Source organism: Monodelphis domestica, chromosome 3, assembly GCF_027887165.1.
Source record: "Monodelphis domestica isolate mMonDom1 chromosome 3, mMonDom1.pri, whole genome shotgun sequence".
Lineage (NCBI taxonomy): Eukaryota > Metazoa > Chordata > Mammalia > Didelphimorphia > Didelphidae > Monodelphis > Monodelphis domestica.
Window position 1 is genome coordinate 473,347,323 of NC_077229.1, and position 72,089 is coordinate 473,419,411.

At 34.7% G+C, this 72,089-nt stretch overlaps 1 long non-coding RNA gene and 1 other non-coding gene across 2 annotated transcripts; one reads left to right on the top strand and one right to left on the bottom strand.

Moving 5' to 3' along the window:
• Positions 1 to 6,078: 6,078 nt before the first annotated feature.
• On the top strand, positions 6,079 to 10,948 carry LOC103096110 (uncharacterized). The gene is made up of 3 exons (XR_008917888.1): positions 6,079 to 6,896; positions 10,242 to 10,291; positions 10,454 to 10,948. It is a non-coding gene; the product is annotated as an uncharacterized LOC103096110 (long non-coding RNA).
• A 30,648-nt stretch (positions 10,949 to 41,596) lies between these two features.
• LOC130458607 (U6 spliceosomal RNA) lies at positions 41,597 to 41,704 on the bottom strand. Its single transcript, XR_008918021.1, has one exon. It is a non-coding gene; the product is annotated as a U6 spliceosomal RNA (small nuclear RNA).
• Positions 41,705 to 72,089: the final 30,385 nt, after the last annotated feature.

Here is a 72,089-nt window from a genome sequence, read left to right on the forward strand (position 1 = left end):
GCCTAGAAAAGAAAAGATTGATGGTGTGAAGGAAGGTGCTATAATTTTTCTTCAAGGTTTGTGAGGGACTCTCAGGTGGAAAAGGGACTATTGGCCCAGAATCCACTTCATGTTTGTCAACCATGTAAGCTTTGACCTGTTTGGTCTGATTCATCCCTCTTTAGTTAGTCTGTTTTCCTCTATCCTCAGAGATCATTATAGTGGCGCCAGACAGTACAGACACCAGTTAGGTTTTGGCCCTACTGCAGTTCAGAGTTCTTAAGAGAGCCATCAGCATTGACCTCTCCTCAAATAGAGTTTCTAATAATGAATTTTAAAATATCTTATAATAAGGCATCATAGCATAGTAGACAGATAGTTCTCAGTGGCTACTTGACACATACTTTGTTTTAATAACAACCTCTCTGGGTCCCTGGGCTATTCTCTAAATCTATAAATTGTAGAATAGCTGTCAATCTGAATTTGTAGAGGAAACTTCATCAACATTTCCCTAAACTGATTAAATCATACTTATAAACTTTTAAAAAATTCACCATCAAAAATCTGATTCCAACATCCTTTTACAGACTTATTTTCACATTACTCACCTTTATACATTTTATATTTCAGCCAATCCTGACCAGTTGACATTCCTTACACTCAATATTCCATTCCCTGATTCCATATATTTTCACACACTCTCTACCATACAGAGACTATATCTTCACACCTTCAATGTATGCCTGTTGGAATCTTTACTTTCTTTTCAGCTTCACTTCAAGTGTTATCTTCTTTATAAATCCTTCTGGGCAATCTCTCTCTCTCTCTCTCTCTCTCTCTCTCTCTCTCTCTCTCTCTCTCTCTCTCTCTCTTTCTCCTGAAATGACTTTGAAATTACTTATGCAATACCTTGCACATAGTAAACACTTAATATGTGTTAATTTATTAAAAATTAAGTTAAATTTCTCTTCATTCCATGAAATAAAACAACTATTGAATCACAAAAGCAAATAGTCTTAAATTCTGTCAGTCTAGATCTCATATTCTTTTGCACAGCTTGGTCAACTACCATCTTAATTAAGATATGGCACATATCCTTAGGGCATCTGTTTTTTTCTTGTGATTGTAATAAAATTGTGACCTATCTGACCATGTATCATAATAATCATACTTATACATGGTTGACATTATATACTAGATGCCTCGCCATCTCTAAAATTTACTTTTCTGTTTGACCACTTTCTAAATTTTTAATATCATAAGCTATCCAAATCCAAATCCAAAGAAAATATGATCTTTAGACTAATTTGAACAAGATCCTACCTAAACATGTCATAGAATCAAAAAAATCAGCCAATTTATTGTTATTATTTCCAGTATGAACACTGACATCTTGTAAATCTGCAAAAAAAAATTACAATACAGGGCTTCATTTATGGGTTTATTGATTGTCTTTATGTAAGAAAGTATGAGAAAACGTTAATAATGCTGATTAAATTTAAAGATATTTTGTGCTTATCTTTTTTTTCAAGGAGCCAGTTAAACATATCCAAGCATATCCCTGAGTAGAATAACAATTACAAGGAGACAGTGATCAAATTGTAGGAGGTTACCCTAAAAAACCTTAGAGATCATCTAGTCTAACTCCTTTTTTACAAATGAGGAAACTAACATTTAATCTAGTTAAGTGACTTGGTCAAAGCTGAAAATAGAATTTAAGTTTCTTGACTCTCAAACTAGTGTTTTTTCAGTGATTACTGAACACAACACTAGAATGTCAACTACCGAATATGAAATAGCTCCACAAACCTTTCCTGCTTCAAATTCCTCTTTGCTCTAATCCACTCCCCCCTCTCAGCTGCCAGTGATTTTTCTATAGCATATGTCTGACCATGTCACTCCACACTCAATAATCTGCAGTACCTCTTCATAATATCTAGATAAAATATAAAAGCAATGGGAAGAAGGGAGAGAATATAAACTGTAAAATATCAGAAAATGATTATTAAGAATGTATTGAAATGTGATCTGAAAAAGAACTAAAAATAAAAGAAATGGCAAAAAAAGATAAAATGTAAAATCCTCCTTTAACCATTTAAAGCCCTTCACAACCTGGCTCCTTCCTACCTTTCCAGTTGGTTTTTAAGCCTGATTATTCTCTATATACTCTACCATTTAATAAGATTAGGCTTATTGCTCTTCCTCACACACAACATTCCCTATAGGGACTCTCCACGATTTCATGAATGCTTTTCCTTTTTCACATGTATTTCCTATTTGGTTACCTTCAAGACTCAGCTTAAATCCTCCTTTCTCCAGCCCATCTTCCACCCCATACCATGTGCACTGCTAGCGTCATCCCTCTGAAGTGACTTCCAGATATGCAACTAATATGTATATGGTTATTTTCATACTGTCTCCACTGTTAGAATAGGAGTTCCTTGAGGGAAGGGATCATGGTTTTGCCTTTATTTTACTTTTACACTTAACACAGTTTCTAGAATATAATAAAGACCAATTAAAGGGTCAATTTAAGAGGTGGATAATTCTCTTTGTAGCTGATTCTAAAGGAAGATACAAAGATTACATGCAATTGCCTATTTAGTGGAGTAGTCTATATTTATTATTCTTAATTCAATAAACACAACTGAGCATGAATAATTAAGAATGATTTTTGTCTATGCTTCAATCAAATGGAAAGAAAGGCTAGCAAAACTCTTCTTTCCTATCTTTAAAGGAATTTGTTTAGTGTTAAACAACCAAGACATGATTATTCTGAGGATCTTTTCCCCAGATTCTTGCCTAAACTGATATAAATTTTATAGATGTTGAGGAAATTCAAAGTTAAGTGGGCATCATTTGAAAAAATGGTCCAGATAAGGGAAGGGAAAAAAAAGAAATGGAAAAGCATTTTATGACAGTGGGAATGAGTGCATCACTAAGGGTGAGTGCAAATGATAATATACTCAAACTCTATTTATTACTAACTAGTTTTCAATATTAATTTGTGTTTTTAATGAGTACATGCAAGGATCTATAAGTACTTGTGACAAGAATAGGAATCAATCCTGGCTTGTTCCCTCTAATATTGACTGATGTGAGACCTCTGAAAAATATCAATTGATCAAAAGTTATCATCAGCACAATAAACTTCCCTTCCATCAGGACCTCACTTAACAAGAGACTTTATGAAGAACTAGTCTTAGAATGCAGCATCTCTTTAGATCTTCAGTAACCTCATTAATGGCTGCCCTGTGCTCCCTGTCTACTTTTAATTTCTTCTAGTAATAGAAAATACTTCATAATGGAAGATTTAATTAACTGAGTTTCTGAGTTTCCAGAAAGCTATTTACAGTGAACTGGGAACATTAGCTTTAATTTTTATTGTTCAAGACTGAAGATACCCTTTTACAACAGATTAAATGCAGCAGGAAAATAGCATTTTAACCACTCAAGTTTGGGAACCACTGACGAAAGACAATTGTATTGCTATAAAAATAAAGATTATGACCATCTGATTCAGGGAGAATGTCCACTGTAGAATTCTTGTTTTTTTCTTGGTTTTTAACCCTCCTTGGATTGCCTACAGTGATCTGAATGGGCATCATTTACATTCATGAGGGTTCTTTACCAAAATAAAGATGGATTATTCTGTCTTTGTTGAGGGACAATCATAAAAGGATAGCCATTAAGGTTCATTTTCATTTTTCTGGTGATGATGATGATGATGATGATGGTGATGACATAGAGCTACAGCATGAACAAATCAAGTGTGTGAGGAGATAAGATATTCAACAGAATACTGGCCATGGATGATGGAGTCAGAGTTTAAATCTGGACACTGATCTCTGTAACCTTGAGAGGGTCATTTAATCTATCTAGGTCTCAGAGGGGCTTTGCCTCCAGTATTCCTTCAAGCTCTAGATCTTGTGTCTAAATACTTTCATTAATAAAAGAATTTTTGAGCTATGATATTTTGTCAAGTAAATATACCTGAGCATTGTTAAAGGAGGATAAAACTTAGAGTGGGAAATGGTGCCTTATTGGACCAGAATCGCCTTAGGATCAATCAGCTAAACAATATTTATGTGGGACTTTTTGTTTGTTTTTGTCCCCAAAGTGTATACTGTTTTATAATGTTTTAGTTCTTCCTGTCATAAACTGATTATAAAAAATAATTCTGATTAGTGCATTATTTATCTTACAAATTGAAACGGTTAGGAGTGTGCTACCTTCTTCTCTTACACAAATATCTATTTAGAGCATTATTAACCTCGCTTAGAGTGTGTCCTTAAAACCTTTATGGAAATTAGTGGCTGAATATTGCCAGGTAGTCATTTTTCAATGTGAATATCTTTCACCATTTTAGCTTTTTTTCTCATTATGCCAAATGCAATTAGGCCACATTATAGACTAATACCTTGTTAAGTTGCATTTATTAGATCAAAGCCAATTTGAGTTATGGGAACACATGCACCGAGAAGCAGTAAATTCCCTGTAAGCAGGCAACATGGTAGTTCAAAGGTTTATAGCCTTTTCATCCTTGAAAAACTAGGGTTCAGTTCCTGGTTTATAGCCCCCATGCAAACCATGGTTAGTAAATACAAAGACCAGGTTTCATTTTTAAGCCTGTTTCTGAGGAGATTAATTTAAACCAATAGCTCCATATTGCAGATTGGGAGGAAGGAAGGCAAAGTGGAAACAAAGTGTTTGCTTTCTTGGTTTGACTTTAACACAACCTGAATCCAAAAGTCAGTTTGATTTTTAGGAAAACCAAGTTACTTTTTTTAAATTTGAATTAATTTATTTAGTCAATTTAGAACATTATTCCTTGGTTACAATAATCACATTATTTCCCTCCCTCCCTTCCCCTTACCCTTCCCTCAGCCAATGCGCAATTTCATTGGGTATTACATGTGTCCTTCATCAGAACCTATTTCCATGTTGTTGGTGTTTGCCCAAGTTACTTCTCAAATGAAAAGAGAGCAGGAAAAAAATCAGTTCATTGGTTGCCCCTCCTGCCCACCCCTGCATTATTCCCTACAAATAAACTATCAGCTCTTCTTATAATTTGTTCTCAATCACAAAAGTCCACTAAGACACAAGCACCAATTCCAGTAGAACTTCCAAAGATCTCCTATTTGGAATTGTGTAAAAATAGCCACTTTCATTGTGTTTTGAGCCCCTCTGTGACTGATTTAAGAGTTTTAACTGTGCTAGGAGTTAGCTACCTGCCCCCCACCCCCAAATAATTCATTACTGATGGTTATTCTGCCTTTGCAATTAATCAGGTTTAGAAAGGGCTTCATTTGGTGCATTTGTATTGTTTAAATAAATCTGGAAACACTAACCTTGTCACGTTCAGGGGTCGAGTGTGGGAATGAATCTTTAGACACAGAGGGTAAAATACTTCAAGGCGGAGCCCCAAGAGATTTCAGCCGGACAATCAGAATTTATTTTCCAAGCGGATAGTGTACCCAGTGTAAGTGAGCACTGTGGCATGTTTTAAGGCCTCCTTAACCTGTCTCTGCAAATTGCATAAATCACAGCTATAAAGTCTTCCTATTCAACATGCTGGGGCTGAGGAGCACTGACCAGCTTTTGACCTCTTATTCTGGGCCCCCACTGACCCTAACTTAGAAGTTCAAGCGGTCAATAGCAGGTCACTGGGGGCAGTTTCAGAGTCTTTTTAATTCCAATTTGGCTGCAAGGTTAAATTTATGCAACACAGGTAATTTTCCTGTTTTCTTTAAGTCTTCTCAGTTGCCAGAGAAAATGTGTGTCTCTTGAAGATAACAAAAAGATACCAAAAAAAAAAAATCAAATAAAAAAATCAAACCAAATTTTAAAAAGGAAGAAAGAAAGAATCAAACTTTAAGTTGGTTTTCTGCTAGGCAACTCTACCTCAGTGTATACCAAGATGGTCGTTTATCAGTATAATGGATCTACAGACAGCCTTAAACAATTGTCAAACATTCTTTTAAAAGCCATTAGTTTTTCAGCTAATATATATCTGTTTTGTGCATTTGTTGAACCCTTCACTTGTCACCGAAAAAGGCCTGTTAAACTAAGCAGGGCCCTGATCAGTTTTCAGTGAGCTCTGAGCCTCAGGGTTCACCTGGGTCACCCACAAGATTTATGAGGCCCAGCAGTTGCATCTGATTGGGACTGTTAGTCCTGGAGAAAACTGACACTCCCTCCTTCTCCCTCCTCCCCCAGCCCAGCACACAAAGTCCAGTAACTTTCCTGGTCCGTTCCCAGTGGCTGCCAAAGAGGCAGCAAAATGGATGACCTGTGCAGATACCAAAGTGGACATCAATAAAAAGAGATGGATGTGGACTGGTGTGGAGTGACGTGTCTCACTGCTGGGGTGACTGGGGAAGGGGGAACAGGTTAAAAAAACACAGGAAAGTTATTTATATAAGCTTCAAGGACAAGGAGTTTGTCACTACTTGCTGGAGGATTTAATCTTAAAGAATGACTCTTTCTCCTGGCTTCCATCATGCTCTAGTTGACAAAAAAGCCTGCAAAGTTATTGTAATCATTAGATACCTTTGTTTGTTGGCTTAAGTGCAGGAAATTGTATTAATGTTTTTGTCACCACAAGAGTGATTCCACGGAGGGCTCTGAGAAACGTCAGAGCTTAGGCAGGAAGAATGGAAGGTGACACACAAAAACAGAGCACCCATTTCTAGATTGATTCAACAGGACTGGAACTCTTCGTGATTCATAAGAGCGTTTGATGTTCTAAACAATTAACTTTTTTTTCCCCTTATGGAAACGGACATAAGCTTTAAAAAGGACAGACTCACTTCTACACAGTCTCCAAAGGAATGCTCTGGTCATCAGGGATTGGCATTCCAGAAGTTCTGTCCTGGATGTTGTGTTGCAAAGGCAAAGGGATTACTGGAAACTGGGTTAGTGGTTTTTATTTTATAATGATGAATATTTCATTTGAATCTCATTTTTTAAGTCATGTTCAGACCTGAGATTTTTGTCAGTGTAGGGATTCTTTGATGTGAAAATTCCCTCCACTGATGTGAGATAGCAACTTGTTTATAATTTATAGTTTTAGAGTGAGTAGCCTGGGACACCATGAACTTAAGTGACTTGCACAGGGTCATACAGTTAGTATGCATCAAAGGCAGGACTTCAACCCAAAATAACCTGATTCCAAGACTAGCATTTTATACTGTCTCTTTCTCTTTCAGTATCTCTCTCTGTCCTCTGTTTCTCTTACTTCTGTATCTTTCTCTTTTATAATCTCTCCCTTTCTGCCTCTGCCCAGATCTCTGTATCTGTTTGTGTGTCTGTCTCTCTCCAACTCATATATTCTCTCTGCCTCTCTGTCTCTCTGTCTTTCTTCCTCTTCATCTCTCTATCTTTCTGTCTCTCTCTCTGTCTCTCTCTCTGTCTCTCCCTTTCTCTCTCTCTCTCTCTCTCTCTCTCTCTCTCTCTCTCTCTCTCTCTCTCTCTCTCTCTCTCTCTCTGTCTTTGTCTCTCTCTCACACTCTTTGTCTCTGTCTTTCTTTCTCCTTCCCCCTTTCTCTGCCTCTGTCTCTGTCCATCAGTCTGACTATCTGTCTGTCTTCTCCCCACCCCAGCTTTCAGTCCTCTCTCTTTTCCTCAAACTCTCTGTCTCTGGATGCCTCTGTAATATGTCTCTGCCTCTGCCAGTCTGTCACTCTATCTGACAGTTTCCTCATCTCTCTTCATGTCTAATTCATTCCATGCTAGGATAAGGGAATGGTAGGGCCTCTAGACACTTCCCTCTAAATTCCAGGTTCCCTGATTCATCCCTGTGGCATACTGGATTCAGGCCAGGCTGATTATTTCTATCAAACAGTTGACACAAAAATTATTCTACAAGATATATCTTCTAAGTAAGTGTCTGCTCTGAATATTTGAAAACTTTAAAAATAAGTTCCTTGAAAGATAAGACAACAGAGATAATCTTACTTGATAACATTTTGATCATTAATGCTGAGAAAAATAAAATTAATATATGTCAAAGGTGACATTGTGCTAATTGCATCAAACTCCAGAACATCATAGATTCTGCTGAGTTTAAAGAGTTTAGCCTAACTATTCACACGCAAAAAAAAAATAAAATGAAATAATTGGATGCATAATGTTCATTGTTCAGGCTTTAAATGCATTTGGAGGAACAATCTAGAAAGCTTGTCATATATGTATGCATTGTCATGTATGTATTATAAATAACATGTATATATACATATATACACAATTAGCTTTTAGAAAGAGAACAAAAGGGTAAGTCATCCCTTCCTAGAAAAGTTATTCTTGAACAATTTGATTAAATAGAATATTTAGCTACTTGCTGGAACTTTTTGAATACTGATTAGTCACTCCAGACATTTTTATTTATGAATACACAGACTAGCACGTTGTATATAGTGTCTTATATCTGCATATGTAATACATCTAGAGACAGATAGACATAAAGGAGAAACAGAGACAGATATAGAGTTGAAGAGAAAGACATTGAAAATGAACAATGAATGCATTCCAGCTGCAAGATGAAAAAGATAGCTTAAATTACCTCTGGAAAATTATAAAATTCTCTTCATTACTCCAAAATGTTTTTTCCTAAAAAAGTGGACTTAAAATGCCAACATCCTAAGAAGGAAAAGGACCTATTTGTACAAAAATATTTATAGTAGCTTTTCTATAATGGTAAAGAATTGGACATAAATGGGATGTCTAGCTGAATAAATTGTGGCATATGATTGTGATAGAATACTATTGCACTATAAGAAATGGTGAGCAGGATGATTTTAGGAAAAAAAACTGGAAAAACCTACATGAACTGATAAAGAGTGAATTAAGCAGAACCAGGAGAACATTGTGAACATTTATAGTAACATTATATGGTGATCAACTGTGAAAGACTTGGCTATTATTATCAGCAATACAGACCCAGGACAATTTTGATGGACTTTTGATAGAAAATGCTACACACTTCCAGAGGAAGAACTGTTGGACTCTGAATAAAAATCAAAGTTTACAATTTTTCATTTTACTTTATGTTTTCATTTTAGTATTTTGTTTTTATATGGATATTCTTTCACAACAATGATCAATTTGGAAATAAGTTTTGCATGATCATCTATGTATAACCCAGATGAAGTTGCTTACTGTCTCAGGCAAATGAGGAAGGGACACAATTTGGGTCTTATGATTTTGGGAAATGCATTGCAGAAAATTGTTAATTCATGTAATTGGGAAAATAGAATATTAAAAAAATAATATCCTTCTTGCACTATGTCATGCGTGGCTATGAGCCACAGAATGCTACAGTCTGACAAATTGAAATTGAGCATCATTGAAAAGGCAATGGAGAGGCATATGGTAGGTGTGAATAGGCTGAACAAAACACACAAAAAATGAATTTCATAGAAAAATATTGTAAGAGATCTTATTAAAAATGTGCAATAAAATATGAGCTTATAACACTGAAAAAGGTAAGGAAAATAAACAGAAAGACAATATATTCCTCAGAAAAGTCTTGTGTTGCCTAGAGAATTGAAGAAGTCTCCCAATACATCAGGTCAATGTTTTTAGAAAATAAACTTAAAGAAGGACATAAATAAAAGTATATATGATGGGTTAGGCGGGGACTAGTTTCAATCTACATTAGTGGGGGGAAATGCCCACATCAATGAACTCACAGACATATTTGATTATTTGGACAAAAGTTCATCTGTCATTAACAAAAGCTAACTTCTCAATCTTAGAGAGCCAATTTTTATTGAATCAAGGAAGAAAATTGAAATGAACAAAGGAACAATTTTCAAGGTTTCTTTCCTTTTTCTGCTCAATGTGTTTATTTGCTTTCTGGGGCTCATTCTGCATTATTCTGTGTTATGTAGATGAGATATAAATATAAAATGTGATCAGTGTGGTTGGAAGTGATTATGCAGTCAGCCATGGCAGGAATAATGGCAGATTCCCCAGATCATGACGTTTACATGTGATTGTTCTATGCCCACTGTGTTCTGATTTTGTGGTTTCCTTCAGTAAACATGATCTAATATTCCATTATTTTGTAGTTGATGAAAATGGGGCTGCATAAATAAGACATTTATTTTTAGTGTTTTCTGATGTCCTATGTTGTAATATTCCCTTTGTTTTAGGATAAATAAGCATCTAAGACAATTTTACACCACCCTAAGTACTGGTCAGGTTCGTAGTTTAAACAATGGTAAAATAACATTGTCCTTCCTGTGTTTGCCTCCCAGTTTTGCTGCCAACATCAGTATCCTTTGGCAGGTTGGAGCGTGTGGAGTGAGTGAGTATCATTTTAATACACATTTAAAGAGCAGCCATAACTCTTGTTGATGATAACAACAGTGGCGGTGAAATGGGGGTTATTTACTAGGAAATAAAGTATACTATTGCATAAGCTAATATTTTCATCCACACTAATTAAGGGAACTTCTGTTTGGTTTAGATTTGGGGGAGATGTTTGTAAGAGAGGAAATTTAGACTCATTCTGCCAGAGGAACAAGACAAGCGGGGTAAGGGCAAATGGAACAGAGAATTCCAGAGAAAGAACAGAGAAGAGCTGAGAAGATTCAAGCAGTTAACTTCACTTCCCTTTGGGAAGCCTTTCAGAAAGGTTGCTCTGAAAGCACCTCTGAGCCCTGGTCATCCTTCTGTGAATCCAGACCCCCTGAATCCAGCAGAAGACAACAGGAATGGATAGGACTTTTGATATAAAGCTATCCATCTCAAGAAGATTTTCTCTACATCCCTCCAAATTCAGTTCCTGAAATTCAAATCATAAGTAGGACAGTTAGAAGTCAGGGCAGCTCTCACAAATGACCCCAGTGGGTCAGGCAGGCAAAGCCTGACTCTGTAGGATTTGGGGAGAAGGGGTTCAATTGTTAGTTTTTAGGAACTTCCTATTTTCCAACTTTCCGGATACCTTATCCCTCAATCTCAAAAACTTACTTTACTTTACTTTACCCTTTGTGTGTTCCTCCAAATAAATAGCTGTTCTATAGATCTAGTGCCTGCTCATAATATTCAGGGTGAGGGACCAGAAGCTTTAGGGAGGAGGGCTATATTTCCTCCCCAAGGAAGAAGAAACTGTTTAGTCCTGTCTACTTCAGCCCTGCCTCTGAAGGAAAGTAGTCAATAACCCTGAAGACAGATAATGTGGGTTTATTGAGGAAGAAGAGGGGAGGAACTATCTATCCTCTCTCTCCATCCTTTAACTCCATTTCTTCTCTACCACACTGTGGTCCTAAATTCAGTTGTGGGGAACTTCATTCCTTTCCCCCCTCCATTACATATTCAAATAATTGAAAAATTGAAAATAGTAGCATTTGTTTGTTGTTCATATGAAAAACTGTTTGTCCTCATGCAACACTGATTACTCTGATACAATTAAACTTATCTTTTCCTAGTGTTTTTAATTTTTTCTTTGAAAGTGGTTTAAAGCAGCTCATCAAATAAATAGGAGGAACTTATCCACAGATAGGTATCTTACCTGCAGGAAGCAAAAAAGTAATATAAATTATATGTTTTCCTTTCTCATTTGTTATCTCAAGTTGTGGGGAAGCCTAGTGTAGTAGGTAGGGAAGGTAGTAGACAGAGATAAGGAAGAAAGGCATTCTAGGCATGGGAAACATCCAGAGAAAATTCTGGAAACTGAATTAAAGTCCCAAGTCTGCTGCATGTTTAGACCTAGATAAATAATGTAATTCCTCATTGCTTTATAACAACTCTTTAATGGCAATGCAGTGATCCTGAACTACTTGGAGGAACCTACGAGAAAAACCACCATCCACATTCAGAGGAAACAATGTGGGAGTAAAAACATGGAAGAACAACTGCTTGAATACATGGGTTGAAGGGATATGGTTGGGGATGTATACTCTAGATGAACATCCTAGTGCAAATACCAACATGGAAATAGGTTCTGATCAAGGATACAAGTAATGGAAATAGGTTCTGATCAAGAATACAAGTAATACCCAATGAAATTATGTGTTGCCTGGGAAAGGATGGGTGGAGGGAAGGGAGGGAAATAAATTGAGTATTGTAACCAAAAAAAAAAAAGGAAAGAAAAGAAAAATACAGAAAGAAAGTATAACAACTCTTTAAGACTATAAGTAGCAGAGGTACAACTTTCTAATGTGGGGATGTTCTCTGTCAATGAAATCACAAATCTCAAGCAAAATTGCTTAATTATTAAATGAAGATTTTCACCAATTATCCCATTTCCCATTGCTCAAGAAAACTTCTGAATAGATAATGGACCCTTAACAGATTTGAAATACTCTTAACAAGTAAAGTCAATTGTTCCATAAGAAATGACAAATATGACAATCACAAAAAACTGAGAAATACCTCTTTGAAGTGATGCAAAATAACATTGTCCTTAATAACAAGAATGAAATCTGATAACCAAAGCTAAAGGACAACTCTTATCAGCAATGCAAGTTTCTAGGACAATTCCAAAGGACTTGAAGAAAAAAGACTATGCACTACTAAGGAAGGAACTGATGAAAGCTGAATGCAGGTTGAAGCATGCCATTCTCCACTTTATTTCCATTGTGAATTTTTCTCTAGTGTAAGTAATCTTCTTTCACAACAAGGTGGACATAAAATTATGTACTGTTTAATAATATGTATACAGTATATATCATTATCTGACATCTTGGAGAAAGGTAAGGGAGAGAGACAATATGGATTTCAAAATGTCAGAAAAACATTGCAAACTGTGCTGAAATATAATCCTGAAAAAAGACAAGTCAAAAAGCATTTATTGAGCACCCACTATGCCCCAGACACTGTGCTGCAGTCTTGTTGACACTATTTTCAAAAGTACACCCTCAACATTAGAGATTTCCCCAAGACTAATAAATTTTAAATGTTTCCCTTGTCCCTGATAAACAAATTATCCCCCAGATAGCCACCAAGTGTGCAAGTAGTGAATTGGAATGATAACAGAGGGGATACAGAACAGTTCCAAAGCCCTCAGACCATGTTAAGTGACTCAAAATGTAAGCAATTGCTTTGCCAAAATAATCAAAATCACACATTAATAGATTCCTAGAGCTCGAAGGACACTTAGAGATCACTTCATACAAGTCTCTTATTTTTAAAAAATAAGTATACTGAAATCCAGAATCCCAATATGAGTTATCCAAGGTCACAGAGCTAAGTAGTGATAAAATTGAAACAGGAAGTAAGCACATTAGCTTAATTCTTCCTTTCAAAAATTCATGAAATGGGGCAGCAAGGTAGCAGAGTGGATAGAGAACCAGTCTGGGAGAAGTTGGGATGACCTGGGTTCAAATCTGATCTCAGATACTTCCTAGGTGTGTGACCCTGAGCAAGTCACTTAATCTCAATAGTCTAGCCCTTATTACTCTTCTATCTTAGAATAAATATTTAGTATTGACTTGAAGACAGAAGGTAAATGTTTAAGAAAATCAGAGAAGTTGATCTTATCAAAATTCTTTTTTAAATTCTAAGAAATTAAAGACAATTCTTCAACACTTCCATATTTAAAACATCCATAATTTCAAGTATCCTTTCCATGGACATTGATCATAGACCTTTCAAGAATGTACTTAGTAGACCATTTCTATGACTTGAGTTGGTCAGTCAGTAAAATATTTATTAAATCAAGTATTTATTAAGTACTACTAAGTACCTGGGGCTATCCTTATATCAGAGAATACAAATACAATAAAAATTAAAGATAGTCCTTGCCCTCAAGAGGATTATATTTTAATGATGGAAGGGAACATATACAAGGAATATGAAAAGCAAATGGGTTGGGAGGGGTACCTGGCATGAGGATATGATGAAGATTTCCACTTGGTAAGAAATGAAGATATGGCTGGCCTATGAGCCCTCCTTAAATGGAAATTTTAAGAGAAATCATCTAGTCAGTCGATCAGTAAGTGCTAGGAATACAAAGAAAGGAGAAGGAAATCTCCACTCTCAATCAACTCATATTCTAATAGGGGGAAACCTTTAAAAATAAAATTAATTAATTAAATTAATAAAATAAAAACACATTTAATAAAACATTTCAAAGGAGAAATACTATCCTACTGACAACCATTCTGTATGGTAAAGTGAAAAAAAAACACTGAATTCAGAGTTTAAAGACCTGAGATAGATTTCCAGCTCTGAAAGCTACTGTGAAACCATATACCAACAATTTCTCAGTAATCAGCCTCTGTTTCCTCATCTTTAAAATAAAGGTTGTGGATTGATGATCTATATATAATATCAATTTCCACTCTCCAAATTACCTAGCCCAAATGTTTGTTTGATAACATACAGGTAAGAGATACACTAAAAACCTTTCAAGACAGTTAGAACATATATTTTGCTGGAATAGTCTTTGAGAACCAAAGTCTCCTGCAGTTTAATTTAATTCAACAAACACAACATGAAAGACATCAAGCTTTACAATCTACAAGCAAACAATATGAGCAGAAAAGCATATACAGATACTTTCAAGATGGTTAAAGTCATTAAAGTCATCAAAATTGAGTGGGTAGGGAAGTAGAATAAAGAAAGTTTCAATCAGTAGATGAGTTACTAACTATTCAACAAGTGTCAGGCACTGTGCTAAATTCTGGGGATACAAAGAAAGGTAATACAATTAAAATTTTAAAATATACATATGATACATATACAAATATACAAACACATATATATGAACAGTATATAGAACATTTCATATTTATATTATATTTTTTTTCAAGAAGCTTACATTCTAATGGATATAAAAATAGTTAAGTACATGCAAAGAAAATACAGAGTAGATGGACAGTAATTTCAGAAAGAAGAGAATGAAGACAAGGTGGGAAATGGAAAATGTCCTTTGCATATATTAGAATCTGAGCAGAGATGTGAAGGTTTTTTTCTACTTTTTGTCCTTTACTTCTATATATTTGCATTCCTAATCAACTCTTCTATCTTTTGATTGTTTGATGATGTTTACAACTGAATTAGTTTCAAGTTACTTCATTCTACCAATTATTTCTGCTGTGCAAGCCATAAATTTTGCTTTCATAATCTGTATTTCTCTTTTAAATCATTCAGTAGCTTCCTGTTGTGGTTTTGTCCTCTCTTGAGAATCACAGGGTACTCTTCCCCATCAGATATTGATTTATTTTCCAGTTATTTTATATATATTTTACATATATAATATTTATTCAGAAGTAATATTCTAAAATATTACATATACTTTATAATATTTATTTAGATGTCAAAATTCATTTAGCTAAACTAGTCCATATTCCCTTATATCACTGACATTTCTACTGTTACTTTATCTGCTTCTGCTCAATCAACAAGGTCTTTAATTGAGTTTATTTTTTCTACATAAAATGTTAGTTCATTTTAGTTGGATTTTTATCTTATATTCTCTTATTCTTCAGTTTCTGAATCCTTCCACTTTTACTGCAGTTTTCCTAGAGGTTTGGATCTCAAATATGTATCAATTCCTTCCACAGGGAATTCAAATTTCATTGAGCTCAGTGTCCATCTCAAATGATTTCTGGAGTAATAAAAATAGCTCCAGTTTGGATGCCATATTCTCTGAGACTGAATGGAGCACCGCACATGCTGGCAGCCTGCCCCATTTCCTTGTGTTCCTTAGTTCTTTACTTGAGTACTATTGCAGTACCACAGGCAAGAGAAGCGAAGATAGAAACAATAAGAACAACAAGAAGGCAAAAAATGAAGTGAGTCTGAAAGGAATATAACTCCAAGGTTACAAACCTAGTTTACTGGAAAGATGGCACTGAACTAGATATAAATAGAAAAAATCAGAAAGACAGAACTTCAGAGAATAGTTCTGAGCTCTGTTTGGGATATGCTGAGTTTTAAGTATCTATGGATATTGAATTCAAGATGTCCAAAAGAGAATTGGCAATGTAGAAATGGAGTCTAGGAGAGAGATCAGGACTACATCTATGGACCATGAAACCATGAATATAAATGTTGTAATTGAACTCTTGGGGAAACTGATGAGATCGCCAATTGAGATTGTGTAGAAGAAAAAAAAAGAAGAGGGCTCAAGAAGAGTCATGGAGAATGCCTATAGGTACATCACATAGATGAAGATCCTATTAAGTAATTGATTTGAGCTTTGATGAAAGATAAGAATTCTACAAGGCACAGATAAGGAAAAAGTATGTCCCTTGGAGAGTTGTCTGTGCAAAACATCTCAGAGATGAGAAAAGGAATACCATTTGTAGGGAGTAGATAATAAGCCAGTATGTTGAGAACAGAGAATGTCTGAAAGGGAATAATACATAACATAGGAGATGGAGGTGGTAGAATTTTAGATAAAGTACTTTTAATGAAAAAATTTTATGTATATAAACATATGTATATATAGACACACCCATATAGCTGAAGATAGCATTGTCAGCTTCATAAAACTGGAAAGACTTAGCACCATCTCCAAAAATAAGTGATCTTATTGCATAGATCTTCCATTGCCATGAAAAAGTTATTTACCAGAAATTTGATTGGACGTTCAACTTAACTATTTGCCATGACTCTGACTAGAGATCATCCAATGAAGACCTTATGTAGATGAATAGGAGAGTACAATGTAAAGTAAAGAACAAAGATGACAGTTGTATTATCAAGCAATCTCTTTTTGTAATGAGTTACAGCGATTTTCTATCAACTCCTTATTTCCTCTTGTGATTAGAGGACAAAAATCTATGCATAACTACAAATAGTAAAATGGAAAGCATACACACACAAACACACAAATAGAAACCCACCAATACAGCATAATGAACATTGATTAAGCATCTACTATACGCAGGTCATAGTCCATATTTCTTTCTAATTATTTGGATGGCCATATAATGATTGTAATATCTGTGAAGCGGCTGTGCAATCACTACCTATAATCATTCAAACCCATTGTTGCCATCACAACAATGTAGGCCACTTCATCTATGCTGACATCCACATTCTATCTTTTCCCCTAGATATAGCCAGTGTGCAAAAACACAATTTTAGTCTCTAAAATTGCTTTATTTTTTATTCTATTCTGTTGTAATAAACAATTCTATATTGCAAACCATGGGTAATACTTTGCTCTGTCTTTTCCCTAGCTGACTTTTTTCTACTATATTGTGGCTCCCAATTGTACTGATACTCATTCCATAAGCAACTTACATCACAATAAATAGCAAGTCTGCATGTAAAATGAGAAAATAGGATATGCAATAAAGAATCACAGTTTGGATCAAAAACATCTACAGTGAAAATGAGAGAGTTGGGTTTTGTCTCCTTTTGTGGGGGCTGGCTTCTGTCACAAAAGTTGGCTTTCATTTCTGTGAAATGTTTTACATGGTAAGATTTTACTAATAAATAAAAGCACAAGGGAAAGAAATCTTTGTTAGAGAAATTGGATGACTCCTTTAATCACTTGGAAAAGAACAAGGCAACAAAAGTTGTAATCTGTTCAAGCTGGGAAAGGAAGGATATGCTAACTAAAGACCAGGAAATAGATAATTAACTAAAAAATATTTAGGAATTAGTTGTAAAAATATTCATATCATTTTTACCCTTGACATTTCCTTTTTCTTAATTTATCACTGTTAAGTATATTTAACTAAAAAAATTAAATGTCGATATTCACAGGTCAATGAGGACAATAAACCTTTTCTGGAGGTTCACAAATGGCATCAAGCAATGACACTTTTGGTTCCTTAATTAACATGCTTTTGTTTGGAAGAATGTTTTATTTTCATTGAAAATTTTAGGTTTTTTAATTAGTTTTCTCATCTGTAGGTAGGCAATGGACATTTTTTATCAGAAATCATAATATACATATATATTACAAATTAAATATATATGTATATGTATACGACATTTACCCCAGATGGAATTAGAAATGAACATCTCTAAAGCATGGATTAGATATGTTAAAAGACTATAGCACTCCATTTATATAATATATGTGAAGATACTGCTTTGGGAAGCTTTCTTTCTCTATTTCCTTAAATGGATCCTTCCTATCCCACTCTCCTCCCAAAGTTTTTATATGACTTTTAGTTTTAAACTGGAGCAAGAACCATTGTTTATCTTTATTCAAAAACACTTAGTTGTTCCTTTCTTTGTAGATGCATCACAATTATCCCTTATCAATGAAAGCTTATATTCCTAAGTATTGAGAAACTAAAATGATAAGGCATTTATTACAAGTCTGTTTTCTAGGGTTTTGTGTCAATCGTATAAAAAAAAAAACTAAAGTTTATCAAGTATTTTTACCTCCATGTAATATTATTCTATTCATTTTATTTTCTTAAGTAATATGTATGAGAAATAAATATTATTATATTTGACCTGCTAAATGACCATTGACCTGATAAATGAAGAAATCCCAAAGATGCTCAAAAATCCCTGAAAGGAAAGCCATCTTCCTGAATAGTAAAACCAGCTTTATCACCCTAAACTATCTTCTCCACCCCACAGGAAGTTTGAGTATCAACTAGCCTTCAGTTCCTTCTTCAATCTTCCCTCTTCCCACTAGCATGAATCAGCAGTAAGTCAAGAGTCCTAGTTTATTCTTACCTCATTGTCTGGTACTGCCATACACAGATTAAGCACTCTTTAAAAATTAACCAGATAGGGCTGCCAGCAGTAGGGAGGTCTTCCTCTGGGGCCCCAAGAGGGTGCTCAATTTCACTCAGGTTCCCAATGGACCTGGCTTGTTTCCATCATGTTCTGTTTTCCTTTCATTTTGGATATCCCCTCAATAAAGCAACTGCCTTGTTTTACTGTCTTACTGTGAGCTGTTTCCTTGTATAAAAGTACAATTGCAGATTTTTTCCAAGTCTGCTAATATAATTTAAGAATAGTAAAGTTTTATTAGCAGTCCATTTGCAGGTAGATTTTCTATTTTACCTTTTTTTAAGTTGTTTTTCCATTTGAAAAAAAATGACAATTTATACATTTCAAATTGAGAATAGATATTTGTTACTCATTTCACTGATTATGAATTACTTTTTTTTACATTGTATTATTTAAATCTTGGAATGGTCCAACTACTTTGCAAAAAATAAAAATAAAAAAGAACTCCTTATCTTAACTCTTCATTTGATTGATATAAATTCTTTGAAAGCAATGCATGGAAATTTATACTGTGGAGTATAAATACACTGGAATTAAAGTACTATGATAAAAAAAAAAGCACACCTTAGCATCAGAGAACATAAGTTCAATTCCTTCCTCTGCTGATTACTGTTTTTATGACCATGGAAGCTACCTGAATATCCCTGGTCCTCAGTTTCTTCACCTTCAAAAGGAAGGGGTTTGAACTAGATGATTTCTGAGATTAGATGTCATCAGTGGATTCACAAAAATATATCACCTTTCCTCTCTGTGTTAGCAGTAGAGAGACATTCATGAATTGTTTATGGTTAAAAATAAGAACAAAACACAGTAGCAAGATTTCTGGTGATAATCTTCTCTGAACTTAGCTATACTAGTTCACTGATTAAAAGCAAAGTCCAGTGACAAGCATAAAGGTCTGCATAGCTTAATATGAAACTTAGCTTAGTAGAAACTGGAAAGCTTGAATTCCACTGGAAGAGCCTTCAAAATGGAAGTCACTTGTGGTATGCCAGGTGTATGTGTATGTATACTAAATAGATTACATAAATCTATTTAGTTCTATTCCAGACTTTGTTCTAGGCTAGTTAGGTAGAGTGCAGGATCAGGAGCCAGGAAGGCTTATCTTCCTGAGTTCAAATCAGAAGTCAAGACAATTGCTAACTGTGTAACTCTGGGGAAATCACTTAACCCTTTTTGCCTCAGTTTCCTCATCTGTAAAATGAGTTTAAGAAGGAAATGGCAAATCACTCTGGTATCTTTGCCAAGAAAACCACAAATAGGATCACAAAGTTACACACGACTGAACAACAAGACTTAGTTCACCCTAAGAAAAACCTCAAATGGGATAATTCTCATTATTCCTAGATTGCTCAGAATTCTTGGCATCATAGATCATAGCAAAATTTTGGAGAGAATTTTAACTGAGGATTTGGTGATGCATATCTAAAATCTCTGCTATTGAGGAAGCTGGATTACAAGAGTCTGTAGTTTCTGAGTTGCAGTAAAATAAGCTAAAGCATCCCTATACAGTCTGGCAGTGATATGGTGAATTCCTAGAAGACTACCAAGTTGTCTAAGGAGGGCAAATCAGCACAGAGAGGGGAAAAGCTTCTATTTATATCAGGAATAGCACTGTGCTGTGAAGAGTCCTTGTACTTCTAATCTAGGTAATATAATGTGGGCCATTTGATGGGGGGGATGGAGGGAAGGGAGAGAGGGAGAGAGGAAGGGAGAAAAAGAGAGAGGAAGGGAGGCAAGGAGGGAGAGGGAGAGACAGAGACAGAGATAGACAGAGACAGAGACAGAGACAAAGAGAGAGAGGGAGGGAGGAGAAAAGGGAGAGGGAGAAGGAGAATGAGAGAGAGACTTGGTTCTAATTCTAAAAATCTAACTTTTCCTTTTATATTCACTTTTCCACATTGCCATTTATTTTTGCTTCTCTAAACTCAATGCCTAAAGTTTTTTTGAGACTTTTGAGAAATGAAAGGTTTTAAGTTTTGTTTTGTTCTGTTTTGTTTTTAATTGGTCCAACTTTTTGTTTTATTTGAGAAAAACGAACAGGAGAGTACCCTTTCCTGTTTCTATAAACTAGTAAGAAACTTCTGTTCAAGGGTCTAGTGACAACTCTAATGGGTAATTTACAACCCTTCTGGGCTTCTGGATTAAATAACAGAGGTTCTATAAACCCATCCACCTTAGTGAAAGTACCATTAATTCATTTATGCTCTCCCAGTTCCTCAATTACAGCTGATCTTTGTTTGGCAGTCTAGCCCCTGCTAATTGTTAAGGAAAAGAGAAAAGATCTTAATCTTTATGGCATCTCCCAGCACAGGAATTGACTTCCTATTTCCTCATCTCAATCTCACCTAAATGCAGATAATCCTAATACATATATTTGTATAATTTAACAATTTTGAAACATAACTTAGAAATAAGCAAAGTTCAAGTTGTTTGTTGGAAGGTATATCAGAAAACTGTAACTAAATGTTTCTGATCATATGCTAATGACAAACAAAGGTAAACTTTTAAGAGTATCTATCTAAGGTAACTGGGTCTGGCCATGTGCCCTTTTTGAATTCCACAGTAATAGATTTAATGAACATTTAATCTTTTATCACTTCCAGGGTGCTGATCAGTTTTTAAGCACATAACAAAGTACAGATAACTTTAAAGTCAAGAGCAAGCTGGTGAGGTATTTTCTACTCTACTTTTGTTAGAAAGGAAGGTATAAAGAAAGTAATCTAATATATTAAATTTAGTACTTTAAAATTTTTTATTCTGTGAATTAGAAACATGCAAGTTGATGCTTTTTAAACCATCATTTTAAACAAGTGCTGTATCTTTCTACACTTTCACTGGAATTTCATGTACTAAAATTTAAGACTTTTGAATGAATAAAAGTAATGCAACTAGCTTAAGAAGGGAAGTGGTTGACTAGGGAAAAGCAATCTTCCTTTTAAATATCTCTTATAAAGAGTTTGATATCAGGGCAGCTGATATCAAGTGATCTCAGTGAATTGAAAGCCAGACCCAGAGATGGGAGATCCTGGGTTCAAATAAGATCTCAAGCACTTCCCAGCTATGTGACCCTGGGCAAGTCACTTAAAACCCATTTCCTAGCCCTTACCACTCTTCTGACTTGGAACCAATACACAGTATTGATTCTAGAAGACAAAGTTTTTTTTTTTAAAGAGTCTGATATGTACACTATTTAGATAACTACCAGATATATATGACTAAAAGACATTCCTTAATAGATAAGTGATCAAAAGAGATGAGCAAATAGAATTCTCCAAATCCCCAGTAATAAGAGAAAAGTAATTCAAAAAGTGCAGGTATTTTTTCCTCTAGAAAATTGACAAGGATAACCACAAATTGCAAATAGCCAATAGGGAGGTAGAAAAGATAAGGATGAATGTGTGTGTGTGAGGAGGATGGACCTTAGAACTGGTCAAACCATTCTGGAAAGCAATCTCCAAATAGGCAAAAAGATCCCCTCCTGGTAACATAATAAATCAAAAAGACAAAGAAAAGATGTCTTATATACACCAAAAATTTATAGTAGTACTTTCTGAGTAACAAAGATCTGGAAGCAAAAAATGCCCATAAATTGGGTAATGATTGAATAATTAAGAAATGTTGAATGTACAAGTCCAGGAACTGTATGAAATCAATTATAAGACACTTCACACAAATAAAGTGAGATCTAAACAATTGAAAAAATATTAATTGTTCATGTATAGGCAAAGAAAAATATAATAAACATAACGATTTTATCTAAACTAATCTACTCATTCAGTACCATAACAATGAAAGTGTGTCAAGATTATTTTATAGAGCTATAAAAATAATAACAATATTCATTTCAAAGGTCAAGAATATCAAGGGAATCAATGAAAAAAATCTGAAGGAAAGTGGCCTTAAAGTATCAGAAGTCAAAGTAGTAATCATCAAAATAATCTGATACTGGCTTAGAAACAGAGTGATGAATCAATGGAATAGATCAGGTATACAAAATCTGATGACCATAAGAGATCTGAGCTTTGGGGACAAAAACTTATATTTGACAAAAAAACTTTTTAGAAAACTGGAAAATTAAAAATATCTACCTGTACAAACATATTTTAACAGTTTTCTTGTAGCAGCAGAGTATTGGAAACTGGAGTTGGGGGTGTCCTTAGATTGGGGAATGGCTAAACAAGTTATGGTATATGGTTTTAATGGAATACTATTGCATCATAAGAAATGACAAACTCAAGTTCAGAAAAGTCTGGAAAGATTTATATGAACTGATGCAAAGGAGAAACCAGGAGGACACTCTACACAGTAATGGAAATATTACATGATGATCAACTTTGAAATATTAAATTATTATCCACAAAATAAGTTTCTAAGATACTCGCAAAGGATTCATGATGAAAAAAGCTATTCATAACTAAAGAAGGAATTTTTGGAGTCTGATTGTGGGTCAAAGTATGACCTCTCTTCCATTTTATTTCCTTCATGATTTTTTATTGTATGTATATTGTATGTCTTCAGACATAGCATGAGCAATATGGAGATATATTACATAAAAACTTGTGTAACTTATATCCAACTATTTACTGACTGAGTTAGGGAGAGGAAGGAGGGATGGGGAGTAGTGAGGGATGTAGAAAATTTGAATCATAAACATCAGAAAATAATTGTCAAAAAATTTTCTACATGTAATGAAAACAATTTAAGTAAAAAAAATGGAAAATGGTATGACAAAGACTGGGAATAAACCAAAATCTCATACTACATTCCAAACAAGCATACATGATCTAAACATAAAGGACAATTCTACAAGCAAATTAGGGAAGCTTGGAATAGTTTATCTGTCAGATCTATGGATAAGGGAAGAATTTAGGATGAAATAAGAGACAGAGCATTACAAAATATTAAATGGATCATTTTGATCATATTAAATTAAAAATGTTTATGCAAACAAAACCAAATGCACCCATAATTAGAAGGAAAACAGAATGTTGGAGGGAAATTTATATCAAATTTCACTTATAAAATCTCATTTCTCAAATGTGTAGTCAACAAAGTCAAATTTATAAAGATATAAATCACACTCCCATTGTTAAATGGTTAATAAGAAGAGGCAATTTTAATAAAGCAAAGCTATCTATAGCCATATCAAAGAGGGCCTAAATCACTCTTGATTAGAGAAATGCACATTAAAATAACTCTAAGGTACCAACCCTCACATTTATCAGATTGGTCAATATGACCAAAAAGGGAAATGATAAATATTGGTGGGAATGGTGGAGCATCAATATACTGTTGGTGGATTTATGATCTGATCCAACCATTCTGGAGAGCAACATGGAACTATGTTTAAAGGACTTCAAAACTATGCATACACTTTGGTCCAGCAATAGCATTCTATGGTCTGTTTACCATAGAATTTTTTTTTTATAAAGGAAAAGAATGTATTTGTAAGCAATATTTATTGCAGCTCTTTTTGCAGTATCAAAGAATTGGAAACTGAGGGGATGCCCATCAATTGGGGAATGGCCAAACAAATTGTGGTATGATTGTGATGGAATACAACTATGCCATAAAAAGTAATATGATTATGTTAATTTAAAAAGAAAAACTTGAACAGAGCTACACAGGATAATAAACAGTGAAAGAAATAGAACCAAAAGAATATTATACATAGCACAGAATTAATACTGAAAGAATAAATAGTGAATGTTACCTCCAGAGAGTGAACTAAAAGTTGAAAATATAAAAAAACCTAATTTATATGGACTTGTTGGTCTTGCAGGTAGGGTGGAGTTGGGATGCTTGTGGATGAGATTTATCATGTATATATGAGGAAAAGTAAGCTAAATATATAAGAGATTTGCAATTTCATTTATGTACAATATTCTATTTGCATAAAAAAATTCTGGTTTTATTTAGTTTTGTAAAAATTATATAATTAAAAAATAAATTGATAAAAATTAAATATATCCTTTATTTTCTTTTCAGCAACTATTTCAGAAACTAAATACATTCAGAGATTACTTCACTAATTTAATTATTTTCTATTCTCCAGATCTGGTAAATTGTCTAATTACTTGAACTTTTTAAGAAGTTCTAAAGAAAACAAAAGACTGCCTATTTTTCTTAAACAGATACCTTCACAAAGCAAAAGCTTTTCACTGTTCCTTATTAACTCCATAATTAAAGGTATCATTTTAAAGTGCTCAAACTTAGGAAAACTATGATTTTCTCAAACTCAGTAGAGACTTGGCTAAATTTGTAAATATCCATAATGGATTTCAGCAAGAGTCATATATAGGAGTTCACTCCGAGGTGAGATATAAAGAAAGAAATCACAATATTTATCTGAGAAGTCTTTAACAAAAAAAGGCTCATGCATGATTTGGGTTGAAACTTGGGCAGTGGCCCAAAATAATATGATTTGTTTCTCCCCCAATGAGTTCACCCATTCCTAAAGTGGTATCTACCAACAGGTCAAAAAGTAAATGGCTGGGAGCCATATCCAACCATTAATTTTATACAGAAATATGATTGATTTTAGTGAGAGACTCCCATGTGCAATGTAGGCATGATACTAACAATATAAAAAAAAGGGTGAGTGGCAAACATATTAAATGTTGATTTTATTATTCTTAGAAGGATTTTTAGAAATTCTATTGATTTGGAGACCCCATACAAATCTCTATATCCAAGACGACTTAAACCTTTTCTTTAAAATGTATAAAATTTCCTTTAATTGTGAAAATTTATTTTGAAAACTATCATGAAAAGTATAGAAGACAAACCTTGATTTTTCCTAAGTAATATCCAGCCAGTGGTGGAATTTCTAATAGGCCAAGTTTATTGGATTTACATTTTAAGTGATCACAAAAATTCAAAACTGGGCAATACTGAGCTAATAATAATGTAGGCTAAGTAACTTTGAGGTATAAATGGGGGAAAATGCAATAAAAGCCCATTATTCATCAGCTATGCATGCTTCCTAAAGTAACTAAGATGCTTCCACTTTATTTGAATATTGCTTTTTGTTTCCTCTATTAAATAGTGCTGAAAAACCACAACTTCAGTCAATCAGTAAACAGGGTCATTACTTCTAAGTGTTTCAGATTCAGAATCAAGGGTTTCATTTAATTTTCCTAGTGGAATAATGCATATAGATGAGGATGTCAAATTGCAAATAACCTGTATTAGAATAGCGTTTACAATGCTTATGGTAAGTAATCAACATTATTGACTTAGCTCAGGGATTTAAAATGCTGAAAAACACTAACAGAATAAATTGATTGGAAGAATAGAGAAGTATATCACTGTGTTAAAGATTTGAAATGAAAGTGAAACACATTACACTATTTTGTAGTTTAGAAATACATATGCATATATATATGTACAAGTATATACAGATAATGTGGGCACTATTGATTTAAACTGCCCACAGGGACTACAGGAAGAATGCCGACTAGTTTCAGTGGTTATGTTGGTATTCATTATCAATATGATAAAATACAAATTGGAGGCTCTGTAATATAGATTTAATGCCCCTGCTGAACTTTTTTCCATTAGTCGCTAATGGCTATCCCTATTTACCTTTTATAGCTTTGAATGCTCATTCACTTTTCCTTTTCAATAACCATCATTGTCATGGAGGAATTCATTTTGCTACAATTTAAAAGATCTCATTTTATTTTAAAAATTCGGGAACATATAGTTGTAAAGACAACTTTAACCTGTACAGTACTTTCCATTATGTGTCAGCACTCTCAAAAATAATATGTTTCTTACTTTATAAGAGTAAAAACATTTCAGAATGTGAAACAATCTTAAAAGAAAAGCTTCTGAGATTACTTTAAGAAACATTTTTTCTGTCAGTATCTTTCATGAATTACCAATCATTTTGCTATTGTATAAAAAATCTTGAAAACTGAAAAATGAAAGCCATTTCTATATTGAATTATCTTTTTTGCATATGTGTGCATCTGTCTGTTCATGTGTGCATGTATGTGTGCTTGTGAAATTGTTTATACTCATTTCCAGAAACAAAAGGGTTTTTTTTTACTATTTAGTATTTTCAAGAGAAAAATAATTAAACATTATAAATTTTTCAAAATTAAGTCCTATTCTTTTCTGTCCAAATAAATTTTAAGATAAAAGCACTTAGGTTTGTCAAAATTTTCATAGTAGCTAGAACTCAACAAGTCAGAGTACATAGATCAATTAATTGATCCTTAAAGGGTTTGAGTTATTTGTCCAAGGGCACTATGCTATCAGGAACAAGATTCCTACTTCAGAACCCTGACCTCTTCCCCCAGCCATATTCTTTAATATTTTAGTAATATAGTCTCATTATTTTTTTGGTCCAGCAGTATACCTTTATATATTCTATATTCCTTTTTATCCTGCATGATTCCTGTACATCTTCACCATAAATCTTCCACAAAGAATCTACTCTTATTTGGGGGTTGAAGAACTAATAAGATTGACAATAAGTAGCCTAATCCTTCAGATTAATAAAAATGATGGTAAAGCTCCCACAGCAAGTCACAGAAATGGTGTAGCACATTAGCCTGTATATTTACAGCATTGATACCTCTATACAAGGCATATACATATTAAGCATCTACTATATGAAAAATACTGTGATGAGCACTAGAAACACAAGGCTGGAGAGCATAGAGTCGTTACACACATACTTCTTGCAGGCTAGGAATTTATTATCTCTCAAAGTAGACTATTCTAGCTTTCAGCCATCTTTGATTTTTAGGAAATCTTTCCTTATATTGAATTATGCATTTCTATACTTCTTTTCTATTGCCCCTTGTGCTGCTATCTAGGACTTAGCAATTGAGAAAAAGCTGATAGGGAAAATGTCCAATGATGGCCATGAGATAAAGTCTAAATTGAAATTGAAGACTAATCACATTCCCAACCATCAAATTAAAAACTTTTTTACTTCTATCAAATGACCCTGTCTCTAGAGGAAATGATCGAGCAGATGCCGCTGCAAAGCTAGCAGCCATAGAAGGGCCTGAATTAATTTTAACATTAACAACTACTAATGATTTAAATTTACCACTTTCCTATAATGAAAAGGAAGTGGAAAAGTGGAAACAAAAATTTAAAGCAAAACAGATTATTGGAGCATGGGTGTCATCTGAAGGAAAACCCCTGCTTCCTAGAAGTTTCTATAACCAAATTTGCCAATCTATTCATAAAAATGGTCATTTTGGCACCCAGGGCATCGTGGACTCTGTTAAGAGAGTATGAATAGCCCCTGGTAAACTACTATAGCCTCTAAAGTATGTTCATCCTGCTCTACCTGGCAAGCATATAACCAACATGCATTTTGTGGAAAAGCCTTTGGTGGACGTCCTCTGGCTTACACACCTTTTGAACATCTACAGATAGATTTCATAATGATGCCAAAGGCTGGACGTTATAAATTTTGTCTAGTAATTGTAGATCAACTAACCAGATGGCCGGAAGCATTTCCTGTGACCTGAGTCACGGAGGATTTTGTTGCAAAGATACTTTTAAAGGAAATTATTCCTCGTTTTGGCCTGCCAGCACATATTGATTCCGATAGAGGAAGCCATTTTACTAATTCTGTTCTAAATCAGATATATACTTGTTTGGGGATAACTCCAAAATTCCATGTTCCATATCATCCCCAAGCTCAGGCCAAGTAGAGAGGATGAACAAAGAATTTAAAACTATGATTGGACTAGTCCCCCAATGATCATCAGGGGGGGATTATAAATCAGACTTGTGAATATTAAAAAATTTCTCCATTGGGGAATCCTCCATTGGAACAATTCCCTACTGGAAAACATTCCCCATTTTGATGTGAGAACTCGCCAGGATCAGAAATGGGAGGACTTCTACTCCACCCATACTTAAGACTGCTTTAGGGGAGAAAACTCCTTGCTAAACAATGAAAGTACTTAAAACCATGCTAATAATAAGGCAAGGAGTTCTTTGAACCATGCCTGTTTTTAGAATTGATACAATGGGATGCTAGGTACCTATAAAGGTCAGGCAGGTTTTCTCTTAATGAGATTAGTCGACTCAGCTGTGTTTTCTCTGGTTCAGATTTACTGAGGGGACTTAGCTGGATTTCAGATGGGCTGTCCTTTAGGAAACATCTACAGTGATTGGTAGATGGAAGAACTTAGGTGAGGTGACATAGGAAAAAAACCCTATATAAGAAAAGGTATCTCTTGAGCAAGAGAGGGTTGGAGATAGATCCTTAAATCCTTGGAGGCTTGGAGATCCTTAGATCTTTGGAGAGAGAGGCTTGGAGATAGATCCTTAAATCCTTAGAGGCTTGGAGATCCTTGGAGATAGATCCTTTTGGAGGAGGCCATTTGAAGATCTCTTGCAAAGAAGTCCCTTGGGAGGCTGACTCTGGCTAGAACTCTCTCTGGGGAGACTCTGTTCCCCAGACATCCTTGCTTAAGACAAATCTTGTGGTGAGTGATAAAAAACTGACTGATTCTCTCTCTCTTAAGACTCAGGTCTAGGCCATGTTGGCTTAAGGCCCTTCATACTTATACCTTTTCTCTCTCTCTCTCTCTCTCTCTCTCTCTCTCTCTCTCTCTCTCTCTCTCTCTCTCTCTCTCTCTCTCTTTTATTACTCATTGTATTGTTAATTAAAATCTCTATAAAACCCAATTGACTTGGGTATATTCATAATTGGGAATATATTCCCTGGCGACCACCTTATATTTGATTTAAAAACCAAGATACTGTAGTGAAACATATTTTCTGCAGTCAAATCTACTCACCCACTCTTATATCTAGCATAATTTATATCTTCCACTATTTTAACTCACTACAGTTTACAACATCAACCATTTTAAATCTTACAGTTTATGGCATATACTCTTTTAATTGTAACACGGCCGAAGCAGTCTTCTTTTGACATTACTTTTACAGAACTTGGTAATGCTCTTATTTTTGTCCTTTATTACATGCCCTTCTTTACATCTATTTATCTTTTTTTCTATTCATATCTTTTAAAATCTAAATGATCATTCAAGCTCCCTGTGTGTCCACTTCAGGATTTTCAATTTCCCTTTCTTTCCTTCTTTACGGAGTTAACTTTTTGTCTTCAGAATTTCATACTATAGTAAATGCAAAAGAACTACTTTAACAGAGCTCAGTGACAAGCTCTGGATATTTCACCATCATTTATTTGATGTGTATGATATATTCAGGGAAGACTAGTACTTCTGGCATGAAAGCTTGCTTTCTCAAAGCTATTCATCCTACTTTGGTAACTACATGGCACTCAACTTTCACCTGTGGCTCCAAGACATACCCAGTGGCCACATGGTAAAGCCATCTCAGCAGATGGGGCAATAAGTATAAGTGTTTTAGTTTTAGTTTTTTACATAATGGAATTTTACATCTTCACTGTTCATTGATAGAAGTGCATTCTGTATACTTATAGAGTATTTCAAGTGCTTAGTCACCCATTATTTATGAACTTTTGAAGACAAAGTCAATTTTTTTCTCCTTATAAATACACTATGTTTTTGGGTGGTAATAAAGTTTCCTATTCACAGTGGTTTTTGAGCTTTTAGACTGTGGAAATATTGATGTTCCAAACTAGTTATCTTTAAAAAGTGATTACTAAACTAGCATTCATAGAATATGTGTTTAAGTGTTAAGCAATAAAATAACCCTCCCAGGCCATAACATTATAAAGGAAAAGAAAAGAAAAGAAGAGAAGAGAAAAGAAAAGAAAAAAGAAAAGAAGAAACCTGGTTAATTTACTTATTTGGTCTTCATTTTCTTTATCTTTGGGAATCTTAGGACTTGTATTCCTTCTATTTGGGAATGAATGAAATACTTCAGCTGTGATCTAGATTGAAGCTATGCTTCATGAAACACCAGCTTTGAGTATATTTTTTGTACCATAGCATTGCCATTACTCCAGATGCTCTAAGGTGCTATACCTTGCGTGTTTACATTGTACTTATAGATACTCACTTGGGATCATTACCCAGTAGCTAGAGGATAACTTTCCAAACCTACTGCAAAGTTACCTAGTGGACACCAATTTTGAATTATCACCAATATATAAGAAGTGTGCTGCCATTAATGATGATGACTTTGTCCACTATGGTGGATAGACATCTCCCTGTAAGTCCTATTCAGAGGATGTCAAATGGCTAGTATAACACTCAAATGGGTTTTCTGTTCTCCTACCTCCTATTCATCTTGATATGCTTTGCTTAGTGTCTTAAATACTTTAATTCCTTATCAAGAAAGTGTATGTATGATATAGAATTTGATTATCCCTGATTAGAGTTAATTGTGGAGAAAATATTTTATTCCTTAAGTAGCTCTTGTGATTTCAGTTAGATTTAGAATGGAGAGTCTTTTAGACTAAAGAGGGGATTTTGAGGCAGAGAGGAGATTCTCTGCTTCAACATCTACTAGAATAGTGGTCAGGAGACCTAAATTAAAATATTACCATAGATATTCAGTGACCATAATATTATAGATAAGTTATTTAAAGCAAGGTGTGTTGACATACTACAATCTCTTCTACAGGCACAACTAAAGATATTGGATTGTAACTCAGTGGTGGGACTAAGATGAATGAGTGTCCATACAAAGTCTGACACCAATATGATGTTCTCCTTGGAGTGGAGAATACCCTCAGGAGAGGCAAACAAGCTAAGGTTGAAAATGAAACAGGTCAGACATCCTGGACTGGTCACTACCTGTGGAATCAGATCTGTGAGCAGCCATTAAACTTCCAGACTGAGAGTAATTAGAGAAATATAATCTCAAAAATAAAAGTCACATTAGTCCCCAGAACTTCAATTTCTCCATCTATAAAATGGGATTATAGATACTTTTATTACCTACCTCATGGAATTGTCATGATGAATGTGCTTTGCAATCCTTTAAATATTTGTGAATTATTATTGAAGTCTCATAAATCTATATAGTTTTGCTAATAGACACATTATTCTGAGAAAAAGTTCAGAGATTTCACTAGAATATAAATGATCTAAAATAGGTTTAAAATGTCTCAGGTAAGGAACCTCCTATGTGACAATTGTAAGGTACCTGCTTGGATAAATGAATTTTCTTTGCCAGGAAATGGTGACTTGGAAAGAAAAAACAACACTCAGAAACTATAATATGTCAGTGAGTCAAAAAAATTCATCAAATGCCTACTATGTTCCAAGCAATGTACTCAGTACTGAGAATACAAAGAAATCAAAATGCATTCCCTGCTCTCAGAGTCTAATGGAGAAAATAATATGAAAACAAGTATATAAAAAATCTCTAAACAGGGTATATCTGAATTAATAAACAGAGAGAAAGTGGCAGCTTAAAGGATTATTGGAGATAGCTTCTTGAAGAAGATGGGAGTTTAGCTTGAATGCAAAAGAAGCCAGGGGATCCAAAAGTTAGAGATATATAAGAAGAGAATATGAAAACACAGTGAAGAGATGAAGTGGCATTCAAAGAATTGCAAGGAAGCCAGTGCCACTGAGTCAGAATAGCAGGAGTGGAGTGAGATTTAAGAAGACATGTAAGATAGGAAGAGGTCATGTCATAAAGAGCTTTGAATGCCAAAGACATGATTTGTTATTTGATTCTTGATATGAAAGTGTGACATTGCAGTTTACTGAATAGAGGGGAGGTAAAATGGTGTAACTTACTGTTTAGGAAAACCACTTTGGTGGTTGAATGTTTAGAGTGGAATAAGAAGAGATTTGAGCAAAGCAGACCCATTGACGGGCTATTGCAATAATCCAGGCATGGGGTGATGAGAGTTTGTCCCAGAATTGTAACAGTACCAGAGGATGGAAGAAGATTGAAAGATGTTGGCAAAGGTTAAATGGACAAGCTTTGGCAATAGATGGCATATCAAAGGTAAGAAATAATAAAGAGTGGAGAATGGCACCTATATATGGAGTGTGTGGAACTGGGAAGACAATAATTCCCTTCAACACAAAGAAAATATTTATATGATGATGATGATAGTGATGATGGTAATTATGATGGCAATGATAAAAGCAAGAAAGAGGAAAGCCTCAGTAGTAAAGATGATGAGTTTTGTTTTGGACATATTGAGATTAAGATGTCTATTAAATGTTCATTTCAAGAAGGCTGAAATGCAGTGAGAAATTTGAGCCTGAAAGTTAGGAGAGAACTTGGGTCTGGAAAGTAGCATTTTTGGCAAAGAGATGACAATTTAATCTATGGGAAATTATAATACAACTAAAATAATATATATGGAAAGGAGAAAAGGACCCAGAAGAGATCCATGGAAGATACCCACCATTTGTGGAGTTGACATAGTCAAATATCCAACAAGAGAGACTGAGAACAAGTCAGTCAGATATGAAGAAAAACAGAATAAAATTGTGATCCTGGATTCTAGTTGAAAGATAGTTTAAAGGAGAAGAGCATGATTGACAGTGTCAAAAGCAGCAGAGAGATCAAGAAGAAAGAAGATGGTGAAAAGGCTTTTAGATTTGACAATTAAGGTATCACTAATAGTATTGACGAAAGTAGATTTAGTTGAATGATGAGAACAGAAGCCAAACTTTAGAGATTTAAGAAGAGAATGAGATATGTAGGTCTTTTCTTTTGTGTAGGAAGATGGTCTGCCATCTTGACACTGAAAAAATATCTATCTTTCTTTATTGCAGAAGTACACAATTTGGCAAGTGAACCACACTTAACTTCATATAGAAGATAGCTATAGATCTAAGATGTCAAAGTAGCCTGTTATTCCAGGTTTTCCCACAAGAATTGGGTAGGAGTATATAGTCCCAGACTATTGATGTTTATTTATCATCTTGAAATTGTGTGTTCTGTCAATAAACAGCTGTTTTAATTAAAATGTAAATATTACTGCCAATTATCCTGTGATAATTTTATGTGGTATCACCTTCCTCATTATAATTATTATCATACAATATTTTTCTAAGCTAAAAAATGCACATATAAAATGTTAAGTATATTATTTAAATCCACCAAAAAGGGGAGGGGAAGGGAGCTAGAGAGAGTAATGGAACATAATAGAAGTGGTGAATCTCCTTTCTCCCTTCTCTACTTTTTGATATCTTGTGATTTAAAGTCCATTCTGGAAAGTGATCTCAAGTCACAGAAAAATAGTTATATTGTTTCTAAAAGGAACTTAAAATAAACAAAAAATCCCTCACTCAGATGGCCCATACCTTCTTCCAGGTGATAGCTATTTAGGAAAGCTGTGAAAGGTAAAGATTAATTGAGTATTTAAAAATCAATCTACAAAAAATATTTATGTCATCTTTATTCCAAGGGCTGGTGTAGGCACAGGTATCTTTAATACATACATAAATACATACATATACACATATATGTATATATTAACAGTTCTCTGCTCATTGAGCTTCTATTTTAGATGTTGGACATAAACTCACAAGAAGCTAAATTATAATACAAATTAAATAATATGAGAGCGTAGGCACTAGAAAAGTTCCAGGGTAACTCAGATCATGTGTCAGATAGGTGGTTATAGATAATAAGTATTATGAAGTCCAAGGAAAGCCTGATCATTTAGGCTTAGAATAATCTAATATGGCTACCTGGAGAGCTCCTATTTGAACTGGATTTTAAATTACTTTGAGGAATTGGAAAGGGCAGCGAGCATATTCTAGATAGGGAAATGGGAACAATGTGGGAAGTAGTGTGAGGGAAGCACTTATTCATCTCTATGTGCCAGACATTGTGGTAAGTCCTTTACAAATATCTCACTTGATCTCAGAGGGCAGAAAATAGAAACTATAATCACAGAAGTAAGAGAGAGAGAGAGAGATAATAAGATTGTGTAGGGCTGTGATTATAGATAAAATGGGAAAATAATTTACTAATGAAGTGCAAAAAGTCTTGCATACTATTTCTTTTTGTCCTTCCAAAAATGTGTTGCTATCAAAGGATTTTAGGAAGCTTTATGATAAAGAGAGTAAGCTGGAAAAATTAATTTGGTAATAATATGTAAGATCAGTTTCAAAAGGAAAAAAAGGAAATATCCAGAAGCATGAAGATAAGGTAGACAGAGGCTTTTGCAGTACTGAGCTATATGATAATACAAGCCTAGACTATGATTAAGATAAGAAGAAAGACCAAGAAACAAGAGGCATTTAAAAATATGGTCAAAAATTGGAAACTGAGGTTATGCCCATCAACTGGGAAACAGCTAAGCATATTTTCATTTATAAATGTATTGGAATACTGCTATGTAGTAAAAATATGTGTATGAAGAGTATGGGTTCAGAGAAACATGGGAAGACTTGTGTAAATCGATGTAGGATAAAGTGGACAGAAGCAGAAGAAGCATTTGTAATCTATAAAGAAAATTATTTTTTTAACAGCCACAGTTGATGGATTTAAGAATACTGATAAACACGATAACCAACAATGAATATAGACAGTCAAAGAGATAGAATGCGCTCCACCTCCTGATGGAGAGTCAATGGATTAAATGGGGCATATATTTTGTTGATGGGTGATACAGGAATGTGTTTTCCTTGTCTATTCATATTGTCAGAAGGATTTATGGTTTTTTAAATTTTGTTTTCTTCCCTTCCCACAGAAAGGGTTAATGAAAAAAATATATATTTAATTATTAAAAATAATTTAAGTTATGGAAAATACTTGGACAATAATAGTATATAGCAAGCAAGGAGAGAGGAAAGTCAGAGATTACATCAAGGTCTCTCCTCTTGGGGAATAGGAAAATAATAGGTCTGTTAAGAATAATACTAAATCTAGTGAGACGGTTGTTTTGGGACATAAGTGATGAGTCTGCTTTCAGTCAAGTTGAATTGTTTGTCTTTGATTTTGACTGGTTTTGTTTTTGTTTGTTTGCTTTCACCAGGCCTGTAATTTTGTTGGTATAAGTTACATACAATGAGGAAAACCCCACAGATCTATGTCTGCTCTCTCAATTTATATTTTTAAAGGGTTGCATGGGGTACTAAGAAGTTAAGTGACTTGCTCAGTATCATCCCATGTTGAGTTTAAGCTCAGTATCATACCATACATGATGGATGGACATTCAAATGGAAACTTCTAGCAGACATTTGAAAACCTAGCACCAGAGCAGGAGAGAGACAGACAGACAGACAGACAGAGATATAGAGAGACAGACAGACAGAGGCAGAGAGACAGAGACAGAGACAGAAACAGAGAGAATATATATGTATACAAACATACACACATATATTCATGTATGTATGTAACTAGGTGCCATAGTGAATAGAGCACCAAGACATCTTCCTGAATTCAAATCTGACCTCAGACACTTATTAGATATGTGACCTTTGGTAAATCACTTCACCCTGTTTTCCTCATTTTCAACTATAGAATGATCTGGAGAAGGAAATGGCAAAGCACTCCAATATCTTTGCCAAGAAAACATCAAATGGGGTCAAAAGGAGTGAATTGAGGTCTTGATCTTTGGGATTATTTAAACATTTAGCAGGAAAGAAGAGATGGACAAAGCCTAGCCAAAACTGCCAAAAATGACAATAATGTAGTATTACAGAAGCCAAGAGAGGATTCTTTTTTTTACCTGCCAGCTATAATAACAAGTTTTCTGATATATATATATATGTATGTATGTATGTCTCTATGTATGTATTTATGTATGTATACATTTGAAGTTCTTCTAGCCCCAGTGCTAGATGTCATCTAGTCCAATCTTTATAACTTATTTGCCTCTTTTCCAAAGAAAATAAACTTTTGAAGCCATATTAATTGGGTGTTTTTTGTTTGTTTGTTTGTTTTTGCTTATTTGTTTTTGTTTCTTACCTTTCAAAGTTTGCTTCTCTGTTAAAAAACAACAACTAAAACTGTTGTCGCTTGAACCCTCATAATATCAACTCTTGGTTAAATGATCATTTATGTATGTACCTTGTAAAACATTCTTCTGGCATAAGGTAACAAGTTCAAAAGTTTCTTTAGTGCCCACATATTCACTAGGATTTCTGTAGAACAATATGGAACAAATATAAACTATTATTTATTTGGGATAGATCAGGTATTTTCAGTTTACTTCCAGTATTTCAAAAATAGCATCCTAATAGATATTCAATATCAATAACTCATAACCAACCAGAAAAATATAGAATATGTATAAAAGTACAAGCATCCTAACTATTTCTAAATTCTTGTACAAAAAGAATTTCACTTAGTAACAAGCTGCATCATAAAATATTAGTCAAGTACTAACATAGCCATTAATACTCCTCTTTAACAAAAGGCAATTTCACAGCCTCATTTACCAACTGGAATATCCCAACTCTAGTTCGTAATTGTGCTTTTTATTCATCTCTGTAAATTCCATTTAGGGCTTTTTAGCGGTTTCTTAGTGTAAATGCAATGGATGTTGTTAAATTGGATTAATAGCTTTTATAAGTAATATATATTACATATATATTTAACTGGAGGTGTTTCAACTCATTGTGGCAATCACTTTTTAATGCATGCTTATATTTTTAGAATTGATTTCATTGCAACTAATATTTTTGCCCTAAATAATATTTTGCAACATCTTTGTGTGATGTTGGTTTTATAAATAGAATCATATTGAGAACTGGGGGTTATGGTCATCCTTAGCTCACTTCACATTGTTTTGGCCTGAGGCAAGCCTGGGGATGGAATCATTTCAGGTGGGTTAGAACCCAGATAAATAACCATAAAAGTCTTGCAATAACACTTCTCTTTCCTTTTTTAATTGAAATTTTCAACTTCTCTTAATATGGAATGGAATATCATAAAAATGTCATTAAGTTTGTATTTAAAGGATTGTATTTAAAGGAGATTTTGGAATAATACATATGTTTACTGCCTCTATGAAAATTAGAAGTAGCATTTCACATTACCTTCTCATGTCTTGGAAAAATAATCATACAATTAACTATACTTTCCAGCAGCTTTTGTAATTGATAGTAATCTTGGCAAATGGTGAATACAGCTGGACTTTATGCTAGAAAGGCTCAAAGGACTCCATCATCCCTGCTCATCATCTTTGAGGCAAATCATAGTTAGGTCATTTCAATAAAAGTGTTTAAAGAGAAGTCTTTAAAATCTTCCTAAATAGGAACTTAATGTCTAAATTGATAAAATATTTGAATGTCTCTAATGGAATCCTGAATTAAACATTGTGTATGTAATAAGAGTAGAGTCTTACCTCATTGTAAACTTTGGGCAAGGCCTTGATTTTATGTTAATTTATCAAAGTCTACATGCAGTTTCATGGACAGATGGGATACTCCTTATTTTTCCTCTGAATATTTTCCTGGTTGCAATGCAAAACTCTGTAATACACCTTAGAGGAATCTTGTCTATGGAACTTGTTTCTGATTCATTTCCCTTATGTATTATCCTCCCACCCTGAAGCAAAAGGATAGATAACATCTTAGTCAATACTCTGCTTGATATTTTTAGAGGCTTAAGCAAAGGACACATTTCTACCAAAACAATTAATCATACTCAGGTATTTATATAGGGTTTGGTGTGGGTTGCTTCATTATTTAATGACTCATTTTTTAATGATTTGAACCATTTTGAGTTCTAAGTCATTCCTTCAAAGTCTTTTTGCATGGAGGTGACCCTCAGCTCTCAAAGGAAATGCCAGCAGAAACTGGGACCTGGCTTACCAAGTTAGAAAGATTTCAGGCACAAGTCTACCAACAGAGTCTGCCACCTGATTGACAGCTTATGTAAGTTCTCAGATGTGGGTTACCAGCAGGCTGGCCAACAGATGATATTTTTCAGCATTAGACTTCAGTGGACCACAAAGCTTCAAATAAATTCTCATTGTCATATGGCAACTGTAAACACTAACAAAAATAAGAAAGTCATAGAACAGGACTAGGGAAAAGATAGGATACTTTGCCTGGGTCAGGACACATATGGATGATTTTGTGAATTTCTATGTGCCAAAGTGTAAGAGAGACAATGGTTACCTGGAAAGCATCCTGAGGAGGGCAACCAAGATGGTGAAGAGTCCCAAGCTCATTCCATATAAAGTCTAACTTCTAAAAAGAGATAATGGTGGGTGACACAATAAATATCTTCAAGGACCTGAAGGACTCTCAAGTAGAAAAGAGTATAGATTTATTCCTCTTCACTACAAAGGCAGAACTAGGAAAGACAGGTAGAATATGAGGGGAAATCAAGTTTAGGTTTGAAGCAATGAAACTTTTCTCAACAATTAGCTCTTTCAAAGTAGAATAGGCTTTCTCAAGAGGTCATAGTTTCCCCTTAAATGGGGAGACCTTAATAATAAACTGGAGGAATTCCATGTGAACTGGAACAACCTCCAGGAATTGATGCAGAATGAAATGAGCAGAACTAGGAGAACATTATACACAGAGATGGATGCACTGTGGTAAAATCAAATGTAATGGACTCCTCAACTAGCAGCAATGCAATGACTTGGAACTATTAGGGGGGACTTATGAGAAAGAATGCTATCCACATCCAGAGAAAGAACTGTGGGAATAGAAACACAGAAGAAAAACAACTGCTTAATCACATGAGTCAATAGAGATGTGATCATCCTAGTGTAAATATGAATAACATGGAAATAGCTCTTGATCAATGATTCATGTAAAACCCAGTGGAATTGTGTTTGGCTACTAGAGGGAATGGGAAGGGAGTAGGGAAAGAACATGATTCTTGTAACCAGAGAAAACTATTCTAAATTAACTCATTTAATAAAATTTTCAAAAAAATAAATGGGAGACCTTCAAGCAAAGGCTAAATGACCACTTGTTGAATAGGAGGTGGAGATTTTCTTTTAATGTGGATTAGACAAGATGGTTTCTGTGATCCCATCCAAGTCATTTTCTATTGACTTCTCATCACCATTGTGACTTACCAAACTAAAAACTCTTCTATGGCCTTTGCATGTCTTGTCTTGCTTTACTAGAATGTAAGCTCCTTGAGGACAGAGTTCATATTCCTTTTCTATCCCCATTGGTTAGCATAATCCATGACACATAAGAAACACAAATATTTTTTTTCTTTCATTCATACCAAGGCATGGAAGGTCTATGTAACCTGGGGTGAAGAGGAGAAAATCCTGAAACTTAAAATCTCATATTTCTAAAAATAAGCAATGAATGAATGAATCGGGGAAATTATTAACAGTTTGTGCCAAATTGAAAATTCAGATAAAAATAGATTTAATCCCTGTCTAAAAAGAGTTTATATTCTAATCTGGGAGACCACACAAATAGAACAGTATTGCCAGAGAAGGGAGTTATTATCTGGGAAGTCATATAATTGATGAATAGAAAAATTGGACAATCATTCTTTTAGATCATATGGTTGTTTTTATTGAATGACAGTTCTCAGAGTAAGATATGGAAAATAGGGACAAGAACATGGCTAAAGTGAAAAATGAGACAAGGTGATCCCAAGGAGTACAGAACCCAAATGCCTACATCCTCCTACCCATAGACTCTTATGATACAGTATTGATACTCTAAGCAAGCAAGCAGAAGATGGCCAAACTTTATTACGTAGGCATGTGAGTGTGTGTATTTTAAAAGGGAGAGAATTTTCAAGATTGTTGAGCCTTTGGGGCTATCATGATTAACATCATGTTGTCTACTCTAGTGATTGATCATATGGATAGGAAATAGAAACATAGTCTCTGAACACCAGCATTTAGAAGCATTTTGTAATTTATCATGAAATGATATTAAACTTAATTAAATTAACAAATCACTAGGAACATCAACTGATAATAACCAGAAACATATAAAAATGTGACAGTGGATTAATTGGACAGCTTCACTCCCCTCCTTGATTACAACACTATCCAATATTTAACTCAAATCTCACTTTATAGGGGAAGTTATTCCAAATCTCTCTAAAATTCAACGTCTTTCATCTGTTATTTCCTATTTGTCCTGAACATAGCTTGTTTGTACATAGTTGTTTGAATATGTGTCCCTTATTAGATTATGATCTCTTTGAGGCTAGAGACTGTCTTTAACTTGCTTTATATCCTCAGTGTTTAGCGTAGTACCTTGCCCTTGGCATATAGTAGACACAATGTTTATTTACCAACTTATTGAGTGACTCAGAAAAGAGGGGAAAGATTGTTAGCAACAACAGATTGTAATTTGGGTCCTTTCAGTGAGTACTAGATTTAAAATTTGAGCATCTTCTAAATAGGCCCTTATTTCAGGTGGATGACAGTGAGAGGGCTTGGACAACGATAATTAAACAAAAAGAAGGGATGAAGTAATAAATGAGAAGTATTGGTACCACATATTTATAATATCATTAAAATCCTATGTACCCAATGATACCTTTTTGTGGTAGCAAAGAACAGGAAACTAAAGGGATGTCCATCAATTGGGGAATGGCTAAGCAAACCCAATGCTTAAAAAACCCAAAAGTTAAAAAAAGAAAAGAAAATTGTACCAACATGTAATCTACCTCTATGGGAAATCTTCCCTGATCTTACGAGGTTCTACTGTCTGAAACTGCTTTGCTTTTGTTTAAGTATATTGAGGAATATTTATTATGTAGGCTACTTAGGGGTGTGACCTGTTTTATTTTTTTTTCTTTTGGAACTCTTTGCGTAGGACATAGTAGGTGCTTAATAGATGGTTGTTTAATGTTTTTTATAAGGCAGAAGTTCTCAAATAATGAACCAAGGCACACTAGCTTACCTTGAGTTTCATTTAGGTAAGTTTTATGTAACAAGGCTTTGCTCTTGCCCTCCCAAAGAAAATCCAGCTAGCTATAGCTCCCTCTTTTTGTAGGGTATCCTCTGTAGAATTGAGCAAGTCTCTTCTCAAATGTTATGTGCTACAACTTCCATTGTGATGGGTTCACCTATTAATTACCAGTGATCCAAACCCAGTTCCCTCTAACCAATTAACTTACATTAATTCATTTTTCAAATATGGAATTCTTCACAAATTTGTGTGTCATTCTTGGCCAACGGGTCATGCTTATCTTCTCTATATCATTCCAATTTCAGTATATGCGCTGCCAAGGAAAGTACAAATTAATTCATTTTAATATAGAATATTTACTGCAAAGATGTAACAAGAATGGAAGTTAGAAACATTTCTTCTAGGAAATTAGAATGTACCATCCTTTATACCACCTCAGTTCCTTGGACGAGTAGGGTCAAATTTAACAGAATTTTTACGTAGTATTCATTCTTCCAAGTTCACTTTGAAATATGACATGGTCAGTGGATAAATGAATCTGCCACTACTTTGCTATGTCAAAAAACTCACTCAAAATTTGGCTCCTCACTTTTTGACTTCCAGTAATTCTCAGAATCTTCACAAGGATAGACAACAGGTAGAGAAGCAACACTGAAAATAGGTGTCCTCAGCTTCACACATTCTTCAAAGGAGAGAGGACTCCCACAAAAAAAAAAAAAAAACTCATATCATCTCACTGTTCTCCAGTGCCAGAGCCTATTCAGGATCCACAGCCAATCAAAAATTGTCCTCTTCACCATGTGATTAGTAGATCAGAACCATTGAAAGAATATCTACAATCCATTTAGAATTGTATTCATCAAACACTCTGTCCATCCTCATAAGATCTGGTCTCTTGGACCAGTTTCTCCTTCCTCACCCCCACCAGTTTTGTATGGACCTTGGATGAATCACCTAATGGTCCTGAAGTGGGTCTAGATGCCTCACAGCAAAGAATTCTACCATATCATGAGTAAAAAGGACCATAACAATGACTTTTATTAAGGTGATAACACAATAAATTTAGTATATCCATAAACAGCACCACCTTAATATAATGATATCTTGTTCTAAAGACTATGCAATCGCTGGAATCTAATCCAATACTCCTTTAATGACATATGTATGTAGATCTACGTAGGTAAGGAGGTTCTTCTCTACTCAATTGTACCCTTTCTCCTAATCTCTTACTTCCTAGTACTGGCCTGATGTTCTGGCCAATATACCTTGATTCAGTAAATCTAAACCTATCACCACCTGGCCTTATTCTTCATCTTAACTCCATTTCCATTTAGCACTCTGCTTCCAAGTCTCTCCTGTGATTTAGGTCATACATACATAATACATTCACACACATCACACCATGTCACATCACTCAAAATCACGACTCTAAGAGCTCTTAGACCTTGGTTCTCCCATGCTTGGCCAGGAAATTTTCAATACTGCCTACCTGTGGGTATGGAATCTTCTCATATTTTTTCCTATTTTGCCCAAATTCTTTCACCCAAGTAGTTGCCAACCTCTGCACCCCACCTAGGTTATAAATATATTAATAACCTTACTTGTAAGCTACTAACTGCCCCAGTTCCCCTTTTCCCCACTTCATGATTTTATGGAACTAATTAGCAATGTTTGGTGAGGCATGTTTGTATATATTAACTCTAGTATTATGGGAAAGAATAGATGAAATATTTTTTTTGCCTCAGTCAACTGCAAAAATTCTCTACAATTTGCCTAACAACATTTCACAGAAAGAACATGACTCAGTAACGGCCTCAGAATAACTTTTTATCATTGTACAAAATAGCATATTAATTGAATCCCTTTTAATTGCAGCTCAGGATTATAGAATCTAATTTCTTAGTGTACCTAGGAATAAGAGAAGGAAGTACTTATGGCATACCTCACATAGACTTGAGAGAGAATGATAGAAAGGATATAATTACACAAAGAATAAGTGTCTAGTTTGTTTGTTAAGAATGAAGCAAATCTGATACTATGGTTCATTTTTTAATCTGTTGTTATGCCAACAGAAAAATTAATGGATCCAAGAAATGGGACAATTTTCAGAAATATAACCATAGCATATTTTAGATAAGGGAAATCACATCCATATCATTTCTTCCAAAGGAAGAAAGGTCCAAAAGAATCAGTATAGAAGTACCATAGTAAGAAGGTATAGATTTCCACCCAGGATTTTGGTGTTCCTTTAGAGCTGAAGCCCAGCTAAACTTCTGAAGAATGTAAGTGCTGCTATCCATTCTACAGCCAGAAGCCCAGCCTAGTTAGACACATACCATCATATGCCTGGCTAATTCACATAACAAAGAAAAAAGGTAATAAATCAATACTCTTATTTGGCACAATAATAAAATGATGGCATTTTCAAAGATAAAAACATCATCATACAATGCATATCATATGTAAATTATTATTATGAATGGGGAGTCAATTCAAGAAAAGATTTTTTTCTTCCTTACTAGATAAAAATGTTAAATTAAAATGATGACCTAAAATCTACAAATTCATCTAAAATGATATTTTGCAATTGAAAATTCTGTACAGAAATCAACATTTTCCCACATTTCTCATTAGTTAATAATGCTTTATTTTAACATAAAAAGAAAAATAAAAAACATACATCCCCTTTAGCAGAGAATCAAGATTAGACTGACTGTTGTGTCTATTCAGCAGAATAATGATGACTATTGACTTCAGTTGCCTTTCTTGAAAAGACTTCATAAAGAAAAAATGTATAACACTGTAATTAAAAAAAAAGTTTTTTCAATTAAAAGCATGCCTGTATGGGTGTGCTTGCCTTATTGGCTATAAGAGGAAAACTCTTACTTCAGCTTATTCTCTAGCAGTATAATATAATAAGAAAAGCATTTATTTTTAAATGGTTTAATTATCAAATAGAATGACTATTAACCATGGTCTCTGCAATCTTATGATTATGAGTATGCACAAAAATTGAGAAAACAACCTCCTGGGTGGGTTATATGAAAGGAAAACTATGTTTTTCTATTGCTTATCATATTCTATTAGTTTTCTTCTAATAGAGAGTATGGAAGATAGCCACATCTGTAATGTTACAACTTAATGTCAATTAATGAAGATATCTACACAAACAAAATGTTCTTCATCTGTAAAATGAGGATATTGAACTAGATATTATCACAAAAATCCTGACAACTTTAAACCCTGCGATCTTATGAATGTACATTGACTATTATACAGCAATCCCATCTTCTTTTCATCTTCATTTTCACAATGGCAAAATGGAATAGCAAAGAGTAATGAAAACTGAATTGGAGAGCAAAGGACGTTGGTTCACATTTCTCCTCTATTAACAAACTACCAACTACCAACTGTCAATTTGATTATTTCACCTCTCTGAGACTCAGTTTCTTCATCTATAAAATGAGTGGATTGAACTCAATGACCTCTGTGGTCCCTTCCACTCCTAAATCGATGGTCCTATTACTTTAGTATAACATTATATTATGCAATGGAACTTCACTATTAAAATAAAGCCCTTTAGCACCAGATAATCAACACTGTGTAACTCCCAGGGCCACCCTCACTTGTAGTCATCAAAACTTTTTTGTTCTGGTTAAAAAAACAAAACAAAACAGAAAAACTCAACCATGGAACAAGTGAGATAAGAAACAGACTTAATTGGGAAAGAAGTATTCTAATGTTTGATAAATCCCTAGAACATAAATTCCCAGGTGAAAGACATTTTTCTTTCAAGAAATGCTTGGAAAGCTGTCAAGATATCTTGGAAAAATTATGTTTGGACAAACATCACAAACTATAAAATAAGTTCAAAATGGTTATACAATCTTAGGAGTTCATGTCATAAAAATTAGAAAAGATACCACTCAACAAGTATTCCTGAAAAGAGAATATGGAAGAATAGAGAAGATTATAAAAATAAAACTAACAATTTTGACAAGGCAAATTGAAAGTCTCAGCATAAATACAATCAGTGAGGATAGAATTAGAAGACAAATGGTAGAGGGCAGCTGGGTAGCTCAGTGGATTGAGAGCCAGACATAAAGACACGAAGTCTTAGGTTCAAATTTGACCTCAGCTTCCTAGCTGTGTGACCCTGGGCAAGTCTTTTAACCCCCATTGCCCAGCCCTTACCACTCTTCTGCCATGGAACTAATACACAGTATTGATTCCAAGATGGAAGGTAAGGGTTTTAAAAAAAGACAAATGGTAGAATGGGGAAATAGTCATAGTAAATATAATTGATAGAAGTCACGTATGCAAAATAAAAGAGAAAAATAACATTAAATATATTGTATCAAGAGTCATTCTCTAATAGGTCAAGGTACACAAGTAAATATTGTAATGACTGGAAAAAACAAAACAAAAACTTTATTATGGGAATGCAATAGAATATTATTGCATGTTAAGAAAAAACAAATGTGATGAATTTATAAATTCAATTAATTATTATATTTAAATTAGTATAAGTATAAATTTATAAAAAATTATATAAAATAATCCAAATGAAAGAAGTAGAACCAAGAGAAAAATATATTCAAGTACTATAAAAAAGTAAAGGAAATCATTTTGAAGTACATAAATTAAAAACCAATCAAAGTCTGTGTACAATAGAACATACCTATATCTCAAAGCTCAGAAATGGGGAAGAATGACAGATAAAATAGTGTACGATTGATTCTAAAAGGTCATTGCATCATATTTTTTTCTTTTATATAAGGAAGAACTAGTCAAGCTGTTGAGATAGTTGAAATGACTGTGATGTCAAGACAGAAGGCATCAATAAAATGTATTTTAAAAATTAACTAAAAGTGAATTAACTTAATTCCAAAGAAGTATCATGGAATTGTACAATACTAGAAAAATGTTTTCTATTTTGTTCCCACAACTTGTCTTATTGCTCAGTATTTTGTTGGGTTTTTGAGCAGTCGCAACATAATTTTGGTAGATTTCACTTAACTCTTTCCAAAGTCAAAACTGGTGATTCAGCTTGTGATCCTAAGCACATCTATTCATCTCTCTTGGAGTCAGTTTTTTCACCAGCAAAATTACATCTTTGAACTGAATGCTAGACAAGTTCAGGGAACCATACACAGTGTGTGTAATCCAGGGGTGTCAAACACATTGCCTGAAGGCCACATATAGCTCATGTGAGGTACACAACACACCTAAGAACAGCCCCTAGACTGTATTAAAATGCAATTGGAAATTACTTAACAAAAGAAATTAAAAACACAGTAAAACTTATATAATGTTCTAGTATAAAACTAAGTTAATATGCAGCCTACAAGATTCTTATTTTTGTCTTATCAGTCTCTCCTTTCTGTTTGAGTTTTATACCACTGGTGTGGTGGATAGAACTCTGGTCCTAGAATCAAGAAGAACTGATTTAAAATCCTCCTTCAGATACTTATTAATTGTGTAACCCTAGACAAGATATTTAACTTTTCTGCTTCTTAGTTTCCCCATCTGTATAAGGAGGATAAATAATAATAGCCCTCATTTCCTAGGATTGTTGTGAGGATGAAAACAGCCTAATATTTGTAAAGTGCTTTTGAAAACAAAGTAGTAGGCAAATAATAACAATAATGGCTATTTTATTATTTGTTCTTATTTAATTATATTATTAATAGTACTATTATTATTCCCTTCTGGTTGGGAATTTTAAAAGCCTAAACAAATAATACTTATGAACAAACTCTGTAAATTCAATTTCACAAGAATTAGATGAGAAAAGTCTGGAAAAACTGAAATTCACCTGACAAAAATCTTAGGGTTTTAAAGGACTATACATTTATTAGTGTGTTATGGAAGCTAATGTGAGGTTAGATATCATTAAAAGAGGAATGTCATCTAGAAACAGCGAAATGCTACTCCTGCTCTATTTTTCCATGGTTCAGTTATCTAGAGTTGTGTTTTGCACATCACATTTAAGGACAATGACAAACTGGAAGGAATTGATTTAACCTCATTAATATAACAGTCTTGAAAATAGTTGAAGGATTATGAAATAGAAGAGAAATTAGGCTTGTCCTAACTTTCTTCAAAGGCCAGAACTAGGGATCAATGTGGCAAAGTTAAAAGTAGGAAAATATAGGCTAGAAGTAAAGAGAAAGCACGTTAAATCATTAGACCTGTTCAGAAGTGAAATGGGCAGCACCATGAGATAATGGATTCCCCTCCAATGGAACTCAAAAATAAATGCCTTCTTATAAAATATATTCCTTTCCTTTTTCTTTTTCTGGTACTGGTTGAACCAGCTGCCTCTTAAGGTTCTCTAGCACTCTGAAATTCTATTCTTTTGTAATTCCTAGTGAAGCTCATCTGTCTTCATAGTAACAAAATCTTCATTTGGAAAAGCTTAGTATTATTTATAAATGTGGAAATGTCTTTAGTTAATTAGAAAATTCATTAATTAATTAGAAATTTCATTGGTTAATTAGAACATTCATTAGTTAATCTGGAGGTTTTTCCAGATTATTAATAAATTATTTTTCAGAGTTGATCACTAGAATCTTCTTTATCCATACTTCTTCAAACTACTATTCTGTGTCTGGTTCCCACAAGGATCAATGATAAAATAATCCACATTGTGCCTAAACAATTGTTTCCATGAGAAGTAGAAGAGAAAGAAGGATGAAAACATCTATAAAAATACCTGTCAGAAAACTCAATATACCAGAAAATAATTTCTTTATGCCAAAATATTCTGTATACATGAAAATATAAAAATTAGCTTTCATTATATTTATGATATATAACATATTTATGATATATAACTGTCAGATTCAAAATCAAAAGTTAGGAGAATAGTGCCTGAAAATATAACAAAAGGAAAAAATGAGATGAGTAAAAAGGAGAGATTTAAACAAAATATTACATAAAGTTAAAGAAAGAAATTAGTTTTTTTCCAGTTGATGCAGATGGGATGAGTTGTCTGAAATGTCTGCATGAAGAATCTGGTACCTAGGTTGGGTCTTGAAATAAGGGAGACACTTCAAAGACATTCATGAATAGAGAGATAATAGTGGAGGCAGTGTGAGCAAATGAATAGACAGAAGAGGACAGGATAAAAATGGAGCTAAAGAATAGTCAATTTGGGTAACACTGTAGAAAATGTGAAAGGGGTAGTTGTGAAATGTGTCTGGGAAGGTAAAATTGAGACATATTATAGTCTTTAAATCCAAACTCAGGTAGGTGCATATACACATGCACATGCAATGGACACCTTTTGTAAATTTTAGAATAAAGAAGTAATTTAGTAAAAGCAGCACGTTAGAAAGATGAGTCAGAAATCAAGTATGATATTTTGGAAAGAGGATAAACTGGAGGCAGGAAGACCAGTTATAAAAATATTTAAATAGTCTAGAGAAGAGAGGAAAGCCTATTTGAGGGTAATTGCATTAGAGGTTCAAAGAAAGATAAATTTTAGAGATGTTGAGGAGGTATAATCAATTGTGCTTAACAACCAATGGGTATGTGAGGGAGGAAGAGTTAAGGGTTATAAATTGAGGGAACCGAGAGAAGGTGCCATCAACAGAAACAATAAAATTAGGGAGACTAGTTGGAAGCAGCATGATTTTGAAGAAAGGATGTTGGCCTGAAAGTAAAAAAATGTTCAAATTTTGACCTTAGTTAGGTGTTCATGAGGAAACTAATATTGCAGTACCTAACCCTAAAGGGTCATGATGGGGATCAAGAGAGAAAATTAATGCCAAGCACATTAAAAGTGTGTATAAAAGTGAGTACTATTTTTATTATTTTTTCAAATGCTCAAATGTAGATGCTTAAGGTCTCTCTAGGTACAAAGGGAGTTGGAGGCACACAATAGAGACATTTATAGACCTAAAATTGGAAGGGACCTCAAAGTTCATTCTGTCCAGTGGTGCCAAATCAAAATAGAAAAGAGGTGCCAAACTCAAAATAGAAAACTAAACCACATATAAGGATTCCTTAATGTGCATATTGACTTAGAAAGACACATATTACCATTCTGTATCTTTTTTGTTCTTTTATTTCATTAAATATTTACCCATTGTAATTTTTGGTTCTTGCCTCAGTCTGGAGAATTTTAAGTAGCAATTCTGCCCCAATGTTTGATAACTGATCTATTCCAACTCTCCCACTTAACAGTTAATAAAATTGAGGTTTAACTCACACAAGTAGTAAGCATGACAAATAACATATGAATATAGGTCTTGATTCTATGAATAGCCTTCTTTCAACTGCTTCCCAGCAATACTGGTGGTATAGATTTCAGAGTCACTCAAATAAAGATGAAAACCAAAATCTTAAGAGTAGATGAAATTTTCAAGGTAGAAAAGAGAAAGGACCAAGGACAGTACTTTGGGGAGGCTGATATATAATAAGTGGAAAAGTTAGCAAAATAAAATCTGGAGATAAAAGTCATGGGAATGGGCAGGGTCATAGAAGTCAATAGAAGACAGAGGATCTATGATGCCTGATGCACATTCACTATTCTTTCTAGAAGCTTAGCAATGACAAGGAGCAGAAGTTACAGCTTGAGGAATCATCAAGGAAAATATTTTATTTTGTTTTGTTAGTATAGGAGAGATATGATCATATTCTTAGACCAAAGAAAATGAACCAATGAAGAAGTGGCTGAAAATGAGAGAGAAGAAATGATGAATGGAGGAAGCCACAGAAGAGAGGGGGGATGAGATTAAAAGTATAGATGGAGCTTTCAGAGATTGAACTGATGAACTCTGAGTGCATATTGAAGCATACATTTTATACTTTTTTCTTCTTGTGTTTTTTTGCAGCACGTCTAATATGGAAATATATTTGGCATGACTTCATATGTATAATGGGTAGCATATTATTTTCTTTCTCAATGGGTAGTAAAGGACCTTTAGGCAGGGTGAGAATTTAGAACTCATTTTTAGTGATTAAAATATATTAAAAGATGAATATAGATGAAGGGGTTAACTTTGTCCAGGAAGAGGACAAAGTATCTGTTATCCTCTAATCTTCAAATGAAAAAATAGGTGAAGATAGAGACATTAAGAAAAGTAAAAAAAAAAGAATTCGGAGAACTAAAACTTGTTAGCATCAACCTTCCTGACAAAGTAGGAGTGGACAGTTCCTGAAAGGGAAGATCTAGTGGGTATAGGTAGGGGGTTGAAAGAGAGAAGAGAAAGTCTGAAAGAATTTCTATCAGAAATATGATAATATTATAATAAGAAAATAAAATTATTTCCACAAAGCAATAAATATTCAAATAGGTTATGTCTAATATGATAAGCATTTATTAAGGGCCAATTGAATGCAGGACCTTTTTAGAAATCATTGAAAACACAAAGCCAACAAAATAGCCCCTGCTTTCCACAAGTTCATAATCTATTATCAAGGAAAAGCATGTGTGAAAACAAACTTATCTGAAGTCAAGAATTACTTCCAACACTTTTGGAAGTTTTAGAACAAAAAAAAAAGAAAGTAAGTGATAGAAATTGCCCATGTTTTATGGTTGGCAGGCATGGATGATAGGGTGTCAAAGGGGCAATAGAATTAAGGGTTGAGAAGAAGGAAATAACTGAAGCAGTAGGTTAGTAGGAATTAAAGTGAATTTGGAACAGGGTTGAAAGACTGGGAGAACAGGGAGGAATCAAGGCAGTAAAAGTGAGGATAAGAATAAAAAATATATGTGAGAGGAATAAGAGAAAAGAAGAGTCAGAAGGCTAGATGATGATCAGAGGGGAGAATTTCAGAGTTCAGAATTTTGAAGGTAGAAAAGTTTCCAGAGGTAGCAAGCTGTAGGGCTACAGTAGAGGTCACAGGAGTTAAGGCATACAATAAACTGAGAGGACAGGGTGTCATGGGGGTCAGGAAGCCTGAGGCTGGAAATAGGGCAAATGCCTGGCTAACTTAACTGTCATATTGTTGCTTTATTTTGTGCATCTTTGTCATAAATCATGCTTGTCGTACCCAGTGTTACCTCAATGAAATGCTAGTCTTCCATCATTGATTTATGCTATTAATTGAACTACAAGCCTCTCTCCAAGAATGCAATTCACTCAATAGAATTCAGTTTTCAAAGACTTCATGAAGTTATAAAAACATTCTTTGATTAATGAACAACAAAATATAAGAAAAGAATGGAAGGTGGCAATGATGTGGAAAGACCCTCAAGTTCATAGCTTGAGGGACTAGAGAACTTGAGTTTTAGTTCTTGGTCTGCCATTAACCAACTCTATGGCCTTGAGAAAATATTTTGCTTTTTTGGGTCTCTGATTCCTCATTGATAAAAATCAGATTACAACTCAATCACTGGTTCCCAATTTGTGAATTGAAGATACAATTTCTCATTAATGTTTTTCAAAATATGATTGCTAAGATGCAGAGATCCTGAGAATCTGTACCTTTCAATTTTTAAATTAACTTATTTTCATAAGCATTTATTTTCTATCCCTCACTTTGTTGTTGTTGAATAATAATCAAAACCATAATAAATGAAGTGTCTCAAAAATTCCCACTCAAAAATTTCCCACTAGGAAATTATTTCTCCACACACATTTGTCGTTTTAAAAAATGCTTGTCTTATTCTCCATATTAAATCCATTGTCTCTCTAGTGGCAAAATGTGGACTATAATCTTTTTATCAGAATTTTTGTCTTTCATTTTTTCTACATGTTGCTATTGTATTTGTTTAAACTGTCCAGATTTTGCTCACTACACTTTGCATAACTTCATAGAGATCTTCCTAGTTTCCTCTGAAACTGTCCTTATCAATATTTCTTAAGGCAAATAATATTCCATTATATTCATATGGCATAATTTATTTAATGCTGTGTCACCAGAGGAGTAGCCCATTAATTTCCACTTTGGGCTTTTAGGGAAGCCAGTAATAAATATTTTTAACAACTAGGATCTTTTTCTTCTTGTTTTGATTTCTTCTGGCATAAGTTTAGTAATGAGATTTCCAAGACTAATTGTATGTGCAAGCTTTAATAACTTGTGGGCATAATTCTGAAATCCTTTTCTAATTTTCTGGATTATTTAGGACTATCCACCAATGTAATGCTGGTGTGTCTGTTTTCTTAGGGCCCTTCCAACATTGTCCTCTTTGCTCTTTTGTTGTCCTTACCAATCTGACTGGTATGAGATAGAGTTTAATTTGTGTTTCTCTAATTATTAATGATTTGGAGCATTTTTCTTATATTGTTTGACAGCTTGATTTCTTTCTTTGAAAATGACCTATTCATTGATGATTTATTTTTAAGGGAATGGCTCTTAGTCTTATAAATTTGAGTCAGTTTCAAATATATATTGGATATAAGATTTTTTTTGTGAGACACTTTCTGCAAAAATTTTTTCCCAGTTAATTTTATCTCCTTTAATTTTTACTATACTAGATAGAGGCCTTTAAGTTACAAAGAAGCTATTTTTTTGTTTTTTTTGTTTTTAATTTTATTTTATTTGTTGCTAGAAGTAATAAAAAAACATTGGTATATCTCAATTAGGGAGGTGACAATGTCAAATAGACCTATGCTTTAGGAAAGTCATTTTGACAATAATGTAGAAGATGAAGCAGAAAGGTAAGATCCTTGAGGCAGAAAGCCACTTAGAAATCTGACATAATAATCCAAGTGACAGGTGAGGGGAGCCTGAGCTAAAGTGGTGGCCATCTCAATAGAAAAAAAGGGACAAATATCAGATCAGAAAGCTTTGGGGAAGTCCAAAATAATTTTCCTACCATGTTCATTCACTTGACCTATGAAATTTCCAGAGTGATGATTATTTCCACTAGCTTCTATTTTAATTTTAAAATAATTATAGTACATCTAACCAGCATGGGTATAAGACAAGCCATGGAATCAGGAAGACCAGGGTTCTAATCTTGCCTTTAATGTATACTTTTAGTGATGTGGAAATTACTTGAAACAAGAAACAATATCGATCATTTCATTTTATGACCTCAATAGTCATGAATGTGTGCATTTAGGCTGAAGAATGTCTGATTTTCACCAAATGAAATTAGATTGAGTTGATTTCCCCAGAATTCCATATCTCATGTTATACATATGTTTTATTGCACTCTTTTGAAATATTTTTACTTCTATCATTTTTAAAAATATAATTTATGCCAAGGAAAAGTGCAAAATATGTGCATGTGATCCTAAGCACTTTAATGCTCGGTGTCTCAGGCAACTCTGAGCTTTTGAATTATGTAGACATTGATGATCTGTATGTCTAACTAACAGAAGAAAAATGTTGATTAAGTCTTCCATGTTAATCAAATGCTACTGGAAAATAATATTGGGTAGGGAATTACAAAAGATAGCCTCTTCATGTGCCAGGATGGTAAACTTGCTAAAAAGAGGAAGCTAAATAATTTGCTATTTGTTTAGAGTTGCTCAGGTTATTATAACCTGTATTAATGAAGACACAAACCCTTTGAAAATATTGAAGGAACAAGAATGTAGAGATATTTTTACAATAAATACAACCATGCTATTTCCTCCACAAGTGAGGAAATCAACAGTAATAAAAGTGGCATAAGAAGAACTAGAAAAGATTACATAATTCCCCAACTGAAAAGTTTATGTCAACTTATACTATCACTTGTGGGAAAAGAATGGAAGGATATTTGTGTTTACTAATAAAATTATAATGATGAGATTTCAAGAAAATAATCTATGTTGATTCATTTTCCTCAATAGTAGTCTAGTTACTTTAATAGAAAAGGAGCATTTCCTTATAAAAATGCAACACAGCTCTAGGTTATATTGGGCCACTGTGCTAATATCTGTGAGTCCCATATGTAAACCTTTCACTGAAGTACAAAGAAGTTGTTGAACTTATAGACCACAGACTTAGAGCTCTCTTTACATTTCTTTTCAATAAGATGACTGTTTTTTGCAAATAAAAAGCTATGTGGCAACTTTATTCTCCCTGAGTTTCTGTTGTCTCCCTACCACATAGTTATAACTATCTTCCCACAAGCTCTTGCTATTTTAGTACAAGGAACTAATCTATCTCAGAAATTGAATGTACATTTATGAATTCCACTGAAGCCTACTTAGAGCAAAATTGAAGCCCTAAGTAGCCTTTAAAATAAAGTATATTTCTATTTCTTATCCAGGTTTGCATCTTCCCTTTAGAGTTAGTGAAATGTTAGTATCAAATAGAAAGCCAAATCATTCATCTCTGTCTTTCTCTGTTTGTCTTTCCTCTTTGTTCTATCTGTCTGTTCCTGTCTCTCTCTATCTTTCTCTGCCTGTCTCTGTCTTTCTGTCTCTGCCTATCTCTGTCTCTCTTTCTCCCTCTCCCTCTTCCTCCCCCATCTCCCTCCTTCTCTCTGTCTGTCTGTCTGTCTCTCTCTCTCTATCTATCTATCTATCTACCTATCTCTGTCTCTCTGTCTCCCTCTGCCTCTTCCTCCCCCTCTCTCCCTCATTCTATCTGTCTGTCTGTCTCTCTCTTTCTTTGCCTATCTCTGTCTTTCTGTCTCTGCCTATCGGTCTCCCTCTCCCTCTTCCTCCCACTCTCTCCCTCTTTCTCTCTCTCTGTCTCTCTGTCTGTCTCTCTTTCACTCTCTCTCTCCCCCTCTTTCTCTCTCTCATTATTTCCTTTTTGTCCTACCTCCACTACTCTACCCCTATCATCCCTTGCAAAACTCAAACCAAAAACCCCATCCACATGTCTACTTAATAGTGGTAACATGGATTCCTGCAGGGCGTCTTAGCGAACCTGTTTCACCTGTGACAGTCACAGGTAAATCTCAGATTGGAATTTCTATACCAATCTAAAATGGATCCTTTTTCATATTGCCCCCAGGCTCCTGAGGCATGAATTTCATGGCATGTTCAGATGTGATTGCGTGATAAGGCAGGAGCAGAGATTAGATGTGTTCTGAACTGTGTATGTGTTCGCTCCTTTTAGCAGCCTAGGAGAGAGAAGCAACCTTTAAAAGAATATTTCCGAAAATATTTTCTGAATTGATATGTGGTGCATTTCTCCTTTTTTTTTTTATACAAGGTGACAGTGCGTGTGAGATGTAAAGATGAGTTTGCTCAGGCAATTACCCCTTGTTGATAGCAGATTATTTCCTCTGGCAAACTCAAAAATAACTTGTTGGTGTATAAGTTACTGCTGTTCTGGGGATGTAGTAATTTACTCTCCTGTCTTTTTTATGAGCACATTTATTTTAATCAGCAGAGTTCAGAATTGCTCTTTTTCATCTAACTCTGTCTCCTTTGGAGTTATGCGCCCTCTTGCATGCAACAAAGAAAGGTTCTTGTGTACACACAGGAGAAAGGAGGGATGATGTATTACAGAAGAATGTTCTTCACACAGGATATCACATCCCATGATCTTTTGTCCATGTAAAGAACACAATGTTCATTCTCTACAGCTCTCATCCAAATTGTTTTCCTGAATAAAATGATGTTTCCCTTCAGTGAGTTACTCAATGTGGGGAATGGTGCAATAGAAAACAATGACAACCAGTGCAAAGGGGTCCAGCCTTTCAGATCTTAGACCCTGAGAAGAATAAGACAGCCAAAGACAAGATTTGTCCAATTCTCTGACATAGAGAAATGCAAAACTTATAATTTCTTTCTTTTTTTCAAAGCCTTTTGGCTAAGATCAAGTGTAATGCGGCAGCTAAGAGGTACCATGGATCAAGATCTGGGACTGGAGTCAAGAAGACCTGAACTCAAATCCAGCCTCAAACCCTTACTTGCTGTGTGACCCTGGGCAAGTCACTCAACCCTGTTTACCTCAGTTTCATTATCTGTAAATTGAACTGAAGAGAGCAACAGCAAACCATTTCAGTACCTTTGCTAAGAAAATTCCTAATCTAATATGGTCACAAAGCGTTGGATATGATTGAAACTACTGAACAGCAACAATGTTGAGTCAAAAAAAACCAACTTTTTAAAAAATGACCAAGTTCTATGCTCAGGACAAAAGAAAGTCTTTGATTTTGATTCCTGCCTACCCCAACATCCCCCCCCAAAAAAAGCATTGACCACACCTGTGTGTTTGGATTGTTTTATTTGTTTTGGATTATACTAGTAATACCGTTGGTATAAAAAGTCCCAGCAGGGAAATTCCCTCTACCAATAGAAACCACCGTCTGCTCTGCAATTTGTAATTTTAGATACTTGTCTTGGGCTAATTATATGAAAAGTTAAATGACTATCCAGAAGTTTGACAGATAAAATATTTTGTTATATATTACATTGAAAACATATTGAATTATTAAATATTGTCTAATGTAATAAAATTAACTGATGAATGTGGTGATATTGATTATATATGATATTATGTTTTGAGCCTGGACTTGGACCCACGGCTTTCTAACTCCAAGGCCAACATTTTAGCTGCCAGATATTCTAAGACCGGGTTTCTTCAAAATATGCTCCTAGATGTCTGTATATTAGAGAAGATTCACCTTCCATCAAGAATTCTAAACTGGCTAGTTCTTGATGGAGGCAATATAACTAGTGTTGTATTAGGTCAAGTTATAGGGAAAAAAAAACTGAGTCCATATTCATTTTTGGAAGTGAATGAATGAAAGAATGAAAACAAAGTCTTTATTCAGTGCTCACTATATGCCAGTCACTGGGTTATTTTCCAGGAATATAAATTCTAGGAGCTTAGATTCTAACAGGCAAAGACAACTCATATATAGTGGCCAAGAAGGCAGGTTTGAACTTGTATGACAGAGGAATGGTGAGGGAAGCCACGGACCAATTTGTTGATTCATTATTTCCAGGAATGAAGGTGTTAATTTAATTACTGTTTCCCAGAGCTACAGCAGTAAGTAGAGTGCTGGAGGGGGAAGGATAAAGTGGGCTAATATGGCATGGAGAGAAATGGACCAAGAGTAGCATCATAACTATGGATCTGCACATGAGGGAATTCTGTCGTCTTGGGTCTGTACTAGAAGCAAAGTGATTTGGTTAGAAGAATATTGAACTAAGTCAGGAGTTAGATTTTTGTCTGTTCCTGTTGTTGATTTCATTTTTGTTATTGCAGGTCATCACCTGCAATCTCTTTGTCTAAAATGCTACCCATCCATAAAAAGGTGTTCTTGACATCCTCTTCCATCTGTCTCATGGACATGTACAGAACAGCAAATAAAGCATAAATGTAAACATTGCTGATGAACTCCAAGCATTTTTTACTATTTCCTTTTACTTCTTCAATTAAAAAGTATCTGTTGCTTTTATCTTAATGTTAAAGCAAAATCCAGTGTAATGAGCCCCTAGACTTGAAGACGAAGAGGACTGAAGGGAAAAAAGAGGAAGTAACAGAATTGCAAAATCGTTTCCAAACAGATGCCATAACTCTTTTCATAAAAAAAAAAAAGAGACACGTAAATGTCAGTGACATGAAAAATATTTCCCCGGGTACTTCATAAAGCCAGGTCAATATACAAATTCAATATCAATGATAAAATATTAACACAAACACTCTCACAATTACCAGTTAAATGTATCAATAATTAAATATGCTAGCAATCATGTCTGTCAGTTCCTGCTGAAAAATTAAGGGGAATTTCATATTTCTATCCAGCAGGAAATGCCTTTTTAATGCTAATGATGGTTATATACACATATTCCAAGTAGACTCTAAGTTGGGCACCCAACAGACCTGTCTGTTCCTTAGTTCTTTATATTTCCAACAACATCTTCAAAAATCTATAACAAAAGTGTCAAAGTCTAGAAACCTACACTAAAAAGTAAAAAGCTTCGTAATCTCCTAATTGAACTCTGATGAAAAAAATGTTAAGTATACAAAAATAGAGAAGACCAGTTGATAGGGTGGTACCCAATCATCCATGTATCTTGTAAGCTTATTTACTCCATATGCTAGGGCATCTGTCTTGAAGCCATTTCCATCACAAAACTTTGTCCATCTCCATCACAAGATATTCCCAAACTCAGGTAATATAGAGTGACCAGGCTATTGCCTCTAATATAGGGTGAAAAGAGAAAGAAATTAGGAACCAAAAGATTTGGATTTCAGTTCTGACTAGATCATTAGGTGGCACAATGCAATTCTCTTAACCTTTCTATAATTGGACTAGATAATCCCTAACATCCCTTCCAGTCCCCCCCCCAAAATTATCATTAATTGTATTTGGTATTGACATCTTCAATAAAATAGAAATGAGCCTCCAACTCAGGCTTAATTGAATTTAACCTTTTATAATTCAATGAGACTAGAATAAAAATGTTCATTTTAATATACTATAAACTCCACTTTCTTTGTTTCTAACAATTAAACTAATGAAATTAGTGGCAGAGATTTGCTTTGCATGACATAATTGCTGAGCACTTTGAAAAAGCAGTTCAATTCTGCATGCATTTATTAAATGTCTCCTATGTGCTAGGCCTTGGGCTAAGGACTGGAGAGAAAAACAAGATGAAAAACTGGTTTTGCCCTCAAGAAGTCTGCATTCTACTGTGGAATGGGGGTGGGAGGATACTCTAACATTAGCACAGGTGAATGGCAGATGAAGGGAGTGATATGAGCAGAGAGGTAAAGAAGACACCAAAGAAAAGTGCTCAAAAGACAAGGAGACCTATAGAGATAAAGAAACATTAAAACAGTATGTTGAACTTAGCAAAGAGGCAGTTTTGAAAGGAAGAAGTGACGGAGTACATCAGACACGTAAGAAAGGGAAAAAAACTTGTTGAATCCAGAAATATCTAGTGGCTCAGTTTGGCTGAAATGGAGGATGTCCCAAACTTCTTAATGCATTTTTACTCCTCAATAGGTTTAAGTTTTATTAACTTAAAGCTGCACTAAGATTTTAGGAACACCCTGAAAAGGATATTTATTAAAGAAGTAATTTGAGAAAAAAATTTCAAAAAATAGATTAGAGCTAAAGTGAGCTGGACCTTGAATAGCAGCCTAAGGAGATTCTACTTTATCAGTGGGTGTCATTCTGAAGATTTCTGAGCCAGGAATGACATGTTTCCGGTTTGTGCCTGAGGAAGATCTCTTTTGCAGAAGTGTAAAGTGTGGATTGGAGAGGGGATATGCTAACAACAGGGAGCTAATAGGAGCTATTAAAATAGTTCAAGCAAGTGATGTTGAGGGTCTGATCCAGGGCAATGGCTGTAGGAGAAGAGAGGATGTAAATATTTGAAAAGTAAGGGTGCAATGTTGGAGAGACCAATTAGTTTACAGTATATTCAATATTTACTATACTTTCACTACTGTCATGTTAAGAACATTCAAGTACTCAATTTGGCCAGTGGGCTAATGTCATCCAAACATTTCTGACCTCTACTTAACAGAACAGAATCTAGCCTTAGGAATCCATGCAACTGGTAGGCTGCCCTACTAAGGATATATGAGCATGGCCTAACTAAGTCAACAGTTGGGGAGAGAACAATGTTTAAAAGGCCAGATCTAGTTTCATAACTTCTTCCAGCATGATTAAGAATTAGTCAGGTAAACCACTAAGCCAGTGGTCAAATAATGAACATTTATTATGTGTCTATTATGTGCCAATCACTTTGCTAAGAGCACAATGGTCACTAGTTTATATGAAGACTGGCTTGAATTCTAATCTGAAGCTGGTTATGCAACCAGAGACATCTAGGAATAGCTACATAAGAATCCCAGGTTTTTGATTCCCTAATGGTTTTTGGAATACATGGTAAATCTACTCATTAGTTTTTATAAAAGGAACCTAAATTGAGATAAATGGTTATTGAAAATAGAATTTCTGGACTTGAAAATTAACATGGATATGATAATAAAATTAAGTGTGATGGAGTGAAGATATTAGCCTTCCAGTCCTAGAGATAGTTATACCAATGGCTGCTAGTGTTATGAGCCCTTCTCTGTCTCACTCCAAGCGAGAAGATGCTCCCACAGTTAAGGAAGAACTAGGGTATATATTAACTTTAATATTCCAAGAAAATATAATAATTCAAAGATTATGAAATGAGATAGAAATTCCTCTTCCCTCTGAGAGAACTTTGAAAGGAGTGAGAATAGAGAAAAGCTAAGCAATAAGAATTAGAATTATATAACTTAAATTAGTAAGTATCCTCTAAAATTTGCCAAATTCAGGCAGAGTGCAGGCAGGCAAAGTGTTCCAGGAACTAATTTTGAGAGTAGCCATATTATAAAGAAAAGACTCACACCCAATGTGAAGTCTAAGTTCAGTTAGGGATTGAAACCAAGTTGTAGAAAAGGAACATAATGGATTGGAATGGGACAAATACGGTAAGGATTCCCTAAACCCCAATTCCTTTTGAACCAGTCCTAGTCAACAATGATCAACAATACCTTATCATAAGATCATGAATTTAGAATTAGAAGAGACTTTTGAAGTCATTAAATCTAATTTCCACACTTTACATATGAAGAATTTGAGGCCTGGAGACGTTAAGTATTATGTTCAGGGAACCAGTTAATAAATGTCAGAGGCAGGAATTGAACCATGTCTTCCTGATTCCAAATCCCAGTGCTTTATCAAATGCACCACCCCAGTACCTCATATAAGTCATGGCCAGCTTTTGCACACAAGGGTCTAGCAAGCCCCATCAACTGCCCACCAGCTAACATCAGGCAAGCAAGTCAGTTCAACTGAAATAACAATGCTCCCTAAAGGGGAGATAGAAGGTTATGTGTGTGAACGTGAGCTCAACCACCACTTCTACTGAAGATAGCCCATGAATCCATTGAAGACACTCCATTGAAGATAGCACACAACCTTGAACCAAAGAGCCTTGGGAATATCAATGCTCCGAAACACATCAGTAGTCCTGCTTCCAGTTCAGGCTGCATAGCCATCACCGAAGGAAGCAATCACTGTGGAGAAGGGGTCTACTTTCCTTGCCACCATCAACCTTTGATCAACTACCATCATCATGCAGGTAAGCACAAGTGCCCATATCTTGGTTACAAGTCCTAAAACTACCAGGCCTCCTTAGCCAGTCTAATATATACTCCCTACATTGTCCCTGAACACATCTGGCAACTTCTTCTAAGGGTCCTGGAGGCCTGATTTCTAAAAAGTCATCGCTACCGAATACTCAGAAAATAAAATTCTTGCCACAAATGTCTTTGACATTACCAAATGGTTGTTTGGATATCAGAAATGGACATAATTGTCTTTTATTATAATTATAGGAAATTTTTCAATATTTGCTTTGCCATTGTATACTTAGTGCCAAGGAAATCTATCTGATTTGCAACTGAAACCTCCTCCATTAGAATAATTCCTGAGATCAGAGACCATCTTATTTTTCTCTTTGTATCCCCAGAACTTGTTTTTTTCATCCTTTTAAGAAAGTATATTCACAATGAGACTTGTAAAATGAACATCAATAAGCTGTCTGAATTTTTCTACATTTGTAGAGTTAGACACCTTCAAAGAACAGAAGAGCCCCATTCCACACTCTCTATCTCTCACCTATCTCATCACATCATTCTATATGGGAATTCATATTAAGAACTGGGCCCTGTCTATCACTCTCATAAGGACCTGAGGACATTGTCTTGGTTTTCCATGAACTAATAGCAGAGAAATTTCTAGGTTTTTTAGGAACTTTCAGATACTACCTCCAAGGGGACATTGAATTAAGGGGATTTAAAGAGAAATTGTGGCCTCTTGCTTCCCTAGCTTGGGAGTGTAAGAGAACCAGGTGACTTAGGTAATAGTGGTGAAGGTCTCCTGAATCATATGGTAACTAGTACTTTTATTTATCCCCAAATATGTAATAAGAATAAATAAATTTACTAGCTGGCACAAAGTCCACATTTTTTATCCCTAAGAATGTCAAAACTTGATTGTCTAGATAAAGTAGAAGCCATAGAGCTTCTGCTCATAGTCCTTTCATACTACAAAGCAAAATTATAAAGCAAATTATGGCAGGATAAAGATATTAGCCTCCCAGGGAATTATAAAGCAAAAGTAATATAGCCTCTCCAGAGATTCAAGGTAATAGCAGCAGTCATTTAGAAATGGGATAGTTTCCACTCTCCAATCAATGATGAGTTTGGTAATATAGATGAAAGGGAAGGTAAATCATTCCAATGAGTTAAGCAGTGAAATCTCCATACTGAAGATGCTCCACTGAAGAAAAATGGGAGCTAGAATATTTACACTGATTCATGAGCACTGGATTCATGAACACTGTCCAAGAAGAACAGAACCAAATAGTCTTGGGCTTAGTAGGCAATGCAAGAAAGGATGAGAAAAAAGAAATAGAAGAATGCTTTATGACTGAATAAAGCTTGCTATATAGATTTTGGAATTGTTGTTATAGAGGTTATGGTGGAGCCCATACTTGTTGTCCGTCAATAGTAACACGTGGCTCTCCTATGAAATCTTTTTGATTCTGAGATTTAGGGACAAATTAGGTGCCAAAGTCAGTCAATATGCATTTATAAAACACTTAAACTATATGCCAAACACTGAACTAAGTACTAGGGATACAAAAAAAAGGCAAAAGTACTCTGACCTCATAAAGCATCTATTTTAATGGAGGAAACAACATGACAATATTAAGGCTCAGGGGAGAAATAAATAGAGCAGGAAGAAGAAAATCATCAAAGAGGGAAAAACACTACCAGGTAGGGAGGGGCTTTTCATAGACGGTAAAATTTGAGCTGAGTCTTGAAAGTATTCAAGGAAGTTAAGATACAGAGTTGTGGAGAGAGAACATGACCTGTCTAGAGACAACTAGTGTAAAGCCATGGAGATGAGAGATTTAGTATTAGATGTAAGATCAGAAAGCAGTGCTTTGTAGAAAGATTGTGGTATGTGTACATGGTATATCAAGGAAAAGTAGAATAACCCTGAGATAATAGGAAGAAGCAAGGTTAAGATGAACTTTAAACATGAGAGGAGATCCTTGAGGTAACAGGGGAGAAGTGGACTCTGTTAATTGTGGGAAAGGTGTGACCTGTACTTTATTTAGGAAGATCGCTTTTGCATCTGACCAAAGGATTATGTGGGAAAGATGAATCAGTTACACTAACCCTGATATACTAAAACTCAGAATAGTCTAGGTATGAGTTGATAAAGTGCTCCATCATAATATCCACTGTGTGAATAGAGAAAATGAAATTACCAGTAAGAGGTATGTCACTAAAGAAAAAGAGATGTATAGAGATTTTGTGAAGGTAAAATGGACATGTGTTGGTAATACATTATATATGTATGGTGAGTGCAAATAAGGAAGCAAAAGATGGCACCACAAATATCAATAATATGCAAATAAGACTTGATCAATGACACATGTAAAATCCAGTGTAATTGAGCATTGGCTATAGGAGTGGGGTAGAAGGAAGGGAGGGAAAGAACATGAATCATGCAACCATGGAAAATGTTTCTTAATTAATCAATTAAATAAAATTTAAAAATTAAAATAAAAAAGATGGCACTAAAGTTATTGGCCTGAGTGACTGAGAGGATGATGATGATGATGATATCATTGAAAGGAACAAGGAAGTTCAAAAAAGGAAGAATTGGTATGGAAGATAATTATCTCTGTATCTTTACTATTTTCCAGTCTAATCCAATAAACACTTAAGGCATACTGTTTACCAAGCACTATAATAACCACTGGAAACACAAAAGGTAAAAAAGACAGTCCTTTTCCTAAAGAACTTATTATTATAGAGAGAGGCAATACAGAAAAGGGGTCAGGAAAGTAGGGAATGGGGGTGGAAATGGGATGCCAGTTCATATCTTGTGGAGGGACATCTTCCATGGAGTTGAAATCAGGCAAAGCAGATTAAAAGTGGAGTGAGCTATGAGGGCAGTTTCTGACTTCAATGTAAGAGGGCATTAGGAGGAGTTTGATACCCTCCTAATAGAAGGTGAGAGGACAAGGAACAGATTATTTATAGATTATTGATATATATATATATATATGTATATGTATCATTCTCTTTATTCTTCCTTGAAAACGTCTTCTGTTGTGGTTGCTTGGTAAAAGAAAGCTCTTCTTTACAATATAGAATTGCACAAAAAGGTGGTCAGAAAAAGAGTAGATCATGGTAATGGTTCAAACTAAGGAAGCCACTGCCAGCTCAGTGATAAGAGTACACACATAGAGCCACAAAAATGATAGAGTAGGTCTATATTAGGGAAACTGGCACAAATTATGATGCCTGTGCTAGAACCTAGAAGAGTCACAGAAAGAATGGAAAGCAGTTCAAATTCCCTCAAATGTACCTGAAGTTAGTTGGTTCTCTGAGTAGAACTATAGCCAACTAGTGCCAATTCCACTAATGAACAGTATAAAACCAGAATCCATCTCTGGGCTATCAGAATACAAGCTGAAAGTCAGAAGTATCCTTGATATATCACTGTTAAAGAGGAGCCTAACCACACATTTCCAAAAGCATTTGGGAACTCTTTCTGGATGATTCGAGGATGTTTTTTCTTCTGCTTGGTGAGTTCTTTTTATTTGGACTTGGACTTCTGTTTTTTGTTTGTTTGTTTTGTAGAAGCATCACCATTTTATTTTTCTTATTTTATTTTTCATCAAAAAAGTAATTAATTAATTTAGAATATTTTCCATGCTTACATGATTCATGTTCTTTCTCTCCCCTCCTCCCCCCCATAGCTGACATGCAATTCCACTGGGTTTTACATGTAACATCAATCAAGACCTATTTCCTTATTATTCCTTATTATTAGTAATTGCACCAGGGTGATTGTTTAGAATCTATATCCCCAATTCAAGCAGTTGATTTTCTTCTGCATTTCTACTCCCACAGTTCTTTCTCTGTATGTGGATAGCATCTTTCTCATAAGTCCCTCAGAATTGTCCTGGATCATTGCATTGCTGCTAGTAGGGAAGTCTATTATATTCGATTGTTCCACAGTGTATCCATCTCTGTGTACAATGTTCTCCTGGTTCTGCTCCTCTCACTTTGCATCAATTCCTGGAGGTCATTCCAGTTCCCATGGAATTCCTCCACTTTATTATTCCTTTGAGCACAATAGTATCCCATCACCAACATCTACCACAATTTGTTTAGCCATTCCCCAATTGAAGGGCATCCCCTCCTTTTCCAATTTTTTGCCACCAAAAAGAGCGCAGCTATGAATATTCTTGTACAAGTCTTTTTTTCTTTTCCCTGATGACCTCTTTGGGGGATAGTGGCCTGCTGTTTTTAATAGATCTAGACAGTTTTCTTTTTATGACTTCTTAAAAGGTGGTATCCAGGTCTATTTTTCCTTGTTTACTCAGGGAGTCTAATGATTCTTAAATTCTCAACCTTTTTAATAACACTCAATTGGATTTGGAGGAATCACAGTTGTCTCAAGTATTCTGCATAACTTTTGTTACTGATACCAAAAGCTGAATTGGCCTTTTTCATTTGTTTGTTTCTCTCTTTAATTAAAAAGAAAACTGAAAAAAAAATGGTCATACCCCTTTCCTTTCAGAATGACTTATCAGGGATACTTCTGTCCACAGCTTATGTTCTTATAGGCCAGAGGGCTAGGATTCTGTTGATTATTAGAACTGGTTCTTGCTTGCAATGCCTCTGTTAAAAGAATTTATTTACCACATGTCCATTCCACACAATGTGAGCTGACTGTCTCCTATTTCCTCTTTCCATCTCCGTTATGTTCCAGCACAGGTACCATATTTCATGATGATTTTGCTAGCCTGACCTTTTCTTCACCTTCATAACTTCTGTGTTTATCTGAACATTTACTGGATTCTATAGTTTCAACTCTTCACTGGCCTCTGGCCATCTTTTTATGCACTTTTGTACTGCATAGGAGAGTTTTCTTGGCTTATTTTCAGATTTCTTTATTATTGGTTTTTCTGGAAGTATTTTTCAGCTAATTCCTGGAGTTTATATAGAAGATACTGCCTCCTCTACAATATTTCACAATGTTATCTTTGCCAAAGTACTGAAACATATAGTATTTTAGTTTCCTAGGGTACCAAGAAATTAAATGACTCGCCTATGATAAAACAAAAAGCATATATTAAAACATATATGCCCATATTATATATATATATATATGCCTATGTACACATATATATGTAGACATACACACACATAAAAATCAAGGGCAGGATTCAAAGCCAAGTTTTTCTGAAACTAAAGACAGATCTGTATTTATTCTCAGACTCTCTGCATATTATAAGCACTTAATAAAGTTTTTCATTTGAACTTAATAATGTGTAGCTATTTAAGTACAATCATGTATACATCTATATGTCTTGCCATTCTCAGTTTACTTTAAAGGTTCAGCATCTATGTCCCATTCTCCTCATTGTGGATATCTCCCTCAGCATTTCCTGAATCTCTTTTTTTATATATTCTCTCATTAATCATATCCTCTCCCTAGAGATTCAATTATTTACTCTGTGCAGGTTACCCCCAGATTCATATATTTGATTTCATTATCTTTCTTGAGTTCCAGTCTTACATAAAATTTTAGATTTGAAAAGCACCTCCATATAATCATCTAGTGCTAACTTGTACCCAAAAGAAATTCCCACTATAAGTGCCATTCAAACATTGATTGAAGACTTTCAATAAGAACAAATTCACCATTCTCCAAGTCATTCCATTCCATTTTTAGGCGATTCTAATTGTGAGGACATTTTTCCTGAATGGAATGTGGGTCAAATTTTAGCTCCATGGATATTTAACTATGGTTCCTCTTCGTTCATCTTCCACTAAAAGAGCTCTCACATGCCCCTTCCCATGAGTCTTCTTTATTCCATCATAACTGTCTCCACATTTTTTAACCAGTACCCATTTGACAAGGACTTAAAGTCTTGCAGAATCTGGGTTTATCTCCTCTGAATGTTCTCCATCTTACCAATATTTCTGAACTGTGGTACTCAGAATTGAACACAAATCTCTGGATATCTTCTAAATAGGGTAGCGCATAGCAGGAATACCACTCTTGATTCTCTGAAGGCATGTCTGCCTTAATGCACTACCACATCTTAATGCTGACTCCTAATATGCTTACTGTCTACTAAAACTCTATCTAACTGAATTGGTTCTGCAGTTCCCAGAGCAGAGTCCATTCATGACTCCCTATCCTGTGTGATCCTTATTCATTTCCTTCTTTAAGGTGCAAATGTGGAGTCCCATCCAATTTAATAGAAGAGTCTGGCTGTCCACTTGTCATCTCTTATTTTAAACTGATGTCTAACCATTCCTTTATAATTTTGTATAATTTTAACCCAAATATATGACTTTACTTTTTTCTCTATTCAATTTTATTTCATTAGATTTAGCCAATTAGATTCTAGCCTGTCAAAACTTTTTTATTTCTGACTACCATTCCTTGGAATCAGAAAAACCTAGTTTCTTCAGTGCCTTAATACAAAAAGATCAGAAGTGAATATACCATTAAACAATTGTGAGTTTAGAGGACATTATTCTGGCCACATAGGAAGAATAAGGAATGATAGGTATACAGGCAGAGTTCTCTTCTAGCAACTTTGCTGTGGCAAGAAAAAGTAAGACAAGCCTCTGGCTCGTTGAGTGGACCAACCTATTGTGAATTTACAGGATAATATGAATAAGAATTATTCAAGAGTAGAAACACAGAAGAAAAACAACTGCTTGATCACATGGGTCAATAGGGATATGATTGGGGATGTAGGCTCTAAAAGATCACCCTAGTGCAATTATCAATAATAGGGAAATAGGTCTTGATCAATGATACATGTAAAACCCAGTGCAATTGCCCATTGGCTATGGGAGGGTGTAGGAAGGAGGGAGGGAAAGAATATGAATCATGTAACCATGGAAAAATATTCTAAATTAATTAATTGAATAAAATTTTTAAAATTAAAAAATTAAATAAAAAATAAAAGGAACTTCCATAAACTGGAAAAAATAAAAGAACTATTAAGGATAGGTAGGCCTGGATGGACTATGATTTGCCTCATTGGAGGAAATCCAGGAGGTCATAGATCCACTTTTCTAATTTAATTGTTAAAATGTTAAACTATACAAAGCCAAGTACATCTTTTTTTAAAAATCCTTTCCTTCTGTCTAAGAATCAATACTATGCATTGGTTCCAAGGCAGAAGTGAGTTAAGCGACTTGCTAGGAAGTGTCTGAGGTCAGATTTGAACCTAGGACCTCCCATCTCTAGGCCTGGCTCTCAATCCACTGAGCCACCCTGTTGTCCCCTCCCTGGCATCTTTGAATAGAGATCTGCTGCCAAGTTGACACTCTACCATTAACATTACCATAATCTTGGAGTCTAACAATTCAATCAATTTAAAATCCATCTAAATATATTATTTTCTAGTCTGTGTCTTTTTTTATTTAATATATTTTATTTTATCATTCCCAAGCATTATTCGTTAAAGACATAGATCATTTTCTTTTCCTCCCCCCCCAACCCCCATAGCCAATGCATAAATCTATGTCTTTTTTACAAGAAGTGTATTAGTACTTTATAAAATGATCTACTGAAATCTATGTAAATCAGCTACAATAAAGTATTACCCTAATCTTCAAATTTAATGACTTTTGTAGATACAGATTTTGGAAAAGTTTGTCTATGGCAAGACAATGAAAAAAAAATGCTTCTTGGTTTTAGCATCAGTGATGACAATTGTTTGAACTTAGCCAGCAAAAACATCAGCATCTGTTCAGTAAGGTATTGATCTCAACTTGAACCTCACCAGTCATCAGAACCTGCTTAATTGTAGCAATTGTCCGGAAACCTAAACGATAGTCTAGGGTGCATAACCAGGCAAGATCTGAATAAAAGAAACTAGCTTAATTAGGTTTTGTATAGGTCCAGGCCTGGAATATCTTCCATTTTCTCCTTTTCTTCTTAGAATCCCTAGCTCCTCTCAAGATTTAACTCAGGCTACACAAGGGAGCTAGATGACACAGTAAATAGAGTACCAGGCTTAGAATCAGGAAGATTTATCTTCTTTTGTTCAAATCTGGCCTCAAATACTTATTAGCTATGTGATCCTGGGCAAATTGTTTTCTTCAGTTTTCTTATATGTAAAATAAGCTGCATAAGGATATGACAAGGAAACTTAAAATGAGTTCATAAAGATTTGAACATGACTGAAATGATTCAACAATACACAAGGCTTTTTCTGGACATCCCATATCTCATCACAGATTGCTTTGTATATTTTATATTTACTTATCAAAGCAAATATTGTCTTCACTTCTTCCCTTTTAAACACCTTGAACATAAGGACTGTTTTGTTTTTTCTTTATATGCACAGCACTTATCTTACACATAGTAGGTGTGTAGTAAATGCTTATTGAATGGATGAATGAGAAGAATGTGTTTTAAACACCCAAAATGATGAAAGTTCACTAATAATCCTTGGTGTTCCTAAGGATCTCTGTGATTTCCTCCACTATTTAATCAATCTCCAAAAGAGCACAATGACTGGAAATTGATAGAACCATCTGAGGATTTAACCACAAACAGGCACAGTCCACTTGAGGCCTCTCACATATTATCTTTTTCTTCAGAAAACCAGAATCAGGAAAGATCTTATCACTTGTTTACAGGATCAGAGAGGAGGAAGAATGGCAAATTACTTCACAAACATCTGGGAATAAACAAACTAATCAAATTAAAGGAAATGAGAGGATATATCCTGCTTTGTTTCTATGACCTTGAACAAATCATTTAAACTTTATGAGCTTAAGTTTTCTCCTTTTTTAAAATGAAGTTGCTTTAGATGCTTTTTATGAACTTTTCCAACTCTCAGTACTATACTCCTATGAGTCAGCATTGTGTAAAAGAATGGGAAATGGGCTGGACATGAGAATACCTAATTTTAAAGTCTCATTTCACCACTAATTAACTCTATGACCTTGGACAAGCAATTTTATCTGTCTGATCCTCAGTTTTCTCATCTGTGAAATGATAGGCTTGTAGTGCATCATCACTAAGACCTTTCCCAGTTCTAGCTATCTGTGTTTCAGGGGGAAGAATAATCAGTAACTCTTGTAGCTTCACATTAACAGATCCTAGGATTTTTATTTTTAGGGGAAACCAAATAGAACTGCATGCCTAGCACAAAGGGCTAAGTCAAAAAAAAAAACCTAGAGAAAATGAGAAATAGGTACTAGGGTGGGACTAGTAGGATGAGTTCATTGGGATATCATCAGACCTCCAAAGAGAAAAGGGCAATATTCCATTTTATCACTCACCAAATCCATGAGTTGTTAAATTTTGCTTTGTACTCAGATACAGTAAAATCCCACCATGCAATGAGTGTTAAAATTGAGACTTTTATTCCACTTCATTATAATGTGTAAATTGTTGCCTTTTATTTGAGTGCCCGGAGGTAAATTGTAGACATATGTACAAAGTGGAGCTATTCAAATAAAATCACTGACATGTTAAGAGGATTCCCATTTTTGTTATTTATACTGTTTTCCTTCATTTTCGAGGATGAGAGTACCCTTTATTACACACACTAAATGTGTGTATTATACTTGGGCAACATATATTCTTTCCATGACCCATTAAAATAAGCATAATGCTCTCCATATTCATGTAAGTCTTATTCTACACTCTACAGTTTTAAATATTTTTGCACACTCTATAGGAAAAAAGACTTTAGTGGCACAGTAAAACTCAGCCAATTATGGCATTTTTTTTGCCCTTGTTGTTAGTTTTAACCTGAAGTATTATCTCAGACAAAATTGCAGCTAAAGAGAAAATGATAAGTACATTTTGACATGCCCTAACACAATCTGAATTAGAGCCTTTTAAGGCTTCATTTTTAGGAGTAGAGGTGTCCTATCTAAGCATGAGTTTCAGGAACTCCCTTTGGATCAACAATCTCGCTGGAACAATGGGGGACTGCTAAGGCTTCTGGTGCTATTATCTGTCATCTTCTGGTGACAACCAACAATGAGGGAGTCTATGCATTCCATTGATACCTATGCTAATAATAGAGAAGCAATATGAATGTCAATAAAATTGTGAATAGATGGGGGCACAAAAGGGGAGGGAGTCAGGTGGTGTCTAAGCCTCAGACTTCTGACACTTGATATCATATCCACAAATGGCATGATCTTGTCCTGGGTCCAAGGACCTTGGTGGTAGCATGAACTTTCCCAGATTGCTTCTGAAACTCCATGATTGGGGTCTCCTTTTTCCTCTAGTTGTGCCCCCTCAATGGCAGTCAATGAGTATGTATTTTGTTCACACTAGAAAGTATGATTTCATAACCCCTTGTCACACAGTCATGGTGGGTTGGATCCACAATAGAATGTATGTTTCAGAATGGTACTTGAACAAATTTTTGACCTGCGAATCTGGAAGCCAGTTTCAGACAGAGTAAGGCTGGCTTTTTGAAAGGCAGTATGATATCAACAAGGTCACAGTTTGCTATCATTTTTAATAGGGAAAAAAAATCCTTACTCAAGGGGCATTTAACATATTTTGACAAGGTGACCCACAATTATCCATTAGCATTATATTTGTCTAAGCCCCACTGCATTGATATGCAACGACCATGTAATAGTTCATTGATGTCCCACTTGGGGGTGGGGAATAAGGCAAGTGGGACCTTTCCAAGGTCTTTCACAGCCAGAATACATCTAGCTATTGCCGTATTGATTAAACATTTGGATAGTTAATCAACACAGCTAAGCCCTTTTAACCTGCCATGTGCAATATACAAAAAAAAAAGAAGAGAGAGAAAA